We start from the raw sequence: 72,089 nt of genomic DNA on the forward strand, positions 1-72,089 counted from the left end.
ACTGTACTTTGTTATGGGGGGCGTCTGTTACCGGTGCATGTGTAAGTGGTGGCACATTAAAGATGTATAGGCAACTGCTATTTTGCTGCTGGAAAGTAGTTACACACATTATTATGGAGGCGTCTGTGACTGTACATTGTTATGGGGCGTCTGTGACCGTACATTGTTATAGGGGCGTCTCTGACTGTACATTGTTATAGGGGGTGTCTGTGACTGTACATTGTTATGGGGGTGTCTGTGACTGTACATTGTTATGGGGGAGTCTGTGACTGTACATTGTTATGGGGGAGTCTGTGACTGTACATTGTTATGGGGGCGTCTGTGACTGTATATTGTTATAGGGGGCGTCTGTGACTGTACATTGTTATTGGGGGCGTCTGACTATACACTGTTATGGGGGCGTCTGTGACTGTACATTGTTATAGGGGGTCTCTGTGAATGTACATTGTTATGGGGGTGTCTGTGACTGTACATTGTTATGGGGGCGTCTGTGACTGTATATTGTTATAGGGGGCGTCTGTGACCGTACATTGTTATGGAGGCGTCTGTGACTATACACTGTTATGGGGGCGTCTGTGACTGTACATTGTTATAGGGGGCGTCTGTGACCGTACTTTGTTATAGGGGGCGTCTGTGACCGTACTTTGTTATAGGGGGCGTCTGTGACCGTACATTGTTATAGGGGCGTCTGTGACCGTACATTGTTATAGGGGCGTCTGTGACCGTACATTGTTATGGGGGCGTCTGTGACCGTACATTGTTATGGAGGCTTCTGTGACTGTACATTGTTATGGGGGGCGTCTGTGACTGTACATTGTTATAGGGGTATCTGTGACTGTACATTGTTATGGGGGGCGTCTGTGACTGTACATTGTTATGGGGGGCGTCTGTGACTGTACATTGTTATGGGGGGCGTCTGTGACTGTACATTGTTATAGGGGGCGTCTGTGACCGTACATTTTTATGGGGGCGTCTGTGACCTTACATTGTTATAGGGGGCGTCTGTGACTGTACATTGTTATGGAGGCGTCTGTGACTGTACATTGTTATGGAGGCTTCTGTGACTGTACATTGTTATGGGGGGCGTCTGTGACTGTACATTGTTATAGGGGTATCTGTGACTGTACATTGTTATGGGGGGCGTCTGTGACTGTACATTGTTATAGGGGGCGTCTGTGACTGTACATTGTTATGGGGGGCGTCTGTGACTTTACATTGTTATAGGGGGCGTCTGTGACTGTACATTGTTATAGGGGTATCTGTGACTGTACATTGTTATGGGGGGCGTCTGTGACTGTACATTGTTATGGGGCGTCTGTGACTGTACATTGCTATGGGGCGTCTGTGACTGTACATTGTTATAGGGGGCGTCTGTAACTGTACATTGTTATAGGGGGCGTCTGTGACTGTACTTTGTTATAGGGGGCGTCTGTGACCGTACATTGTTATAGGGGGTGTCTGTGACTATACACTGTTATGGGGGCGTCTGTGACTGTACATTGTTATAGGTTCGTCTGTGACTGTACATTGCTATGGAGGCGTCTGTGACTGTACACTGTTATGGGGGCGTCTGTGACTGTACACTGTTATGGGGGCGTCTGTGACTGTACACTGTTATGGGGGCGTCTGTGACTGTACACTGTTATGGGGGCGTCTGTGACTGTACATTGTTATAGGGGCGTCTGTGACTGTACATTGTTATAAGGGGCGTCAGTGACTGTACATTGTTATAGGGGGCGTCAGTGACTGTACATTGTTATAAGGGGCGTCTGTGACTGTACATTGTTATAGGTGGCGTCTGTGACTGTACATTGTTATGGGGGCGTCTGTGACTACATTGTTATAGGGGCGTCTGTGACTGTACATTGTTATGAGGGGCGTCTGTGACTACATTGTTATAGGGGGCGTCTGTGACTGTACATTGTTATAGGGGGCGTCTGTGACTGTACATTGTTATAGGGGGCGTCTGTGACCGTACATTGTTATGGGGGGCGTCTGTGACTGTACATTGTTATGGGGGGCGTCTGTGACGGTACATTGTTATAGGGGGCGTCTGTGACTGTACATTGTTATAGGGGTGTCTGTGACTGTACATTGTTATAGGGAGCGTCTGTGACTGTACATTGTTATGGGGGGCGTCTGTGACTGTACATTGTTATGGGGGGCGTCTGTGACTGTACATTGTTATAGGGGGCGTCTGACTGTACATTGTTATAGGGGGCGTCTGTGACTGTACTTTTATGGGGGGCGTCTGTGACTACATTGTTATGGGACGTCTGTGACTACATTGTTATGGGACGTCTGTGACTACATTGTTATGGGACGTCTGTGACTACATTGTTATGGGGCGTCTGTGACTGTACATTGTTATAGGGGGCGTCTGTGACTGTACATTGTTATGGGGGGCGTCTGTGACTACATTGTTATGGGGCGTCTGTGACTGTACATTGTTATAGGGGCTTCTGTGACTGTATATTGTTATTGGGGCGTCTGTGACTGTATATTGTTTTAGGGGCGTCTGTGACTGTGCATTGTTATAGGGGGCGTCTGTGACTGTACATTGTTATGGGGGCGTCTGTGACTGTACATTGTTATGGGGGCGTCTGTGACTGTACATTGTTATGGGGGCGTCTGTGACTGTACATTGTTATAGGGGGCGTCTGTGACTGTACATTGTTATGGAGGCGTCTGTGACTGTACATTGTTATAGGGGTATCTGTGACTGTACATTGTTATGGAGGCGTCTGTGACTGTACATTGTTATAGGGGGCGTCTGTGACTGTACATTGTTATGGGGGCGTCTGTGACTGTACATTGTTATGGGGGCGTCTGTGACTGTATATTGTTATAGGGGGCGTCTGTGACCGTACATTGTTATGGAGGCGCCTGTGACTGTACATTGTTATAGGGGGCGTCTGTGACTGTACATTGTTATGGGGGGCGTCTGTGACTGTACATTGTTATGGGGGCGTCTGTTACCGGTGCATGTGTAAGTGGTGGCACAGTAAAGATGTATAGGCAACTGCTATTTTGCTGCTGGAAAGTAGTTACACACATTATTATGGAGGCGTCTGTGACTGTACATTGTTATGGAGGCGTCTGTGACTGTACATTGTTATAGGGGGTGTCTGTGACTGTACATTGTTATAGGGGGTGTCTGTGACTGTACATTGTTATAGGGGGCGTCTGTGACTGTACATTGTTATAGGGGGTGTCTGTGACTGTACATTGTTATAGGGGGTGTCTGTGACTGTACATTGTTATAGGGGGCGTCTGTGACCGTACATTGTTATAGGGGGCGTCTGTGACTGTACATTGTTATAGGGGGCGTCTGTTACTGTACATTGTTATAGGGGGCGTCTGTGACTTTACATTGTTATAGGGGCGTCTGTGACTGTACATTGTTATGGGGCGTCTGTGACTGTACATTGTTATGGGGCGTCTGTGACTGTACATTGTTATGGAGGCGTCTGTGACTGTACATTGTTATAGGGGCGTGTGTGACTGTACATTGTTATAGGGGGCGTCTGACTGTACATTGTTATAGGGGGCGTCTGTGACTGTACATTATGGGGATGTCTGTGACTGTACATTGTTATGGGGCGTCTGTGACTGTACATTGTTATAGGGGCGTCTGTGACTGTACATTGTTATAGGGGCGTGTGTGACTGTACATTGTTATAGGGGGCGTGTGTGACTGTACATTGTTATAGGGGGCGTCTGTGACTGTACATTGTTATGGGGCGTCTGTGACTGTACATTGTTATGGAGGCGTCTGTGACTGTACATTGTTATAGGGGCGTCTGTGACTGTACATTGTTATAGGGGACGTCTGTGACTGTACATTGTTATAGGGGGCGTCTGTGACTGTACATTGTTATGGGGGTGTCTGTGACTGTACATTGTTATGGGGCGTCTGTGACTGTACATTGTTATAGAGCGTCTGACTGTACATTGTTATGGGGGGCGTCTGTGACTACATTGTTATGGGGGGCGTCTGTGACTACATTGTTATAGGGGGCGTCTGACTGTACATTGTTATGGGGGGCGTCTGTGACTACATTGTTATGGGGGGCGTCTGTGACTACATTGTTATGGGGGGCGTCTGTGACTACATTGTTATGGGGCGTCTGACTGTACATTGTTATAGGGGCGTCTGTGACTGTACATTGTTATAGGGGCGTCTGTGACTGTACATTGTTATGGGGGCGTCTGTGACTGTACATTGTTATAGGGGGCGTCTGTGACTGTACATTGTTATAGGGGCGTCTGTGACTGTACATTGTTATGGGGGCGTCTGTGACTGTACATTGTTATAGGGGTGTCTGTGACTGTACATTGTTATGGGGGCGTCTGTGACTGTACATTGTTATAGGGGGCGTCTGTGACTGTACATTGTTATAGGGGGCGTCTGTGACTGTCCATTGTTATGGGGGCGTCTGTGACTGTCCATTGTTATGGGGGCGTCTGTTACCGATGCATGTGTAAGTGGTGGCACAGTAAAGATGTATAGGCAACTGCTATTTTTCTGCTGGAAAGTAGTTACATACAGGAATGGCAGAGATGTGTTAGCAAACTGGTAACTTGCTTGCAGAGATGCAGTTAATCACAGTAAGGCTATGTGCCCACGATGCAGAAATGCTACATATTTTTTCTGCTTCTCCCTGGCAGGAAAAGCGCATGCGGATTGTACATGCTTTTTTTACATGCGTTTTTCCCACCAGGTAGAAGCGTTTGTGAAGCGTCTTTGCAGCATTTCTGCATGCGGGTTATCAAGTGCTTTTCCAAGCGATTTTAGCATCACTTGGAAAGTGCTTGACAACTTATTCACACTATATAAATCCATGCAACCGGCATGGATTTATAGTAGTGTGACCAAGTTAGTTAAAAAAAAAAGAATAAGACTGGTAAAAAATAAAAAAATAAAGATTATACTTACCTTCTGATGTCCTCGCGGTGTTTCCTCCGCTGTGTCCGGTGTCTTGGGCGGCTCGCGGTGGTGTGAAGAACCTCTGGTGACAGGTCACATGACTCAATGAGGTCATGGCAGGTCCTTCACAACACCGCGACCCATACAGCAGACCAGACGGAGGGGAGAAAACACCGGGAGGACATCAGAAGGCGAGTATAATCTTTATTTTTTATTTTAAATTCTTTTTTTTACAGTTTCTATGGTATCCAGGTCTGGATGAGAGTCTCCTCTTCTCCAGACCTGAGTACCATCCGCACATTGAACCGTGTGATATCCGCTTGAACAGATGCAGTGATGCGGATGTCACGCGGTCCAATGAAAGTCAATGGCGGCGATTACGCTGCGTGTCCGCAAAATTAATGGACATGCTGCGGATTTTTCCGCAATGATAATCTGCAGCGGAAATTTCCGCAGCATGTGCACAGCACATGCGGATTATCATTGGGGAACATGGGGCACGTATTACCAAGCGTGTTTTAAGTGTTTTCGCTGCGGAAAATCCACGGCAAAAATGCTTGAAAAACGCATAGTGGGCACCCAGCCTAAGAGGAAAAATTTATAGGCAAACTGGTATCTTACTTGCAGAGATGTATAGGCAAGCTGTCAAATATAGGAATAGTAAAGTAACAAATGTGGAGACAGTATATGGATAGCAGAGACAAGCTTGTTAGCGTGATACAGCAGAGCTGATAGCACCAGAAATTTCTGAACTAATCTTGGATGTAGTAGTTTGGTTCTGGATTGCAGAGACGAGAAGCTGGGAAGATAATTACACCTAGCTCGAGCAGAGTGAGGAGAATAAGGCTGACTCCTAGAACAGTGCATGGTACCCAGGTGCTGAATACTCAGGTGTTGTGTAGCAGCCTGCGCCAGCCTTCAAGGACCTAGGATAGAGGCATCCATGTAGCTTGTCAGGCCACCCCAGTAACTCGGCGCGGACTAGCACAGAGGGAGCCAGTCACTGGGGAAAGAAGTAAAACCACTGTAGCCGTTAACAAGTACATAACAATTATCGGCTTTGTGCGGAGCTACCATATAGGTTGGCACGTACAGTTGTCCCTCAGCTGCTGTACACAAGGTTGGGGCTGAGTGACCAAATTATAGTAGAAAAAAATTTAAATTTTAGGATGTGATCATGGATCAGGATGTGCCAGCCCCCGACCGTCACGCGCACTAGGGAACATGAATGGAGGTAAGCGGCTTAACCACATGAAAAGGACAATTACGCTGAGGACGGTGGCCATACAGAGGGGAGTAATTAAATTTAGGAAGCAGTTTTATTCAAATTAAAAGAGGATATGAACGACTGCAGTCACTGGTTAGCTTGCCCCAGTTGTGGGCTTCTTTCTGACATTGTAAAAATGTGAATTGGTGCATTAGGGCAGTGCACAGAGGCCATACAATCCCCCCTGGAGCAGCACAGCCTCGCTGCACAGCCTCGCTGCACAGCCTCGCTGCACAGCCTCGCAGCTCAGGCTCTGTGAGGTACTCTATATACAGAACGATTCTCCATGCATCTGTGCACATGGGATCTGATGGAACATGTCTCCCATGGTCCTCTTCTTGTTTGTGTCCGATGTTTTCTATGCCAGTGTGTTACCAGAGCTGTGTGTGAACAGGGCTTAATGACTGCTCATTTTATTAGCTAAGTCACAGTAGATATGTAGACAGAAAAAAGGGTCTGGTTTAGCCATCCCCTTCATACACAAAGCCTCGGACACCCACCAACACAAGAAATGTGATCTTGTATTGGACACACATTAAAGGGGTCGTCCCCTTTCAAAAATCATCTCACTTGGGCTCAGGAATGTAGGAGAAAACTCTTGCTGCTATTCTGTTTTTTGTTGATCAGATGCAGTGGTGATGTCATGTCCACACCAGTGAAGGCAGCCAATCAACAAGCTCAGTAGCTTCTGCCATCTACATTGGGTGATTGGCTGCAGCGCTGTTATTGTGCCATCACCGTTGCAAGACAACAGCAAAGACCAACAGTTTTTTTTTCCATCCCCGAGTCTATGATGGAATGATCTTTGAAAGGAGACAACCCCTTTACACAGATTCACCTACAGTTTTTTAGCTGGGAAACCCCTTTGAGCTAAATCCTCTCCGAAAGCACAAGGTGAGAACTGCTTATATTCAACAGTCAATCCTTCAAATGTGGAGCTGCCATGTGGACGGGCCTGAAGGCAGAGCTGCAGTTTGACCATTGATGTGACAGGAACCGGATCTCAGACTACAGGTTCTTTAGATAAGCGTCAACCGAACCTGGGATTGACCATAACAAATGATGTCGTTGGACATTAACTTTTGGGCTGGTAGAATCCAATTGCCCTATCCTTCTTGTTTCTAATGAAGATAATTCTCTCCACTCTCTCATAGAGAACACAGGAAAACCCAATTGAGTCAATATGGCCAATTTCGACCATAAACACAGTGTATGTCGTATTTTCTTTATTTGTCCGATAGGGATGATAATCCAATATTGGTCATTGCATTCTGACATGTATGTTGGTTTGTTGTAGAACAGATGCAGTTCTAGACAGAGCGGTTACACTGCATTGATGATAGATGCACCATATTGGAGAAGAGGTTTACTTGGGACCCCCTTCTTCTAGCCAAAGAAGAGATATACTGCAAAGAGTGCCTACCTATGTTATTGGTGGTCTTATAATAAAATGTTTTTATCTGTAATATATCGTCTTGTTCTGATTATTGTCAATTTACACTTTGATATGGAGAATATGTCTTAGTCTCAATGACACCTCCATTGTTCTTGGAAGTTGTTTTTATATCAATGAATGAACCATTGTCTAATGTGAAGGATCAAGCAAATCTGCGTTAAAGGACCAGTAGTATTTTGCAAATAATTTTGTCTTAAAATTGGCCCATCAAGGGTCAAACCTTGAGACAACAGAGGAATTTTTTCTTTAGAGCCAAATCATCAATCAACTGCTCGAAAGATCAACTGCTCTATTGTTGGCTTCAGAAGAGGTTTTCTTCTGGTCCTCTTGTGGATGAGTTTTACCATCACTTTTCAGCTCTGCTTCCTCAAAGGTTCCTTCAATGGTACTATCTTACTGTATAATGTTACTTTATTGTGAGAAATCGGTGAGAAGATCCAAATGTTAACCAATACCAATGTAGACATTTTTTCTGCTCAGAACTTCACTTTCGTTTCCAAATCATAAACGCCAAGTTTTCTGCAGTTTTTAAAGATTATGGTTTAAAAAGTTTTGTGAACTATTTTTCATGGACACCAATGCATTGGTATTTGTCGAATTCTGTGTTTTCCTCACATGTCTGAACCAAGACGCTCAAGTCAGACCGCATGGCCCATCATTTGTCTGATGTCCTCTCGTAGTGCTGCTTTGAAAACAGGAATTTGTGTTCCGGAAGCAAAACAGCCTCTTCTCTTCTTGTAATCTCCTCATGATGCGGGAATCCGAAAACGAACCGACTCTAACATCTCAAGTCTTCAGTGAGAGCTTGGGGAACATTCAGTAAATTGCCACTTTAGGTTTGTCTGATAACAGCCGTTGTAGAAAACTTCAAAAGAAGTCATTACATTTTTACTGTATGGCTGAAGACGGCCTCTTGTTAATAAAAAAAAAAAAAATACTCCAGGAACAGAAAAATTTATAAATTTTTTGACTATTCGTTCTTTTTTCAACCCAGATTTGGATTTATCTCAATTTCAAAATGATTTTAAAACAATACCATTTCATATAATAAAAGTACAGTATACTTTGTTGTGTCAAATAATGCATAAAGAAGAAATTCTATTTTTCAGTGTCAAAAAGAAAAGCATAAAACATTTATCAAACAAATAGACACAAGTCCCAATTCAGAATATAATGGCAAATCTTATCAGTATTTAATATTTTTTAATGTTGTGCACCCTACTACCACTTTAACACTTAGGCCACTATCAGTATTCGGTCAGTATTTTTTCTCAGGAGTGGGAGCCAAAACCAGGAGTGGGTGATAAATACAGAATTGGTGACTTGTTTCTATTATACCTTTTCTCTGATTGTTCCTCACCTGGTTTTGGCTCCCACTCCTGAGAAATAATACTGACCGAATACTGGCCAAATACTGAGAATGGGGCCATGGCCTTAGCCTTAAAATCATCAAGTTTTAGATGTGTCCTTCAAAGGAAGGTGTTTCCACAGTTGACAGTGGTGTCATGTTTCCTTTCACCAACGGTCACACAAGAAAATGTTTAAAATGTTCTTACTAATATTGCTACCTGCCCAGTGGATTGCTCCCCTCCTCTAGCCAGTCTTTTCTCTTCTCGCTACAACCCAATGATGACATCATGCCACTGGTTCATTTAAAACCTGCTCAAGCAGCTGGATGCTGCCTGAATATTCAGGTAGTTGGTGTCACGATTCTGTTGTCGGGTATCCAGGGGCTCCTTCCCTGTCCCTAACTATCCCTGTTGCCCGGTTGCTTCTTATGGTGAGGACGCCGGAGACACGTACCTTGTCTGAGCTCCTGAATCCGCCCTCAGTCTGTTTCCCCCCCCCCCACCCAGGGAAGAGGGGAGTAGTAGTGTATGGCAATACACCCACAAGGCTAACAAGGTAATACGTACAGGGATAAAGGAAAATACCAATCATACAAATATGCTCTCACAAATAACAGAGAGGAACACCAGGGAGTATAGGAAAGAAAAAAAAATTAGGAGGAGGAAAGGATTTGCACACAACCAAAACCAAGTAACAGTCTTTAGATAAATCCACCAAACGCCTCCTCAAACAATAAAACTCCACCAACTGCTGAAACCATGCAGCATGAAGCTAACTCTGGCAATGCCGGCTTGCCAGAGGCAAGTATATATAGGAGAGGGGAATGGTCAACACTGAACAGCTTAGAGCATCACCCAGGAAAGCTTCCAGGAGCTCTTAACTGACCAGATTGACCCCTGCACTACCAGAAGAAACTTGCATTGTTTAATATGAAGGTGAAGTGCTTCTAATCAGAGTAGGAGAAATCAGACAACATGGTCTTCTGGCTACTCTCTGTCGCTGTAAACCTGTGATAGTATCCCCCCTTCTACAAAGGACCTCCAGAACCTCAGTGCCGGGTTTATCAGGGTGTGATGCGTGAAAAGACCGGATCAACCTGAGTTTCAGCCATATTTTCTCTGTACTGCTACAACAACTCCTCTGTTCCTGTTCTGCTACATTTGGTCCCCACTATATCTCATCTGTTGCAGCTTTGCTACACAAAGATAAGTAAGAGACAAGAGTTGTCAAAGTTAGATTAAAAAAGTATTTGAAAGTTATACTGAAAATGTGACTACTAACAACCGAGTAAGACCTGATAGACCACCAAACCTGCCACCATCAGGAAAAAGTACTCCAAGCTTTCCTCTTCGAACGGTTGGAGAACGTTAATCTCCCAATTTCAGAGCTGAGAAAGATCCATAGTGTTCGCTGTCCAGTTTTCCACTGGCAAATAAACTTTTATCGTCTGGAAGGATGTCTAGCTTACACGAAATAGGACATCAAGACAAAATTAATTAAAAAGAGCTACAGTAGAATACCAAAATGGAATGTCTAAGAAGTGAAGTGAGGATTCATGTATTAAAGAGTCACATTTTTGGAAGTAGCAATAGAGGACATGTCTTCAGTTGAAGTTTTGAAAGACTCTTCCATCCATGTCTACAACCATCAGTCAAACATGATGGAAGATCAGCTCAAGTTTGGGCATGTAGAACAACATTTGAAATTGATTTATTTTTTATTGAAGACCTTATGAATGCTGATATGTGCAAAACATTTTAGCACATTCTGTAACGCTTTCTGGATTGTTGATAGATTTACAACCTTGCAGATACAATTGTGAGAGTTATACTGACAAGATAAGAGGTATCTGAGTATAAGGCAAATCTCGACCAATATTAGCATGCTATCTGCTTTTTATTTGACAAATCATGGTGGAAAGAAGTAAGATCTTTTGTGTCACGGTGGTAACTCGCACGCTTACCCTGCGCTGTGCTACTCACTGCATTTGCCGCTCTGCTCCTTCCCATGTTAGGCCATGGCACTGAGTACCTCATACAGCACTTCCAACTCTGCTGCATATTCCTGCTGTCTCTACCTGGCTATAGGAAGGTGTTGCCAGATCCTGCAGGAATTAACCCTGTTGTGTCCTGCAGGGTCTGGTTTTCCCAGCCTATCCCCTGCCAGTGGGGGATATATTAAGCTGCTCCTCCTGTTCCCTGCCTGAACTTAGGTTCCTGTTCCTGTCTCCAGTGTTCAGTGTAGTGTTTTGTTTTGTCTCTCCCGTTACTGACCGCTTGTTTGTCTGACCTCTCCACTCCTGATGTCAGCTTAGTTTTGTGAACCTGTGCTGCCTGTCTCGAACTCTGACTATGCTTCTGTCTTCTCCCCTCTGTGCTCCACCTTTCTGCTTTTACCTGTGGGTCAGCTGGCTGCTTCAGGTTTGGGGACTGCCCTGCAGTGACACATGGTGACTACCTGTGGGCAAGCCTATCCTCATCACTAGAGGCTCTGGTGAAACCAGGTAATCACTTAGTCACGCCCCTCCAGGGTAAGCCCGGCCCATGGCGCAGTGGTGTAATTTTGGCTGTAAGACTCAATAATTATATAAAACAACTTTTGCTATGATTTTACCAAGATGAGAAAGACTGTTCTACACGGGGCCAATTTTTCCTGGCCTTCAACCCCTCTTACACATTAGATAGCTGTTGGCCAAACAATTGTTCGAACAACAGCTATCTCTTCTGAGTCCTCCATACACGAATACTCAGCACTGCTGAGCGCTCCTGTGTTCTCTATGACTGCGGCTGCCAGACTCCTCTGATAGCGGCTTATCTCCCGGAGAACAAAAGGGTCGGCTATTTGAAATCCAATATGCTGAGTCCTTCTCTCTCCCGACATCATCTTTCAGGGTAGAGTTAGGAAACTCCCATACAAATTAGACAGTCAGATGAGCCCGCCAATATTAGCAGGGTCAGACAACTTTAGTTTACTATTTATAGGGCCATTGGAGTTGCAGTATATGCTAACAGCTGTCAAATATTGCAAGAGTCAATGATGCACTTTACAAGAATGTGGGCATCCAGCTGTGTTAAGGTGGCCATACACATCTGAATGCTGACTGAATCTGATAATGGGACTATCCAACCATCTAATGAGCATGGAGACCTTCATCTGATGGCCGATTGTCTAGACAGAAAAGGTTTAGGTAGTTGATGTTGGCTTTTTTGCGAAAATCAGATTTATTATTATTATTAATTTATATAGCGCCCTTGGTTCCATGGCGCTGTACATAAGGAGGGGTTACATTCCAAATACAGATATCACTTACAGTAAACAAACTAACAATGATAGATTGGTACAGAGGGAAGAGGACCCTGCCCTTGCGGGCTTACATTGTACAGGAACGGGGAAGGGACAGTAGGTTGAGAGGTTGCAGTAGCTCCGGTGTTGGGGGTGGCAGAAATCAAGGTCATGGCAGGCTGTAAGCTTGTTTGAAGAGATGGGTTTTCAGGTTCCGTCTGAAGGATCCAAATGTGGCGGACAATCGGACGTGTTGAGGCACAGAATTCCATAGGATGGGGGATATTCGGGAGAAATCTTGGAGGCGATTGGGTGAGGAACGGATAAGTGTGGAGGAGATAAGGAGGTCTTGGGAGGACCGGATGTTATGTGAGGGAATAGATCGGGAGATTAGTTCAGAGATGTATGGAGGAGAGAGGTCATGGATGGCTTTGTAGGTCAGTGTTAGTACTTTGAACTGGATACGCTGGGGGAATGGGAGCCAGTAAAGGGATTTGCAAAGGGGGGTAGCAGAGGAGTAGCGAGGCGAGAGATGAACAAGTCATGCAGCAGAGTTGAGAATAGACTGGAGGGGTGCGGGAGTGTTAGCAGGTAGGCCACAGAGGAGGATGTTGCAGTAGTCGAGGCGGAAGATGATGAGGGCATGCACAAGCAGTTTAGTAGATTGAGGGTTGAGGAAAGGACGGATTCTGGGAATATTTTTGAGCTTGAGGCGACAAGAGGTGGCGAGAGCTTGGATGTGGGGTTTGAAGGACAGGGCAGAGTCAAGGGTTACTCCGAGGCAGCGGATTGTCGGTACAGCGGAAAGAGTGATGTCATTTATTGTGATAGAAAGATCAGGTGGGGAAGATATGAGAGGTGGGGGAAAGATAATGAGTTCAGTTTTGTCCACATTGAGCTTGAGGTAGCGGGAGGAGAAGAAGGAGGATATGGCTATTTATTACCTTTTAGTGGGCATACTGAAAGAAATTTGTTAGCAAAATCTGAAAATAAATCGCCCCCCACCAACTCTATTTTCCTAAAGCTGATGTAACCACTCTCAACGACATCTACGCAACAGTGCCCAGGTGTTCTACTTGTTCTGCTAAAGTATTATAGTCACACCCTTAGCAATCAAACATTGGTAGGACATTATTGTTTGAGTTCCAGAAAGACCTTTTAGGAAAGTATTTCCGTTGTCACTTGTTAAGTACCATCATACATCTGCAGCAAAATCCTTCCTTTCGAAGCTGGGATTGTCAAGGACCAATGAAAGTGGAGGATAAATCATCTGTCTATTATGTTCTTCTTGGCGCGATGACCTTGGCATCAATAGAAAAGGCCTTTTTGAATGGTTTGTATGGAATGATGATGTTTTTAAACTCTGTAATACAAATGTATTTCCATCGGAGTATAATGTGTGTAGTTGACGAGTGTTCTTTACTTACGCACTGCCAGGTAAGTCGTAATTGTGAGCAGCACACAGAAAAACAAAAGAGACAGGTTACAGATTGTTCATCTACGCAATTTGATCAATCGTAATGTCCCACATGCCCGTCTATGGCGCCGTTCTCATCAGACCAGGGAGCTGTTTTGTAAGTTCAGACTCCAGGAACTGTACACTGATGACCGTACAAGAATCCATGCTCAAGTGCCCAGGACCAGTATTCCTCTACCAATATTTGTGGGACGATGTAAAGTGATCCAGTCATTTTTTTTTGTTGTTTCGTTGTAGTACAACCACTTCCATGTTTACTCAATGACGACACAAAGCTTGGGCTCCATGTTGTCACCTGCATAAAATTGCGACATTATCGTGATACAAGAGTGCCATCAGCATTTCCATAAAAAGTTGCAACTACCATGGTGAAGTTTAACAAATCATGGGTGATGTCATAGTTCTGTTGCGTAAAGGAGTTATTCCACAACCAACATAGTCAGGAGGAAGACTTCAACGTATGCCACTATTCATAAAATGTTTCCATTTGGCCACAATGTTAAAATAAAATCTATAATGTATGGTATCTTATTTTTTTTTTTTACGCTGACACTATTTTGGACTCCAGTGGGTGAATGAGTGCCTATGGCTACATTTGGCATGTATGGTTTCTTGGCATCATACCTTATGACTTCATCTGTTCGGGGAAAGTCGTAAGACCTTCGCATACCCATCAGATGGTCCCGTTAAAATTGATTGCGTCAGAAGATTTCAAGATATATGGTGGCTTTTATTTTGACAATAATGGTGCTATACGACGACCTGACCAGACGATGATCTGACATGGCACAGTTGGTTGTAACGGGTTTACTTAAAGGGGTTACCCTACAATTGAATATTCTGGGCATAAAAATGAACGTCACTGGGCCATATTACCCATTTGAGCTCCATTGATGCTGGTTTTAAACAACAGATAGTAGAAGTGAAGCAACATGGCTGTAGGATATGACTACAGAGGGTTTTACTGTAGTCGGTAACCATGCAGACACATAGGTCTGCATAGGGGATGATATGGCTTCAAGGGTCGTTGTTAGTTGCTTCTCTCATTGATGTCAATGAGAATTTTAGAACTCATTAATTCCCCAAAAATTTGGCTTTACGTAATAGAAGAAGGACTTTTCAACTCAACAACATACCCTAGTAGTCATTGGATCCCTCTTACATCATGATGTCGCATCTTACTTTTTTAACGCAAGATTTTCTTCTGAGGTCCGATCAACCCTTCTAAGTGTTTTCAATAAACATTAATTGTGTTCTACATATACAAATCAGGAATAACCATGTCTTCAGACTCAGTTTCTCTTCGACAATGCAAGCGTTAAAAACACCTACTGCAGATGCTCAGTCAGGTAAGCTCATGCTGTCATTTTTCATGGTGGGTTTCACAACTCCGTCTGTTCTCTCCTGCATGTTTTCAGCTTCTATTTCAGTATCTAGAGAGCTGAGTGGGAGGCAGGCGCTGCTAAAAATGTGAAAGGCCTGCTCTATTCTTACACGGAGATGGAAGAAAATGACACATATTCATCCTCTCCTGCAGCCTCTCTCATTGTAGTAGGGATACATTTGTTCAAAATTAGCATTTAGCATTGCTTGTAAAAATAACCACTTGTGTGCCCACGCCGGGCCGTACAACTAATAAGAGGGTACTTGTATGTGTATCCACTTACCAATCAAGTTTCACCGACATTGATTCCTGGCTCCTGGTGGTGCTTACCATCTCATTTGCCTACTTAGGTACTGTTATGATCTGCAACATGAACTAAGGAAAGATAGGGGAAGCTGTCCCTACAGTAAGACTAAGCTGAATCCCTATGATGTAGCGGGCTGCCTGTTCCTAGCGAACAGACCCGCCTTCGTCCTCGGCTAGTCTGAACGAAGACCTATAGAATTAAGGGAGGGGTCCCTAAAATAACTAAGGACTGGGACAAAAAATGGGACACCTCCTAAACAGAGAAGTAGTTGCAGAACACAAAAAGACAAACTGACAAAAAGGTACTAGAGGTCCCAGAGGACCAAGCGAACTGACAGAGATAGGCACAGAAGCACCTGGCTAGAGAAACACTCAAACACTGAAGTCCAGCACAGCCAAAAGGGCGGAGCTGGAATATAAAGGCAGATGGTCACATGACTGCAAAACACAAGATGGAAAAAACAAACAGGAGGGTTCTAACAGGTACACTCCATAGAAGTACCACTAGTCAATATCGAGAGGTGATTAGAAGGCATCAATAAACTGGCATTAGATATTCCCGTTGATATTTTTGGTAAGTAGGAAGCATTGTTCTTGATACCCATGCCACATCTGCATGTTCACACCAAACTCAATCGGGGATAGTTTCCTGTACAAAACATCCCCTGGCTACAACATCAGCACGTAAGACTTTCAGACTGTGGTGGTTGGCGTTTAGTAGTTAAGCCATATGTGGGTCCCCGATGTCCAGTGGTAAATCCAAAACCTAGGTGACGATGTGGTCCTTATTAATCCACTTACTCTGTGTTAAGATACTGGCGTAGTACTGCTGGAAACCAGTGGCCGAAGGAGCACAAGCAGGAACAGCAAACGGTAGTAGAAGTTCTTGGAGATGGCAAGAAGTTATAGGAATCAATCCGTAGATAAATTAGAACAGTCTGGGTAAGAATGTTCAGAAGCTGGAGATTGAAACTAGGCTAACAGCTAGACACAATACTCAAGCAATGAGTGAGAGATCCATGCGGCTTTAAGTAGGCCCAAACAGGAAACAAGATGAATTTCATATATTCAGAATCCGCCATCTTGGTAAAGGGCAATTGAAGAACACAACAGCAGCCTCCAGTGGTAAGGAGTGAAACTGCAGCCCAATTATTTAAGTGAAGAATAGCGGCCACTAGTGGTCAAATTGTAGAAGGCAACAGAAATCCTGACATTCTAGTCCACCATTCGGACAGAGGTAAAAGATGTGTCCCAAACCTGGCCTACCTTGACTTCCTAGTTTCACAGCTCGACATGTTATCCTATCCTTTTCCTCATGTTATTTTGTTATTTCCTCGTGTTAGCTTCTTCTCCACAGTCCTGATGCTTGAGATGTTCGTAATGAATCATACAAAACTCATTCCCTGGTGGTAGGTGGTCTCAATCTCAGTCTTTTCTAGTAAACTCAGACCCTAGACTCTGGTAATCAGTGGTTTTAGTCACTAATAGTAATCGGCCCTCAGTGATTATTTAAGAATTTCTTCACAATGTGATATGGGTTTTTAGTGGTTAATTCACATGTGGGTCCCTGGGTTCCAGTAGCAGTTTCAGAACCTGAACAGTGATATTCTTAAATATGGTCAATGGATAAATAAAAACATATTTTACCAGTGTTTTTAACGTCTTGTTTTTAGCGTTGAGTCATAAATCTAGATCTGGGTTCCTGGTGTCTAGGGGTAAATACAGAACCTGGTCTCAGGTGATCAATGGTGTATTCTGTTTGTGGTCAATGATGCACCAAGTGGTCAATCAGGAATCTAGTGCAGTCACAGAGTTTTTTGGAACAGACTTATGTATATGGTCCACCTGCCTCCTTTGTATAGAGAGAGTGCCATGTGGACAGAAGGCCAGCTGACCAAGGGCTTATGGCTTAAATAAGATTAAAAATCAAAATAGTAAGTAATATATCTAAAGGTAAATTAGAAAATGTTTCACACCAGTGGTAAAATTGGTAACATCACATGACATTGTGACAAACTCAGCAAAGATGGTTGGCAGTCGATAATCCAACTTTATACTGTGATGGTTTTCTTCTGTTTGGTTGATACTATTGATGAGCGAACGTGATACTCGGATATCACTCAATTATTTGGGTGCTCAAATGTGCTCATCACTCAACGAGCATTGGCTGGTGCTAGGATTTGAAGCTCAAATCCTTGCCCCGCATGTTATACAGCCAATAAACATGCGGGCATTGCCTGCCAGTCACTGCAATGCCGTAGCCGTATTGGTAGTGGCATTACTGTGATTGGCTGGCAGCATTACCTCATCAGAGGTTATAAAAGGACAGGTGCTGCCACGCGTGGCACACTGACGCCATTTCACAGCTCAGGGACAGTTCTTATTGGAGGGACAGAGCAGTTATCCAGGCCTGTGTGTGTACATTTAAAGAATCAGAGTCCTCTAGCGTTGATACTGGTGCTGATGCTGAACCATCATTCTAACAGTCCTTCTAAGGGCTAAACTTGTGCTTTGCTGTTTGTATCAGATATATTCTGCATTTAGCCTCGGAAGGGACAGTTTCAGGAGCAGGGCGAGTGGCAGAATACAGCCTCTAGGCAGGGCTTAGGGCTTTGCAGTCCCTTGCTAAATATATAACTGCTGCAAGTGACTACATTATTTTTTTGGCGTGAAAAAATTGACTATGTTGTCATCCATAGAGTATTGCGTGCTTTGTGTTAGATTTCAGTGGTTTAACACTCCAAAAAAGCATTGAACATTTTTTCTGGATTCAATTACTAATTCATACAGTGTAACGTGCTTAGTGGGTGACAAGGCGACAATGATGGCAGAATCCCACGAGACTCCCGAGGGAGCGACCAGAAGAATATCGGAGACAGCCAAGCCGATGCGACAGCGGAGGTGGCAGGAGCCTGTGGTCCAGAACCGGCTGCTTTCCCGGGAACCACCAAGGCCTGAACCAAGGCCACAGCCTTCACCACTGGGATTTTTGTGAACTGCGGACATGAGAACCAGGAACTGGTGAGTGGACTGAGGGGCCTAGGCTGGTCGTAAGAGAGAAGGAGGCAAGCCAGGGCTGGAGACATGCTAACGGACCCGCTAGCCGCAAGGTACTGACAGTTGGTATCCCAGGGGGAGGTAGTAACGTACGACCGACAGCAGAGATGGGGGTCTATAGAAGAGTTTGGGACCCGTCATCACATCTTGTTCAACCAGTGGGCAGTAAATATGCAACACTTGCCTCGAAGGCTGCAAGAGCTGATGGTTGGAATCAGGGTCACATTCTTTAAAATGAAGGGGCGACATCGCTGGTATGTGGTGGGTGTGATCCGAGAAGGGAGGGAGGAGGGTGAACCCTTCTTGCAAAATGAATGGGCCTGGGAGTGGCTCTTCAAGGTGGCTTGAGACGGGACTACCAGCCCCTAGAGATCGTACTGTCCTTGGGGTTCTCCACCTCCTATGGGAGCAGGTGATGGTGCAGGTAACACGGGGGGCTGTTGCCCATTTATGCATGTCAGGGGCACCAGCACTACCCAAAGCTGGGTCACTTACAGCCCAGGCTGGGAATGGGGCTCCAGGAAGGAGGTGAATGCAGTCCACCCAGCCTCCCAAGGAAGGAGAAGAAGAAGCGGAGACCTGAAGAGGATTACTGTATGACCCTCTTTATAATCTTTTCCTGGCTTTGCGCTTTGTGCAAAGCCTTTGAGTGTAGGAGTAAATCGACTACACTTTCAAAATATTTGAATGAGGCCTGCCAGTTGTTGCCTTTTAGGGGTCTATAGATGACCCTCCTTATAATTTATTCCTGGCTTTGCACTTTGTGCAAAGACTTTATGAGTGTAGGAGTACATCAGCTACACTTTCAAAATATTTGTATGGGGCTGGCCAGTTGTTGCCTTCAAGGGTCTATGGGTGATCCTACTTAATTTTTTTTCTGGCTTTGCGCTGTGTGCAAAGCCTTTATAAGTGTAGCAGTACCACAACTACACTTTCTTAATATTTGAATGAGGCACTACAGTTGGTGCCTTGAAGGGTGTATGGATGACCCTGCTTGTAATTTTTGGCAGGCTTTGCACTTAGTGCATAGCCTTTATGAGTCTAGGAGTTCCACTACATGACAATTTGAACATAATGTGTATAAGGCCCTACTTTATATCTAATACAGGGTATATCTGAGTCCCTCTTCAATCTAATTTTTGGTAGTTCTTCTTTCATAAATTACGCTGAAATTTCCAATTTTTATTTTTAAAAATATCATTTTTGGTTTACTTATAGTATTTTTTTTAAATCATTTTTAAATTTTGCCTTATGTACAAGTCATTATAGAGGAAAGTATGTTTCTTAACATTTTTTTTTCCTGTAAACTCCAATTTCTATTCGATTTTGAATGTTTTATTGTCAGTCCTTAAAGTGGAGTAAAAGTGTGACACCATTGTTCTCAGCAGCGATCTGAGAGTCAGAGATGCTTCCAAGGGTCATCCCCATGCTGTTCTCATGCTTCCATTCATCACTTTTTCCATCCATTTCAACATTTTCACTGCCCCCCCCAGACCTCCTTGTAAGGTCTGCCGGAAAAATGTTTGGATTTCCCATTGGCTCCCATTATACTCCTTACTCGAAATGAGCATCCGAGCATTAGGAATTGCTCGGTTCGAGTAACGAGCATCTGAGCATTTTAGTGCTCCCTCATCCCTAGTTGTCACCCTCAGTAATGGTCTAAAATCTTCAAAGGGCACAGGAGTGACTGTGTTCTTCCTCATAGAGATCAGTTCATTTTCATTTCAACACAGCCTGGGAGGTCACACAGATCCACCCACTGTTTTTGTCATGGAAAGCTCTTTGCTGCACCCTATCGTCTTTACAATTACGCGATTGACCGACGATTAACGGAGGAGGCTGCAGGCTGTTTCCACCAATAGACTGGGAAACTAACTGAGCGTATGGTATATACACCTTTGATTCCAACTCATGGAATATGTGTATATACCCCCGGTATAGACATTGCTAACTCCACGATAAGCCCAGGCTGACTGTACACCTGATTACTGGTAGCATATGACTTTGTGGTGCGGTTTTCAGAACAAAAAGAACAGAACTATTAAATTTTATATTTAATCCAGAAGGATAGACAGTGTTTATAAAAAATATACAAAATTATATAAAATAAAAAGGAGAAATGAAAGAAACTTACTACACTGATCACAGAGATGATTCAGCTTAGTGAGGGAGAGCATTTCGATTGGAAACGTTCAGTGAACGGGAATCATACACTGATGTGTATCTCTCTACAGCAGGAGTGGGGAACCTCAGGCCTGCCCTTGATGACCTTTTATCTGGCCCCGGGCAGATTCCTGGGGACCGCAATGCTTGGGCCAGCAGCTGTATTTTGCCGGCTACTGGCCCATTAATTTCTTCTTGCTTTGTGAGCACGTGCATGCAGTGTTCACTACTGAACGTTGAAAGATTATGTTCTGACACCAGTGCCAGGGTCAGGACGTACTTTGTGGGCGGAGTTAGCACACTATTTCTATAGCCCCCGAAGGATGGTATAAATATCCAAATGTCCCTTTGCAGAAAAAAAGATTCCCCACCCCTGCTCTACAGGAACCCAGATCATAATTCACCCTGACCTTTTATCAGCACCTAAGTTACACCCACACACTTCCCCTTGATGACTCATAGCAGGGCTGGTCAAGGGATGTAGCTTCAATGTCAGAAAATTAGGATATTCCAAACATTAACAATATCTTTACTCCTGACGCTCACAGACATTCGATATTGTCGTCGTATTTTTTATCGGGATTTTACCTTTTCATATAGACCAAACTTGACATGGCTGTTGTCAGCAATCTTCTGCTATTGATTTGGGGCTTATAGGCAGGTGTCACAGTTAGGAAAAAATATGCATATTCTTCCCCGATCAGTCCTGAATTTGAAGATGTAGGTCCCATCAATATCGGACCTATATCAACACCAGTATCCATAACTTCCTATTGGCACTGAACCGACTGGCTGCAAGTGCAACATATCCCCTGAAGGGAACAAAAGTTTAAATTCAACTCAGAATGCATTTCCTGGGGACAAAGGAGACTCTTCCACTTCTCTATCTATGCCTAAACACATGTCCATTTGGGTATCTGACCCTCAGAAAAGATCTTTCCTGTGTAATTACCTGTGCTCTGCAGGGAGTCTTGGCTTCCAAAGGAATTTTAATTAGATTTGTCACTTCCCAACTATACGTAATTTCCTCTATGTCAACTGGGCAATTCTATTTCAAGGCAGCTTAGATTACAAGCTCTTGTCTCTATAAAATTTGGTGCGGGAGAGGAGGGGAGGTGAATGCCCCCTCACTAGGCACACCAAACATGATTAATGGCAAGGATGTTATGGTTGGACAAGTGCAAGGACCCGGAGGCATTGGAGATAAGCGGTACTATAATCAACAGCTTAGTTGTTTAAGATGTTTTCTTCTTAACCAAAAAATGTCATAATCCAACATGGTGTCAGTCTCAAACTGAATGTTTTTTATATACTGCAGAAATTAGCTTCTGGGTTGTTATTTATACCTCAGCTAAAAATATTTTCTTGCTTCAATCTGTCCTACCGAGCGGCTGCATTAGCATAATGCAATTCTCAAATCTATTTTTGGTGTAACCAGCCTAAACACGCCAGTTCCATGCCTCTCAGTGGGAACGATAGGAGAAAGTGTCTAATTGATGCTGGATTCATTGGGGTTGTGTCTGAGTTAAATTGTCTAGGTAAAAAAAAATTTATGGTCATGTAAGTAAACCCCGGGTCATCTATAGAATTTACTAAATTTGTACTGCTCAACTATGGAATCTTCACTGTCCATTATACCATCAGCCTGATGACCAAAGTTGGGCTCTCTGACTGCCACTTTCAAGCTGGGTTTTCATGAACATTTTTCCGTTTATAACTCAGTTTGTGGGATTCTTGCCTATTTTGGACACAGCATACAAAGAGGGCAATCACTGAAGAAGGACATCATGGTCTGAAGAATAGAAGGAAAAAGGTGAAGAGGAAGACCAGCAACCCAATGGCTTGATACTATCAAGATAACAGCAGAGAAGACCCTGGTGGACCTACATAGGGTTGCGCGAGATCGATCTTCCTACAGATCATTCATCCATCAAGTCACCATAGCTCGAGATTGAGCCAAAGGCTGTTAAATAATAATAATAATTGTGGGATTCTCCTGGCAAGACCAGTACTTTTGACATGTGAGTGAACCCAATAAAGAAAGACCCTACTGGCAAGTATTTGTCTCCACATTGGGTTATTTTCTAGACCTTTTGACCCATCGTTGTGTCAGAGTCTGGGCCAACAAAGGATTCCCTGGAAAAGTCAGACCTTGGTGATGACTGACTGTAAGTCGAAGTTAAGACCCAACATGCATGACCTGTACATTCAACCAGATCTTAGGTGGTTGTCACTCCGGTTGCCAGGGGAAAAACGATGTTGGTTGCTTAGTCAGATAATTGAATGTTATTGTCCTATTTTTTAAAGGTTGGTAGTAACATTCAGTGGCTTTTGAGATGGATGTTACGTACTATTGATGGTAGAGTAAAGATTCTGGTTCACTAATTGGTCTGATTGTCCACGATGCACTTAAAAGTTTCACCCTAACTTGGAAAGTTATCAGCCATCTATGGGACCATCACCAATCCTGAACCCGTACAAAGTTGTGAACAACCCTTTAACTACCAGATAGGTTGTCAAGTTAATACAAGGAGGGTCTATTTACACCATCTTCATCTCTCGCCCAGAATGGAAAGTGATTTTAAACTGCTCCTGGAGGACCTGTCCTGACCTGCATTACACAGACAACCTAATGATTTGATATTGATAATTGTAATACTTCATTTGTCCTGTTGAAGCTCCGCAGGGAAAGCAGACATTTACTGCCAGGTTACCCACAGATTACAGCTGATTGCTGGAGGTCCCAGCAGAAGGACATTTTTTGATCAGTCTATGGTCAAGGGACCAGTTTACTCAGTTGAGATTTTCTAGATCTTTATGGTTTATCCTATACTAACAATTAGGCAAATATTTCAGTCCAGCTACTCCTCTATTTGTGTGATAGTGAAAAACAAGACATTTTCTTGGGGGACAAATATTTAAATGAAGTATTGGTAATTACAGCTTTTTATTATGAATACGTTCCACTCCAGCGTCCACCTGTGAGTCCTATCCAGTGCGTAGCAGAATAGAAAAACTCGTCATCGTCTACAATTGCATCCCATGCCTGACAGCAATTTAGCCGAGTGTCCTTGATGATGTCACTCACAGCAATACACATTTCAAGTGCCATTGAAAGATCATCAGGACAGAAAGATAAGTATGAAGCCTCTCTTCATTATTCCACCCTCCGATGACACCTACAACGTGGCGGCCGAAGTGCAAACCAAGGAGAATGTGACATGTGTGATCTATGGGATGTAGTGGTGGCAATATGATGTTGTTACCTTCGATTATATTTAGCTTTTTTAACTACTCTATTCATTGTATGTTGATTGCAAGGGTTTTCATACAAAAGATATTCTAATTTCATTTTCCTGAAACGAGTGTAACACTCTGAGGTGTCTCAGTACTATATCCAATTCTTTTCAAGCTCTTTAACACAAATAAACAGCCTTCACCACAAAATGTCTACTGCGCTGCATTCCCTGCCTTGGCTTTTATACAGGCTAATAATGTCTAATTTGTTTTTTCTCCATTTACCCATTATTGGGGAATCATGCAGTAATCTCTCACTTGTGTCTTCAGGTCTTTTCCTGTTTCCTATTTTCTGCAATGTGCTACCCCAGGCAGTTGGATAATTTCCAAAATCCATGGTGTCCCCTAAGAACACATCTTCTAATACTGCCTAATCTGTTTCTTCTGCATTAATTTACCCATCATTAGTGAATAATGCAGTAAACTCTCACTCCTGTTGCCAGGGCTTTTCTCTGGAATTTATTACCCCAGGCAGTCAATTTAATTCCCAACATCCATAGTGTGCCCTAAAAACACATCTAATACTGCCTAATCTATTTCATCTACATTTACCCATCATTGATGAGTAAACTCCCATTCCCATCTTCAGGGTTTTTCACGTGTTGCACCTGTTTTCCGGAACAGGCAGTCAGGTTAATTCTGAAAATCCACATCTTTTAAGACTGCCTAATCTATTTCTTCTCCATTTAACCATCATTGGTGAATCATGCAATAAACTCCCATTCCTTTTTTCAGGGCTTTTCTCGTGTTGCATCTGTTTTTTGGAATGCGCTAACCTACGCTGTCAGGTTAATTTCCCAAATCCATGGTTTGCCCTAAAAACACATCTAATACTGCCTGATCTATTTCTTCTCCATTTATCCATCATTAATGAATCATGCTGTAAACTCCCATGTCCGTCTTCAGGGCTTTTCTTGTGTTACACCTGTTTTCTAAAATGCTCTACCCTAGACAGTCAGGTTGATTCTGCAAATCCACAGCGTGCCCTAAGAACACATCTTCCAATACTGCCTAATCTATTTCTTCTTCATTTATCCATCATTGGTGAATCTTAAAGTAAACTCCCACTCACATTTTCATGTTTTTTCTCGTATTGTACCTGTTTTCTGGAATGCACTACCCTAGGCAGTTGGATTAATTTTGCAAATCCGCAAAGTTTAATACTGCCTAATCTATTTCTTCTCCATTTGCTCAGCATTAGTGAATCATCCAATAAACTCCCATTCTGGGCTTCAGGACTTTTCTTGTGTTGCACCTGTTTTCTGGAAAGCGCTAACTTAGGCAGTCAGGTTAATCTTCCAAATCCACAGTGTACCCTAAGAATGCATCTTCTAATACTGCCTAACCTATTTCTTCTCCATTTACTCCCTATATTAGGATGAATAATGTAGGATTTTTGAGCTGCTAAAGCCCTACTTTTATTTTTTCATTCTTCCTCCCCATAATACATGTATTATCATTGGTAAATCATTCACAACTCCCATTCACATCTTCTGGGCTTTTCTCATGTTGCACATGTTTTCTGGCATACGCTAACCTGGATTCCCCAAATCCACAGCTTACCATAATAACACATCTTCTAATACTGCCTAATCGATGTAAATACTTTTTATGCCCAAAAATGACAAAAGTATTCTTGGAGTGATACCTTTATTGGCAAACCAGAAAAAAATATATATATGCAAGCTTTCAGAGCACAGAGGCTAACACAGGCTAATCTATTTCTTCTCCATTAATCCATCAGTTGTGAATCATCCAATAAACTCCCATTCCCGTTTCCAGGGCTTTTCTTGTGTTTCACCTGTTTTCTGGAATGCGCTACCCTAGGCAGGCAGGTTAATTCCCCAAATCCACAGCGTACCATAGTAACACATCTTCTAATACTGCCTAATTTATTTCTTCTCCATTGATCCATCATTTGTAAATCAGTCAATAAACTCCCATTCCTGTTTCCAGGGCTTTTCTTGTGTTTCACCTGTTTTCTGGAATGCGCTAACTTAGGCAATCAGGTTAATTCCCCAAATCCACAGTGAACCCTAAGAATGCATTTTCTAATACTGCCTAATCTATTCTCCATTTATCTAAATCATCCACAACTCTGATTCCCATCTTCTAGGCTTTTCTCGTGTTTCACCTGTTTTCTGGCATGTGCTAACCTAGGCAGGCAGGTTAATTCCCCAAATCCACAGCGTACCATAATAACACATCTTCTAATACTGCCTAATTTATTTCTTCTCCATTGATCCATCATTTGTAAATCAGCCAATAAACTCCCATTCCTGTTTCCAGGGCTTTTCTTGTGTTTCACCTGTTTTCTGGAATGCGCTACCCTAGGCAGACAGTTTAATTCTCCAAATCCACAGCGTACCATAATAACACATCTTCTAATACTGCCTAATTTATTTCTTCTCCATTGATCCATCATTTGTAAATCAGTCAATAAACTCCCATTCCTGTTTCCAGGGCTTTTCTTGTGTTTCACCTGTTTTCTGGAAAGCGCTAACTTAGGCAATCAGGTTAATTCCCCAAATCCACAGTGAACCCTAAGAATGCATCTTCTAATACTGCCTAATCTATTCTCCATTTATCTAAATCATCCACAACTCTGATTCCCATCTTCTAGGCTTTTCTCGTGTTTCACCTGTTTTCTGGAATGCGCTACCCTAGGCAGACAGGTTAATTCTCCAAATCCACAGCGTACCATAATAACACATCTTCTAATACTGCCTAATTTATTTCTTCTCCATTGATCCATCATTTGTAAATCAGCCAATAAACTCCCATTCCTGTTTCCAGGGCTTTTCTTGTGTTTCACCTGTTTTCTGGAATGCGCTACCCTAGGCAGGCAGGTTAATTCCCCAAATCCACAGAGTGCCATAAGAACACATCTTCTAATACTGCCTAGTCTATTTCTTCTCTATTTACTCCCTATATTAGGGTGAATAATGTAGGATTTTTGAGCTGCCAAAGCCCTAGTTTTATTTTTTCATTCTTTCTCCCCATTATACATGTATTATAAATAATTGTCTCCCCCGACTGACTGATAGCAATCCAAGTATGTCTCCACTTCATCTCTATACTTTTATTAAAAATAGTCTCCTGCTTTTATATATCATGTTTGATTTGATATATTGGAGATTTATATAACCTCGGAGCTGGATGTGTTTTTTCTTCTTTTTTTTCTGATCCCACTTCATCGGCGTGCGTGCGTGCGCAACAGCTCCGCCTAGCATGCTGATGCATATTGAACCCGATTTAGTTACACCGGCTGACGCAATGCTGAAATACAAATCAAAAAATAGAAAGTGTGATGGTATGAGGACGGCAAATAATACAAGGCTGAGTCTTTTTTTTTTTCTATCCCTCGTCATACATCAGCCGCGGCTTAGGATATAGAAAGTACTATGTAATGGGAAATGTGAGCGCAGAGCCAACAATACAATCAGCCAGCGTGTTACCATGGCGACGGCAGAATTAACGTACAATGGATCAGACAGGGTTCAGAGCAGACACACCGAGCTTATGTGTGAACTGAAATCATGTCTATTATGGCATTTCTCCCTTTTATAGGAGATACTGTACGCCGCCATGTGAACTGATTCGGAGATGGCGCCACAGCCATTTATAGCTGAAGGGAAAAGTTGGTGAACCCTAAATGATATATATGGGAATGAGCTTAAATAAAAAAAAAAAAAACATATCGGATTTTATTCCAAAAGAGCGCCACCCTTGGGCTTAGACTGTTAGTGGTATTGCATCACAACCCCATTTTCGTCAATAATTGGGCTGCTGTGAGGTTCCCCAATAATTAGGGTTGGTGCAAATTGTTTTGAAGGAGTCAGTCTATCAGCCACGTTGGTAATCTCTGGACGGGAGCCGGGGGAATCGCCTATTACCGGACGGCATCTTTAGCTCTTCTTTTGATTATGCATGTGCATAACGATGATGAAGAGGAGCCATGGTTCTGAGGGCTCCCGTCCTGTCCTGCGAATCACCCTGCTTCCTTCCTTCTCGGATCACACCCACCACATACCAGCGATGTCGCCCCTTCATTTTGAAGAACGTGACCCTGATTCCAGCTGTCTGGCTCTTGCAGCCTTCGAGGCAAGTGTTCCAACTTTACTGCCCACTGGTTGAACAAGATGTGATGACGGGTCCCAAACGCTTCTATGGACCCCCATCTTCACTGTCGGTCGTACGTTACTACCAACCCCTGGAATACCAATTGTCAGTACCTTGCAGCTAGCGGGTCCATTAGCATGTCTCCAGCCCTGGCTTGGCTCCTTCTCTCTTCCGACCAGCCTAGGCCCCACAGTCCAATCACCAGTTCCTGGATCCTGGTTCTCATGTCCGCAGTCCACAAGAATCCCAGCGGTGAAGGCTGTGGCCTGGGTTTGGGCCTTGGTGGTTCCCGGAAAGCAGCCAGTTCTGGACCACAGGCTCCTGACACCTCCGCTGTCACACCAGCTTGGTCTGGCTCCGATATTCTTTTGGTCGCTCCCTCGGGAGTCTCATGGGATTCTGCCATCTTTGTCGCCTTGTCACCCACTAAACACGTTACACTGTATGAATTACTAATTGAATCCAGAAAAATTTTTCAACGCTTTTCTGGAGTGTTAAACCACTGAAATCTAACACAAAGCACATTATACTCTATGGGTAACAATATAATCAATTTTTTTGCGCCAAAAAAATAATGTAGTCACTTGCAGCAGCTATATATTTAGCAACGGACTGCAAAGCCCTAAGCCCTGCCTAGAGGCTGTATTCTGCCACTCGCCCTGCTCCTGAAACTGTCCCTTCCTAGGTTAAATGCAGATTATATCTGATACAAACAGCAAAGCACAAGATTAGCCCTATTATGTCTATTATGGCATTTCTCCCTTTTATAGAAGATACTGTACGCCGCCATGTGAACTGATTTGGAGATGGCAACACAGCCATTTATAGCTGAAGGGAAAAGTTGGTGAACCCTAAATGCTATATATAGGAATGGGCTTGAATAAAAAAAAATCATGGCGGATTTCTTTCAAAAGAGCGCCACCCTTGGTCTTAAACTGTTAATGGTATTGCATCACAACCCCAGTTTCATCAATAATTGGGCTGGTGTGAGGTTCCCCAATAATTAGCGTTGGTGCCAATTGTTTTGAAGGAGCCAGTCTATCAGCCGTGTTGGTAATCTGGACGGGAGCCCGGGGAATCGCCTATTACCGGACGGCATCTTCAGCTCTTCTTCTGATTACGCATGTGCATAGCGATGATGAAGAGGAGCCACGGTTCTGAGGGCTCACGTCCTGTCCTGCAAATCAATTTTGTGTGGCCACGAAGGAGGCAGATATACAGTGGGGTAGACCCTGTATCTAAGGCTTATGGTGACCCCCTTATATCTGGGAAACAAGACCTGACAGAAATATATTCAAACTGTGGAAAGTTGGTTGATGACAATTATGGCCACTTTATTGGTTTCCATGGTGGTCACCCATTACCCATCTAAGAGATGAAGACAGGAGGTGCAACCTCACCCAGACCTTGTAGCCTAAAGTTGCCCCAATGAGAAGAAACCCATGATCGTTGGGGCCCTGTTGGAAATTTTTCATTGTGGCCCATGAGCTTTAAGATATGCAACTGGATGAATATTTAGGGCTTATAAGGGGTCACCACTCGCCATAACCACTGACCCACCACCACTGCCATTACAACCGTGCTTATTGGGATGGACATGGCCATCATCCCGTCGTCAAAAGCAAGGACTGTTCCTTTTGGAATCTTCTGCCTTGCTCCTCAGTGAGTCTCTTCACCCCGTCTGATCATTGAGGGAACTGAAGATGACTCTTAGGCACCAAAGGTGTTTCTCGAGCCCTTTCAACTCATTGTGGGAGAGGGGTCTCCTTAACAGGACACCTCATATGTCCCCTGATTGGAACTTTAGAGACAATTTCGTTAGAGACATCCACTAGCTTAGCTTTTTAAGGCACCATGAAGCATCTTAGAGGGGTTCTCTAGGCTTGTCTGATACCCTTTTAGAAAATTGCAGTCAAAAAGCTCATCAAGTTGCCCAAATCGAAAGAGCTACAATGTTGGGCTCACATGAAAGAACCTGAGCGGCAATACCAGACACAACCCAAGTAAAAAAGTGGTGCTATTTTATATGTATTATCAGGTCTAAATAGTTATTTTATACCCTTGGATCGACAGGTCAATGTTCCAGATTAAATAATCGAAACCTTCTTGCAAAAGCTTACAATCTAACCGAGAACTGGAACTATGGAACTATGAGGGATAAGAAAAACACCCCTGCTTAGTTCCTAGAACAGTGCCACACCTGCCTTCAGGATATGTGTGGTATTGCAGCTCGGCAATAAAATAATAAACTGAAAATTGCATTTGTCCATTGAAAAATGTAGAATTTTTCGATTTTCATCAATTCCAATATTTTTCTTTTTTTCCTGTCATCTCTTTCCTCCTAACATATCCTCTGCAAGGATGTGCAGATAAGGACAGAAGCGCGCCAGGAACCACCATGTGGAAGAGGAGGCAGTGCAGGGTTGGAGGATGCGGGGGGCCGTCCTGGACTCTGGACTTAGGTCAATGTCGTAGAATAATAATCAAAACCTTGTAGCAAAAGCTTACAATCTAATTGGACGGATCTTATTTGGAACTATGAGGGATAAGAAAAACATCACTGCTTAGTTCCAAGAACAGCGCCACACCTGCCTGCAGGATACGTGTGGTATTGCAGCTCGGCAGTAAAATAAAATAATAAACTGCAAATTTCATTTGTCCATTTGAAAAATTCTGATTTTTTTTTTTCGATTTTCCTCAATTCCGATATTTTTCTTTTTCTCATGTCATCACTTTCCTCCTAAGATCTCCTCTGCAAGGATGTGCAGCCAAGGAGTTAATGAGCAGAAGCGCGCCGGGAACCAGCATGCGGAAGAAGAGGCAGCGCAGGGTTGGAGGATGCGGGGGTCCGCCCCGGACTCTGGATTCTGGTGCAGTCTTATGCCTCAGTGTATTTTAATGGAATATCTACTTCTGCTCTATGGGAAAGGAGCTAAAAATAGCAGCCGTGGGTCTCTCAGGGCTGTTCATTCTGTGACAGTGACTTGCAGGCACCAGATCGTATGCAGCCAGCAACAGGGGGGGGACGTAGAATTATTCTCACTCACACATCCATACGCTCCAGCTTCTTTAAAGCAATACATTACATTTTAGATTTTTTTTTTTTTTTTTTTTTACAATTTTTTTTTTTTTTTTTTATTAAAAATAGAATTTTTTTTTTCCTACAAAGGGAAGTCCATTTTTTTCTCCTTTTCCAGACATGAATTTACGGTGGGAATATACAGGGATCCTTCAAGCCAAAGGAGATGGTGTATGGGGCGAAGCTGTGTTCCTTGCGAGCTTTGATCTAGCAGGGAGAGAAGCTTACCAGGTGAGCCGCGCGCTAACCCTATGTAACCATCCATGTGTGTGTGCAGGGATGCATGCCAACATCATTCCCGGGCACAGATGCCAAGGCTGCTACCCGGTGCAATTTCTTACTATGGTACAACAATCCCTTTAGCTTTTACTTGCATTCCATTAGTGCTGTTTTATCTATTATATTTATTTTTTATTTTTTTTTATTTTTATGTTTAGCACGTATTATAATTTTGTGTTTCAATTTGTGATTTTTTATATATATTTTATTTTGGGGAAATGTTAAATCTCCACCATCGGGGCTGCTCTCCGGACGGGGAGATGGGTGAGACACAAATATGGAATCCTAGAATAACTGGTGTGTGGGGGGGGGGGGGGTAGATGAAAAAAATATATATATGGCGCCACCCTGTTTATTTTTAGACTCCTGAAAAGGCGTTTCAGAATTCGCTCGAAATGGGTTAATCTGGAAGGCCGTGAAAACCCGATTACAATGCGTTCAGGCACCTTGGCTTTTTTTTTTTTTTACAACTAGCTTGTTCTTGCCCAGGATGCGCTTTTTAAAAAAAAAAAAAAAAAAAAATGACATTAGTGCCAATTTATGGGCTGGAGAAATGTAGAAAAAGTAAAAAAAAAAAAAATATATAATTTAATTATATATTTAAAATGGTACAAAAAAATAAGCAAAAAATGCTTTTAATGACCAAAATATGAAAAATAATAATTTAAAAGTAATAATTATATAATTCATATTTAGACAATAAAACAATATCAAAATAATACAAAAAGGGATAATAATAGAATGATACGAAATAATCTAAAAATAAAGCAGAAAATAATAACATAAAAATAATGCAAAAATATAAAATACCGTAAAAATAGCAAAATAATGAGACAAAATAATAATCTAAAAATAATACAAAAAAAAAATAAAATAATGTAAAAATAAAACAGAAAATAATAATCTAAAAAATAATACAAAAAATTAAAATAATGTAAAAGTAAAACAGAAAATAATAACCTAAAAATAAAACAAACAAAAAAAAATGTAAAAATAAAACAGAAAATAATAATCTAAAAATAATACAAAAAAAATAAAATAATGTAAAAGTAAAACAGAAAATAATAACCTAAAAATAAAACAAACAAAAAAAATAATGTAAAAATAAAACAGAAAATAATAATCTAAAAATAATACAAAAAAAATAAAATAATGTAAAAATAAAACAGAAAATAATAACCTAAAAATAAAACAAAAATATAAAATAATGTAAAAAATAATAATATCAAAAATACTAATAATATAAAAATCATACAAAAAAATATAATGATATAAAATATATTAAGAAAATCATACATAGTGAATTTTTTTATTTGGCTTTATCATAAAATCTGAATAACAAGATATTAACATGTCACGGGGGAGATGGACAGGCCTCGTTTAGATGCATAATTACCCATACACACTAATTAAACCCTACCAGCCCACCCCTTGTGTTTATTTGCTAAGCTCGGCAGCATATTGCAGCTCACGAAACAAGGGATAATTCTGCGATGATGCTGCAAATAAAACCTCCCCAGGAAAAATCCAAACTCCCAGGGAATAAGGGAGCAGATGGTCATAATTTTCAATTACCCCCACTTTCGAAATAATAAAACAATATTATAACCCTAATGAATAATGATTCATTTCTAAAGGCCTTGTTCACTTTCCCAGTCTGTGTAAGAAAAAAAAAAGCAGTGAAGGATTTGCATAACACAATGGTATAAAGGATGATCTGAATTGGTAATATGATGGCGTTCGAGTGGTTACACTCCTGCTCTTTGTAAGCGATAGCAATATCAAAACACCCCCTTGCACGGTGAGCGGCGGCTCTCTGCAGCCTGACACACGTACACTGTCATCGGTTGCAGCTTTCAACTCATAAAATACATATAAAAGGGATTTTAAAAAAAAAGGGAATGAGGTGATGGCTAATCAAAAGCAATCATTTAGCATAGACGATAATGTAATATGATTGAGGTTGATTGCAGGCACGGGTTGGCTGGTTGGACACCGCAGGAGCAAGGTTACTATGGTCTGTGAAAGACGCCAAGCTCCACCTTTATGGAAGAAAGCATAAATAGTAATTCCATGCCTCGTAATATTATCAGAAATAAACTCATGAGGCCACAGTCATGACTCCTAAGGCGTTGCATAATGACTGGATTTGGCTTAGGTGCCTAAAGGAGACATAAAGTGTCTCAATTGCCTTGAAACCTTTATCGGAACATGACTGGGACGTCTTTGGCGTCACGTTAAGCTCCTGGGGACCTACCCTATAAAATATACTGGGGGTCCATGTACAAAGCAAAGCAGCTTGCACCGGTTCTGTGAAGTTCTTATTTCAGACCTGTAGGCCATCCATTTGCCGCCATATTGTGTCCCGCAGTGGTTGTAGGGGAAAATTTTGTAGGCGTTTAAAAGGGCCCATATATTTCTACTTCAGATTCATGTGCTTAGACCCCTTATCACATTTCTTAGATATGAGGAGTGATACTGAACATGTCCACCTTAAAATGCCTTAAAATGCTTCTATAAACATATATGGTGTCTACAGTCCATTACATTTTGACGGTTGAGAGCAGGGGACATACGAAGCAGAGAATATAATACAGATTCACCCACCAAAGGTGCTAGTACATACAACCACAGTCCTAGCCACCCTGGTGTCACGCAAGGTGTGAGAAAGACTTAGTGCAACACAAAGGGAAGAGGGAAAGGGAGCCCAGACTCTAGGGAAAGGGGGGAAAGTGGAGACCTCCTATGCTGATCTAGCGTTACCCTGTCTCCCCTAACATCCCTGTATTGGCTCTTAACCAATCGCAGCATGCGTACCTTGCCCTGTCTTTCCCTGGCGTTTGGCTCAAGCTAGGGAAGGGAGGAGATGAGCACTAGTCAATCTCCACTAAACACTATAGACAACAAGGAAGGACGAACAGAGGAAAAGTGCTTAGCTTTAGATGACTCCAAACAAATGCACAAACACGTCCTCAAGCTCCGGAGAGGAAAAGGTACTGCTCTTGATAAGCCTTCACAAGGAATAATGAATATCACCAGCACCTACCTCTAGAGCACACCATGTATTTATACACCCAGGCCAGGGAGTTAATTAGCAGAGGGAGGTAGCCGCTGGGTCCTAGAGACAGCCTCTAAGAAGATGTCAGTAATGCCAAACGTAGAGATCTCCTGCAACCAACTGCAGGGCGACTGTCTGTCACCTCTGACACACAAGTGACAGTACTCCCCCCCCACTACGAGTGGCCTCCAGACGCTCAGGACCGGGTTTCTGAGGCTAAAAGGTGTGGAATGAGCTAACCAATCTGGGAGCGTTCATCTCTGACGCTGAAACCCACATCCTGTCTTCTGGACCATAGCCTTTGCAGTGCACCAAGTATTGTAGAGAACGACGTTGGAGATGAGAATCTACAATCCTCGAAATCTGGAACTCCAGATTACCATCAACCATTACTGGTGGCGGTGGTAGAGGCGAGGGCTGAAGAGGTTCCACATACTTTTTGAGTAAGGACCTATGGAACACATTGTGGACCTTAAGGGTGCGAGGAAGTTCAAGACGAAACACTGCTGGGTTAATGACAGTGGTTATTTTATAGGGAACAATAAACCTAGGTCCCAGCTTCCAAGAAGGAACTTTCAATCTTATATTCCTGGTAGACAACCACACAAAGTCATTCACATTTATGTCCGGACCTGGCAAGCGTTTTCTGTCAGCCATACTTTTATACCTGTCTCCCATGATTTTTAAATTACTGAGAACACTCTGCCATACCGAAGAGAGCGACGAGGCAAACCGTTCCTCCTCAGGAACTCCTGAAGCTCCTCCCCCACTAAAGGTACCAAACTGTGGGTGATAACCGTATGCACAGAAAAACGATGACCTGCCAGTGGATTCTTGACGATGATTATTAATGGCAAGTTCTGCCAGCGGTAGGTAGGATGCCCAATCCTCCTGATTTTCAGAAACAAAACACCTGAGGTAGGTCTCCAAATTCTGATTGACACACTTCGTCTGTCTATTCGACTGAGAGTGGAAGTCAGAGGAAAAGGACAGCTGCACCCCCAGTAGAGAAGAGAATGTTTTCCAGAACTTGGAAACAAACTGGGTCCCCTGATCTAACACCACATTCGAGGGAACCCCGTGAAGCTTCACGATCTCATTTATGAACACCTGAGCAAGTGCCTTGGCATTTGGAAGTGCAGGCAATGCAATGAAATTAACCATTTTACTGAACCTATTTACTACCGCCAAAACCACCGTTTTGCCTGCAGAAACCGGTTGGTTAGTAATAAAATCCGTGGACAAGTGTGTCCATGGCCTCCTAGGGATAGGTAGCGGAAGAAAAGTACCAGACGGACGGGTATGCGAAACCTTAGAACGCGCGCAAACACTACAAGCAGCTTTGTGTTTAATCACATCCCGATGCAACCCCTGCCACCAAAAACGACGAGAGAGGAGGTCCACGGTGGCCTTACCACCTGGATGACCAGCAAGTTCAGAGTTATGATATTCCTTAATTACTTTGCGGCGCAGATCAGATGGTACAAATAACCTTCCTGAAGGGCAGGAGGCAGGAGCGTCCTCCTGGGCCTCCAACACCTCACCCTCCAGTTCAGGAAACAGTGCCGAAATGAATACTCCTTTCTGTAATATCAGGGCAGGGTTCTCATGGTCACCACCACCAGGGAAGCTCTGGGACAAAGCATCAGCCTTGACATTTTGACCCCTGGATGAAAAGTGACAACAAAATTGAACCCAGTAAAAAACAGGGACCATCTGGCTTGCCTAGGGTTGAGACGTTTAGCTGACTGGAGGTATGACAGGTTCTTATGGTCAGTAATAACAGCAATAGGATGGACAATGTCGCCATTCTTTGAACGACAATTTGATCACAAAAAGTTCCCTGTTACCCACGTCATAATTTCTCTCAGCCGAAGACAATTTTTTAGGACAGAAGGCGCACGGACACCGTTTACCAGGGTACGGACCTGAGTCCCAACCCCGACATCCGACGCATCAACCTCCACAATAAAAGGTTGGGAAACATTGGGTTGACTGAGTATAGGTGCAGTGGCAAAATGATTCTTTAAGGAAGAAAAAGTCTGGAGGGAAGCATCCGACCATTTGGAAAAATCAGACCCCTTCTTAGTCATGGCAGTAAGGGGTTTCACAATAACAGAGTAATTATGGATGAATTTCCGGTAAAAATTAGTAAAGTCCAGAAAACGTTGTAGAGCCTTCAGGTTCTCGGGATGTTTCCAATCAAGGACTGCACGGATCTTCTCCGGATGCATCCGAAAACCTGAAGATGACAACAAGTACCACAAAAACTGCACCTCCGGAGCAGCGAAAACACATTTTTCCAGTTTGGCATAACGTTTGTTATCCCTTAATATCTGGAGCACCTGTTTAACATGCCCCCAATATGTCTTAAAATCAGGTGAGTAAACCAAAATATCATCCAGATATACCACCACAAACCTCCCCACCAAATGATGGAAAATATTATTTATGAAATGCTGGAATACCGCAGGTGCATTGGTCAAACCAAAAGGCATAACCAGACTCTCAAAATGTCCTTCCGGGGTATTGAACGCTGTTTTCCATTCGTCCCCTTCTCTGATTCTAACCAGATTGCAGGCTCCCCTTAAATCCAACTTGGAGAATACCTTAGCTCCTACAACCTGGCTGAACAAATCAGGAATCAGAGGAAGAGGGTATGGATCATGGATGGTAATTTGATTTAATTCCCGGAAATCTAAACAGGGACGTAGACCGCCATCTTTTTTCTTCACAAAGAAGAACCCTGCCGCCACGGGCGAAGATGAGGGTCTGATATGTCCCTTCTCCAGACTTTCCACAATGAAATCCTTCATGGCTTGTCTCTCAGGGCCAGAAAGGTTATACAGTCTGGACTTCGGTAGTTTAGCTCTGGGGGTCAGGTTAATATGACAGTCATAAGCATGATGAGGAGGCAAATCCTGACACCCCCCTCTCAGAAAAACGTCCTCAAAACCAGACAGAAAAGCAGGTAACATATAGAGACAGTAGCAAGGGAAATATCTAAACAGTTCTCATGGCAGTAATCTCCCTATTCAATAATCTCCCCGGTTTGCCAATCCACAAACAGATTGTTTAACAAGCCAAGGAATACCCAAAACAATAGGTGTGGGAAGATTGTCCAGAACATAGCAAGGGATTATTTCACAATGAACTGACCCCACCCTCAGTTTAACATTATGTACAATCTGAGTAAATGCTTTCTGTGCAAGTGGCGCCGAGTCGATGGCAAAGATGGAAATAGATTCAGCTAAAGCACGACGAGCAAGCAAGACCATGAGTTTTCACAAACTCAGCATCAACCACGCTGATTCCGGCTGCACTGTCAACAAACGCAGAAATTTTCTCAGTTTTGCTCTCTAGCACCACCTCTGCTGACAGGACAAAGCGGGCACTGCAGGTTGTTAACAAATGAACCCGTTGTTTATCCAACTCCAGACTACCAAGAGTTAATCGAGTCTCCTTTTGTTTAGGAATTGAAGGACAGGTCCCAACAAAATGTCCCTTTTTTTCACAAAAAAAACATACGCCTTTTTTCCTGCGAATCTCCGGGGAGATGTATGATGTAGAGACACCCCCTAACTGCATGGGTTCCTTCACCTCCCCCAGTACTGGTTCACCCCCAGACCGCTCCCCCGGCAGAGGTGCATAACCCCGACAAGAAGGCCCCGGAGAAGGTGGTCTCATCCGTAGGCATCTATCAAGACATATGGTCAACGACATGGCAGCTTCCAAGGACTGAGGGGTGTCATATACTGCCAAGGTATCTTTCAACCTTTCAGTAAGCCCCTCACAAAATTGACTTCTAAGGGCTGAGTCATTCCATTTGGAATCCATTGCCCATCTACAGAATTCCGAACTGTACATCTCCACTGACCGATTCCCCTGCTGAAGGCCTAGACTCAGCCAAGGTGACTCGGTCAGGCTCATCATAGATGAGGGCCAGAGCCCCAAAAAAAACCTCCACAGACTGGAGACAAACCGAGTCCTGCGGTAAAGAAAACGCCCACGACTGAGGATCTCCCTGCAATAGAGAGATCACAATACCAACCCTTTGCTCCTCATTTTCGGAGGAGTAAGGACGAAGTTTAAAATACAATTTGAATGCCTCCTTAAATACAAAAAACTTGTCCCTACCTCCTGAAAACCTGTCCGGGAGGGCAACCTTGAGTTCAGGCTGGACAGGCCTACCTGCAGAGACCCCCACATTGGCGACCTGTAACCGCTGATGTTGCTGCTGAACCTCACAGCGGAGGTCACTAAGCTCCAGAGACAGACAGCGGAACTACTCTGCAAGCTCCGCAACTGAACCCATACCAAGGGAGAAAGGGAAAAAAAAGGTCCATGCCCAAAAACATCCAGAGAAAAAAACAAAACAAAGCGTCGTGTTTTTTTTCCCTTTTCAAAATGTGCTCGGCCGTCGATAATGTCACGCAAGGTGTGAGAAAGACATAGTGCAACACAAAGGGAAGAGGGAAAGGGAGCCCAGACTCTAGGGAAAGGGGGAAAGTGGAGACCTCCTAGGTTGATCTAGCGTCACCCTGTCTCCCCTAACGTCCCTGTATTGGCTCTTAACCAATCGCCGCACGCGTACCTCACCCTGTCTTTCCCTGGCGTTTGGCTCAAGCTAGGGAAGGGAGGGGATGAGCACTAGCCGATCTCCACTAAACACTATAGACAACAAGGAAGGACGAACAGGGGAAAAGTGCTTTAGATGACTCCAGGCAAATGCACAAACACGTCCTCAAGCTCCAGAGAGGAAAAGGTACTGCTCTTGCTAAGATTTCACAAGGAATAATGAATGTCACCGGCACCTACCTCTAGAACACACCAGGTATTTATACACCCAGGCCAGGGAATTAGTTAGCCAGAGGGAGGTAGCCGCTGGGTCCTAGAGACAGCCTCCAAGAAGATGTCTGAAATGCCAAACGTAGAGATCTCTTGCAACCAACTGCAGGGCGACTGTCTGTCACCTCTGACACACCCGTGACACCTGGTCAGGAGGACTCGCTGTTTGTCTGCCCCTATGTTCTTTTCCTAATCCTTTCTTGGAGGACTTCTGGAGAGGGGATCATCCAAGGAGGCTCATAAAGCAAAGCCATGTGTACTATTTGATCCATAGAAAGAGGAGGTCCAGACCAGGTTGGGTCATTGCTCATGGGTCTTGAGAACTTATGCTGTGATCCCCTCACCACTGGTCCTCCAACTAGGATTATGAAATGGAGATAGGGTCCAACAAACACAAAGTGCTGCTAGGGTCCCTGTTTTAATCTGTGTAGGCCAATAGAGAGAAAATTGACTCAACCTGATCTGGGTTGACATTCTACGAGCCCTATTGTAGTCACTTAGTCTCTGTGGTACTTATGTCTTTGGATGAGAGGGCTACCAGGTTCTTCACTATCGGATTACTTTTAGCAACCAAAAAAAGACGAGGAACCCTGATGTTCAATTTTTTTGCCAATCATCATTGGAGGGGCCACATGGTGTTTGAGTTTCATAGTAGTCCAAAACATGAAGAAACTAGAAAGTCAATCTGAACTAGGTTCGCTTCCTTTAAGATATCTAGGTGGTCTTCAGGACTATGCCAGGGGTCGTGTGAGGAAGGAGAAGGGTAATCCTTTTATGATTGACCATGCCTGATTCATGATGACTAGGTGAAGACGCTTGTACAAATGAAAGCAAGTATTGCATGAGATAGTTCGTATTGATTTTCTCTGGATCAATAGGATACATTGCATGGATTGACATATATTCAGGAGCCAATAGACAATTGATCCCTTATATTTGATTAAATAAGCTAACGAAGTATCATTTTCATGAAAACATGTTGTATCTTTTGTAGTGGACCGGTCTTACTGGAGATCTTAAGTATTAGCCCACTCTACAATAGCTCCCTTATTTGCCACCAGTTAGTATCTATATCAGCAGCTTTAAACTTAAAGGGGTTGTCTATCTTATGTAACTCCATGTGAAATGCTATTAATCAGCTAAAAGAAAGAGACCACTTTATGTGCTAAAACTATTATGGCCTCATCTAGTATGGACTTTGGCTCTGAATGATGACCGATACCCAATGATTTTGATGGGTTACCTGTAATACCTTGTTTCTTCTATAGGGGCAGTGCAAGGAAAATGAGCAATTGAAAAAAAGCCTGCCCCACCTAGCTTTGATAGTAGAGACTAAGGTTGACATCAGAAAGATTGAAAATATTGAAATCCACCCCATATAGATTAGATGATCTATTGGTCCAACAGAAATTGTCACAATGTGGGACACAATTTCACAAGTGAAGGAAGGAACAAGTCAGGATTAGTGAAATATTGAGGCTAAAAAGAGAAGTGATTATGGAATCCCTTTACCAAGGGGCACACTATAGCAAAATTGCTCATCTTTGCATTCCTCCTACTTCTTCTCCAGGCAATTCTTGGCCATACATCTTGCTAGATCATCTTTAATTAGTTGAGGGATGCCACATCTTGAACCTCCTTATATTTTCTACAGCCCAAAGCCACATCCAGAGCTGTTTTCTACATTGGAGAGTGTTTAGTACTCAGGTCTGAACCACCTAAAATGCTACCCGGCATATTCTCTAAAATTCTGCAATGGGGTCAAAATAGGTTCCACTCGCCCTGCTCGTTTTTCCTTTTGAACTAGTTGAGGTTCCATAGCTGTGCCACCATACTACTTCTACAAGTGGCCACGTTGCCTCCAAGAGTGGCTGCCATGTTGCCATCTACTGTAGGGTGGGGGGCCATTGGCCGTTGTCCAACTGCTTAGTCTGCCCTTCAACACTATTTCCAATCATACCTTGGCATTTGTGGTTGCTTGTGCCTGGGCAGTATTGGTTCCATGTTTGATGAAGCCACATCTTGGATACATGGGTAGAACTGCAGTACCACGCACTTTTCTGGCTGCTAGTAATCATTAAGATTGTATTCTTTTTTGGAACCAATCCTGCGGTTACATCATTTCTATTATAGAGAAACCAAACAACTCGTGACTCCGGTATCTGGCGCTTGAAATGTGAGAATTTTATAACACATAGTTCCAAAATCTTGAAAGGTTTTTGAGTTGTTTTTGTAATTGCAACTTTTTGTGAAAATGTGAAAATATTCTCCATTATTTATATAGAATCTCAGTAATGTTTCTTGAGTATGCCATAACTGAATAATTCCCAGGGGTCCTGCCTCTAAGACTCCCGATCCTAAAAATGAAGGATTCACAGTGATGCGTCCACTTCATAGCTTTTCTTTTGCACAGGGGCACCCTGCTCACTGACTGCAGGGTGGCTCCATTCATGTGAATGAGGTTGGGTGTAGTACTCTGCACAACCAGGTGACCAGAAAACATATAGGACCTCCATCAATCCTGAGAATTAAGGGGCCGCTGAGCTTCTTCGGTGCTGTGTCCCATTCAAAGATTTTTTTCTATACTGCGGCACCCCAGCTACCCGACTGCAGAGAACTACAGTTGTGCCATGCAGAAGAAAATACTCTCAGGATCGGTGGAGGTCCCAAAAGTTTGACCCAAGTGATCATTGCGTGATGGCATATCCTAACTATATGCTATTACTTACTGAGATCCTTGGACCCCTTTAAGAATCAAATAAATTAATGCACGCTCAGACTAACACAATAAGGATCAAAGAACTTTTTGAACTCTTTAGTTTCATGACATCTTTGATTGTAGAACCTACTGCCTGATTTCTTAGCGAACAAAGTTTAGGTGTGTCAGTCTAGTACTTTCTGACAATTAATAGCACAAGAAGGACAAGTCTCCTTCCATTGAAGGGTCACCTGAAAGTTCTTGACCCATGTGCAGAAGCTAAAACTTCACCCAACTATCGTTGTGTCTACTTTCATACTATGAGCAGATATTGGATGCACATCTAACTTAATAACCTTTGTAACTGTCCATATGATCCTTAACCAGTCTCAGTGGTGAGTTCCCCAGTATTTCCTAAAACTTTGTAAGTTTGACAATTGGATTATGCACTACTTGAGGTGTTTATTGACAGATCATCGGGTTAAAAAAGAACTGGGTGGTTATTATGGGATCTGTGTACTAGACCCTAGTGACCCTGGTATGAATTCAGAACCTACTTAGTAAACAGGACCATCTGAGGAACTTAGAAGATTAGAGGCTTCCTCAAACATCAAGTAGGTCTAGTGGTTAATCCATGGCCGGTCTTGTTCTCATCAGTACATTAAAAATAAGGTATTGCCAAAGGAAAATAACATAGTCAATCTAATAGACTCAGTCTATTGTCTTCTTTTTAACCTTTTATAATCTCATTGAGACGATAGCTCCAGTGACCGTTGTAAGTAATGTCTTCCGATGGATATAATTCAATGATAGTCTTCCAGTTCTTCCTGTTCCACTCACATGAGACAATCCTAAACTGAAATAAAACATGCAAATTCCCTTCTAGATTTCACCAATCAATTATACCGAGTCTATTCAATTACTAGAACTGGCCTTGTATTCTCCGGAGAATGAAAGCACTTTACAGATTCACAGACCCACCTGGGAGAGTTTATTGCGTCTCTCCTGGGCTCTGCCAACATTGGCCATTCCTCCACCCTATATCTGTTATTGTGCTACATGTATATAAACAGAGGTACATTTCTGTATTATTTTCTATAGTAATCATGGCGGATGCATAAGTTGGTATGATATGGATGTGGTGGTCTTCTACTCTACTACTCATGAGTCGCACATTTGGTCAAGATGAAGGGGGGGAGAAGCAGGAAGAGTGGAGATGTTGCACCTTTTCCCGTTTTCTTGACATAGTTGTGTAGAACCCATTCCCTAGTAGTCTAATTAGGAAGCAAATATCCAATGTAACAAACTTTATAAACAGTAAAACATCACAAAATAATATCTAAAAATGTAAATATCCATACAATTTTTTGCTGATGTTTTTCACATTTTAAGTCATTTTTTCACTTTATTTTTACTTTCTTTTCAGGAAAAATATCTGCCTGGTGAACTTGTAGTTTCAAAACAACATTGTGCTCCTTTCTTAGCTTAGCAGATACCCTATCTGTTCCTGGACCACATTACCAATGAGAGACTCTACCATGTTACATACAGAGGGCAGTGCCTTACTAAAGGCGGTGTGGCAGGGGAAATTCAGACTGACGCGCCTTTTGCTGGAAGGAGGTGCTTACATCAATGAGGGCAATGCCCAGGGTGAAACCCCTTTGATGGCAGCCTGCTTAGCCAAATATGACGACCCCCAAAATAAGTCCCGAATGGTAAAATACCTTCTGGAAAATGGGGCTGACCCAAACATGCCTGACAAGATGGGTAAAACGGCTTTAATGCACGCTTGTTGCAATTTGACCGCAGCAAGCGTCGTTGCAGTTTTGCTTGAACATGGTTCAGACCCCAGTATTAAAGACTACTCAGGCACATCTGCTCTTATGTATGCTCTTAACAAAGGTGACCGAGAAACCTTAAGGGTCCTCTTGGATGCATGCAAAGCTAGAGGCAAAGAGGTAATCATCATAACCACAGATACGTCTCCTTCTGGGACCAAAAAAACCAAGCAGTATCTCAACTCTCCCCCCTCACCAGGAGTTGATGAAAAGCAATGTGCATCAGTTTGTATGTCTCCCTCTGACATTGATTTAAAAACATCCCTCTCTCCGGCAAGTGAGAAAGAAGAAGCTCGGGATGTCTTTAACTTCAATATGGGAACCAGGCTGACGTGCCCCACATCCAGCAAATTAGAAATTAAAACCTCGGATCACATACCTAATAAAGGAAGGATGGTGAACAAAAAGCAACTTAAAAGGCTAAACTCTGAACCTTGGGGTTTGGTGGCCCCTTCTGTCTTGGCTGCTTCCCACCTCGCAGTACCTGCTTCAAAACCTACTGTTGAAGAATCCGAAGAAACTATCATTACAGAAATTAATAACTTGTCCATTACCAAGAGACCATTATTGTCTAGACGTCACAGCATAGAGGGTCAAGATTCATCTTGTTTTAAAACCGGAGAACAGTCGTCTGAAGAAGATCCCTCAGGACCAGACTCTTCATGGGCTGACAAGGTCCAGTTAAGCCACCTACATCAGCCACTATCGAGGCGCAATACAGCACCTGAGACTCAGGAAACATCTAATGCCACTTTGGCTCCTACCATTGGGGCTAACTTACGAGGAGTTCCTCATCATAAATTGACACGTATGGACCACTATGAATCAGATTCCCACCTCTGCCCTGATTCTATTCCTGGTTCTCCAGACTCTGGACGTGTGTCTTTAGAACGGAGAAGATACAATGCTTCTCCTCTAACTCTTTTTACCAGTTCCTCTCGAGAATCTTTAGAGAGTATTCCCAGCGCTGTCTCTCCTATGACTGTCCGTCGTAGGACCCCAGGTCTTCTTGAAAGGAGAGGATCTGGGACTCTTCTTCTGGATCACATATCTCATACCCGACCAGGATTCTTACCACCACTGAACGTCAACCTTAACCCTCCAATTCCTGATATCAGATCTAACGGCAAAGCTCCTTCACCGGTTCACGGCAGCCAGAAAACACTGATTCCTGTGGCCCCAAGTTCTCCAAAACACTTTGATGCCAAAGCCAAAAAGAAACTCATAAGGAGACATTCTATGCAAACAGAACAGATCAAACAGCTCGCCAGTTTTCAGAATCTCTTTACTCAAAACGAATCTGATAATTAAAGAATATCAACCATGAGAAGCCGATACGGCTCTAACCTGAATAAAATAAATGGAAAGTATATATGTAAATCTCCTTGCACCTCGTAGGATCTTACAACATTTTGGCTCATCGTGGTATCTACAATAAGAACAAACAAACAGGAAGTTGCTTCCATCATGATCACTTTTTTCTTGATCGATTTGGTTCTCATGAGCTTTATGAAGTTTTTGCATTCACAAGTGGGAATATGGGTAGATCTCGTAAATGTAGCATTTTAAAATTTAACCATTTGGGTGTCCTTTTAAATGAAAAGTATGACATTCATATTTCATCAGATCAGCAAATAATTTAATGTATAATTCTAGTTAATGAAACCTGCAAAAAATAAAAATAAAAAAATCAGACACTCAAACACTACCTTTTCTGTGACTGAGTACTGAATAAACTAAGAAGGTGGCCTGCATCATCAAAAAAAATGTAACATTATAAGTGTTTGTTTTATATAAAATATGTAAAAAACATCAATTGTAAATAGTACACCCTGAAATAGTCATGTGACTAATAATTATGATTATTTCCAGGGTTTGAAACAGGGTGATTCAGGATATTGACTTTAGATACCTGCTTGAACATGTTGACCAGATGGCGCTCTACCTTAAATCCAAACCTTATCTTATATCGCCATCTACTGGTAAACTAGACATCAGGTTTTAGTGTCTTTTTTTTGTCTTTTTTTTGTTATACAGTAATACATTTTTATATTGTCAGCAGCATTCAAGAGTATTGTCTGCCAGAGCACTTATATAGGACAAAAAGTTTATCTTCGTAAATATTCTGATGATTGAATGTATATTAGAGGAATTCTTTGCTATAAATACTCCAAAAAAAGCTTTAGACTGGTGAAAATATTACCAGAAAAGGCATACATAGATTTAATAATAAGAGTAATAGATGTATAACAAATAATATATGAATGTGATGAAGGTAAATTTTATTTTGAAGAAAACAGGAGATAATTTTACTGCACAGGGAAATCAACCTCTTGTCGATCTTATGGTATCTTATAGCACTTTGCCCTGTCTATTCATGTATAAATATATAAATATATCTATATAGCTATATCTAGAATGATAGAAATTAAGGACACACAGATGTGGTTGTGTACACACATATTTAGCTCCATATACGCACACATATATGCACATGTGTATGATGAAATCCTTTTTAAAGCAATGTTGTCTATCGTTTTTGTTCTATACGGCACAGGCCTGATTGTGGTGCCCATTACTGTACTCAAATGATGATAATTTCTGTACATATTGTTTGTAACATATTTCACACTTTCTTTTATTCTAACCATTGCATGCTAATAGTAAAAAAAAAAAAGGAAAATATACGCCTACCCAAGAGGAAAAACCCAAAACATAAAACATTTAAAGAGACAGTTTTAAGTTAAGAGTGAATACAAAGTTGAAAAGCATTTTTTATAATGTCCTTGAACTTGAGATTAGTAGAATGGTGATGGGATATCTATCATTTATTTATGCAGTAGAATAACTATTTTTGGGGACCAAACAAATGAGACTATTATTTCATTTTTGTGCCTTATGAACATTTTAGCAAAGATTCTTTGCCCATAGCTTTTTCTATCCATAACCAACCCACCCCGCACTTTGGATACATTTTGCAGAATGAGGGCTCATCACAACCATCTCTAATAACTCATTTTAGTCATCCTTTTATTGGATTAAGACGCTGTCAGAAGGACTCAAATTAATGTCACGCTTGTCTCATGTCAGTCTTGCACTAAATTACACTGACATTCTAATGGCTAAGAAGATGACTTATCAGATTGCAAAATTATATACACCCCTTACATGAGACTAATAATTGAACAGTAAATTCAGATTTCCAGCTACATTACCATATTGGATATATGTCAAGTTTAGAATAAAGCTAATCAGACCTGATATATATCTTAGGGTGGAGATTGTGTTAACAACATGTGCCTGATGCACCAATTGAATTAATTTTTTTTCACAGCAAAAGCCCTTTTGTTTTCAGAAACAGCGCCACCATTGTCTACTGGCTGTGTCTGGTATTGCAGCTCAGTTTCATTCAAGGAAATGGAAAAATAATGCCTTTCCTCTGCTAATTTCTGGGGTATACTGTTAGTAGTCACCTATCTATTAATGAGGTGATAGTGAAATAAAAGTAAGCCGGAATCAGAAGTGAACAGAGTCTCTTTACCGGATGCAGGTGTCCTGAGATAGATCGGAGGACTGTGTAGCAGAGATTAGGAATTATTAGTATGACTAATAGGTAGAATTCTATATAAAAGGGACTATGACGTTCTAAATGGTTGATGAGCTTCTTCATTGGTGACAAGAGAGCTTCTTTTCACAACCTTATTCATTTCATCAATTTTAGAGGGTATGTTCACAGTCAAGCATTGTTTTACAGTTCATGTGTCCGGAAAGTTGAGTCACATCGTAAAACATGATATTCTTTGTCTGTGTTAGCCTTTATTGTACTCCAGAGCTGCAATTGTGATTCTGTCAAATGCTGTTGGACACAGTCAACAAATGGTTTTCCACATATGCTCCTATTGTACACTTCCCAGAATGCAAGTCAGCAGAGCAACAATGCAATGTATGTATACAATGACTCCACCAGCAGAATAGTGAGTGCAGCTCTGGAGTATAATACAGGATGTAACTCAGGATCAGTACAGGATCAGTAATGTAATGTATGTACACAGTGACTCCACAAGCAGAATAGTGAGTGCAGCTCTGGAGTATAATACAGGATGTAACTCAGGATCAGTAATGTAATGTATGTACACAGTGACTGCACCAGCAGAATAGGGAGTGCAGCTCTGGAGTATAATACAGGATGTAACTCAGGATCAGTACAGGATAAGTAATGTAATGTACATACACTGTGACTTCACCAGCAGAATAGTGAGTGCAGCTCTGGGGTATAATACAGGATGTAACTCAGGATCAGTAATGTAATGTATGTACACAGTGACTGCACCAGCAGAATAGTGAGTGCAGCTCTGGAGTATAATACAGGATGTAACTCAGGATCAGTAATGTAATGTATGTACACAGTGAATGCACCAGCAGAATAGTGAGTGCAGCTCTGGAGTATAATACAGGATGTAACTGAGGATCAGTAATGTAATGTATGTACACAGTGACTGCACCAGCAGAATAGTGAGTGCAGCTCTGGAGAATAATACAGGATGTAACTCAGGATCAGTACAGGATCAGTAATGTAATGTATGTGCACAGTGACTGCACCAGCAGAATAGTGAGTGCAGCTCTGGAGTATAATACAGGATGTAACTCAGGATCAGTACAGGATCAGTAATGTAATGTATGTACACAGTGACTGCACCAGCAGAATAGTGAGTGCAGCTCTGGAGAATAATACAGGATGTAACTCAGGATCAGTACAGGATCAGTAATGTAATGTATGTACACAGTGACTGCACCAGCAGAATAGTGAGTGCAGCTCTGGAGTATAATACAGGATGTAACTCAGGATCAGTAATGTAATGTATGTACACAGTGACTACACCAGCAGAATAGTGAGTGCAGCTCTGGAGTATAATAGAGGATAAGTAATGTAATGTATGTACACAGTAAGTCCACCAGGAGAATACTGAGTAAAGCTCTGGAGTATAATACAGGATAAGTAATGTAATGTATGTACATAGTAACTCCACCAGCAGCATAGTGAGTGCAGCTCTGGAGTATAATACAGGATGTAACTCAGGATCAGTACAGGATAAGTAATATAATGTATGTACACAGTGACTGCACCAGCAGAATAGTGAGTGCAGCTCTGGGGTATAATATAGGATGTAACCTGGGATCAGTACAGGATAAGTAATATAATGTATGTACATAGTGACTCCACCAGCAGAATAGTGAGTGCAGCTCTGAAGTATAATCCATCCTCTGGATGTCAACAGGAATGTTTCCATTCACTGACACCTTGCAGAGATCTTTAAAACAGTTACAGGTCAGTATAGAAACATACACATATCCATATTCATCCCTCATGATTACAGCAATGACCGGCTGGGTAAGCCCACCATGACTTTACACCTGGTCTGACTGGTCCTGGTCAGACTGTATGGAGCCAGGTGATACATATATCCTTCTATTTTCTTCTCCTGATGCCGTTTAGTATAAAAACTATGTAAAATACAAGAATAATATAGAAAAACTCAGGTTATAATATAAAAATGTCTGCACATGTGTGCCTATGTGTAGAGGCGTACATATGGCTATAGCTATGTGTCAATAGATTCTATATCCTGTGTGCGTAGCTATGTACGGTGCGTGTAGATACAGTATATACCGTGTGTGACATAGACATCTAAGGCCTAGGACTTTCAAATGCATTTATGTCTTGTATGCACAAGATGGCGCCGCCGCCTCACGTTTCCAGTATATCTAACTACTAGTAGAGGGGTCGAGGGGGGTATGCAGCGTATACTGTTATCGTTTTTTTTTTCCCAGGTTTGGAGTGTCATAAAACAAAATTCCTCTCTAGCTATGATTACATTTGCTGACTATGTAGAATATGAACTTGTAAAATAAAAAGAAGAATGAAACACTTTTCCGCTCTTTGGTGCCGTTACTTCTGTGTGTAGCAGGCAGCTAATGTGGGGGAACAACCTGTCACGATGGAGACCACCAGGCTGTTATGATAGTGTAGCAGCTCACTCGGGAAAATAAATAACACACTAAAACCTACAACTGACCCTGCTGGTTCCTGTACAGACTAGAGATCCTGACCTCACAGTCCCTTGGGGTTCCTGCGTGAGCTGACATAGTCCTAACCACAGACTAGACAATGGCAACTCGGACCTATGCTGCCTGAAAGGTCTTTGAGCGCTTCATGTTCCTCCTAAAGAACCGGAGGGCAGAGCAGAGTGTAAATTACTTAAAGAAAGGAAAGTGTGCTGAAATAGAAAGATCCTAGAGTGAGTAAACAAACGATGAAATATAAAATAAATAATTAAGTACATACTGTTAGAGAGTGTGCCACCTACTTCCTAAAAAGAAACAGAAGATAGGTGCAGGGTAAAGAACGTAAACTGCAGAAAGATAAATCCTATCTGGTCTTTCACTGACTGGCTTAAACTAAAGCAGTAAGGCTGGACATCCAAATGAGACTATCACCATCAGGAAATACCAGCAGGGGAAAGTATATAAAGCTCCACCCAAAAGGTGATAGGGCAGACAAATGAGTAAATAAAAACACCTGTTACCCTAAAAAGACTGAAGCAAGGATAACAGAAACTGAACACCCAAAGAAAAGGTGTATCTGCTGTGCCTCAGTGGACAGAGAAGCCGACCACAAAGCACAGGCTCAAAGGTTCAAACCCAGACACATGACAGTACCCCCTTTCTACAAGGGAACACTGGACCCAGTGAAATCCCCAACCGCCGACTCTGCTGACAGAACTCCCTCACTAGGCACTCCGCATGCAAATCCTCCGCATCAACCCAGGAATTATCCTCTGGACCGAAACCCTTCAATTTAACGAGGTATTGTAGTTGACATCTGTCACGTCTGAAACCCAAAACTTGTTCCACCTTATACTCCTTGTCCTTCTCCAAGTCAACCTCAATGATGTTCTGAGGACCCGACATCCCCTCAAACTTTTTAAGAAGAGAGGAATTGAAGGAATTATTAATCACAGGGTTAACGATCTTAAATTAATTACTTTCTATGGACCAACAAATTTAGGAGTAAATTTCCTTGATAGAACTTTAAGACAAAGATTTTTTTGAGTATAGCCAAACAAAATCTCCCACCTTAAAGACAGGGACCCTCCTATGTCTGTGGTTAACGGCTCTTGGTCCAATCGCAAGTTATCAAAAGACCTTTTTCAACTTCTCTCCACACCTTAATCAAACAAGAAGAATATCTTTCCTCCTCTGGGACCGCAGACTACAAACCAGAAAATTTTTCAAAAACTGGATGAAAACCCCCACAACAAAAAAAGGTGAGTTATCGGTAGCAGTAGAGGTGCGGTTATTGAGAGTGAAGAAAATCCAACCAGTCCTCTTGACTAGATGAAACAAAACATCTTAAATATTGTTTTAATTCTTGGTTCATTCTCTCCGTCTGGTCATTAGTCTCAGGATTATAACCTGAGGAGAACGAAAGCTTAATTCCTAATCTGGAACAAAAGCTACGCCAAAAGCTAGCCATAAACTGAACCCTTCTATCCAAAATAATGTTTTTAGGAACACCATGTAACTTAACGACGTGAGAGATAAACAATGTAGCTAAACTTTTAGCCGTAGGCAATTTTAGTAGAGGAACCAAGTGAACCATTTTGCTGAAACGGTCCACCACCACCCATACTACAGTATTACCACCAGAATAAGGCAAATCCGTGACAAAATCTATGGACAAATGAGTCCAAAGTTGAGACGGAACCTCATTAGGCAAAAGAAACCCTGCCGGGGCCTGGTGAGAGGCTTTAGACCTGCGCAAACTCTGAACTTACGGACATACTCATTAGACATTAGCGAATATGTTCGAAAAACGATCACCAATTTCAAATTCGGCACAAATATGGCATATTCAGATTCATGATAGGAAACATGAGCATTTTTTCTTAAAATGGGCAAAAATCGGTAAAACTCAGTAAAAGTCTGGGAAATTATTGTGTTGCAACTAAAGTATTTTTATCATTTTGGCTAGGATAGTGGTGGTATATGATGAGCGGGGGGACGTGTTAGATGAGGGGAGAAGCTCAGAGCAGCGGCATGCTTGTAATCTTTTTTTTCCCTAACTTTATGTGTGCAAATCTCAACTAGCCAATCAGGACGCAGGAAGCATCCATAATGTCCAGACACAAGGGCTTGTGCCATTTACTGCTGAAATCACATGTCCCTCTCTAAATAAAGAGCGGACATGTTGTGTTTGCGCCATTTTGTGATTGTGTTTGTGACACGCCCAGGGGGATGGGGATGACTCGGTACCCGGGCCTTTGCCTGGCCTTGGGGATGTCGCGGTGGTCGGCTCCCGGCCCCGTACCCTGGGGTCAGCTTTTAAAAGGGGATTGTTTGTTAATTTTATGAAAGTTTGTGATGCCACCTGTGGTTCCTGGTGAGAATCACCAGCGCTGCGGCAGTCCACTGAGGCCGGTGACAATGCAGCTCGATGGTATAGCTCCCCACAGGTGGAGCTAGGCCTCAGGGCAGCGTACGGAGTGGGGGATGCAGGACAGGCGAGTCAGAGCAAGAACGGGGATGGACACAGTGGTCACTTCAGTACCTTTTACTGGTGGTAATTCAGGCACATCCCGGAGCACTGTAGGGTGAAGGGTGCATATCAGGATCCTCCCCAATGAGCGGGTGTAGGGCCTCCTGCTTCTTGCCTCTGCGTAGTAAGTTTCTGACCTGCCTGAAGCTAGGCCTAACTTTATCTCTGTCCTGCACTGACTGACGTTGTGGTAGGGCCTTCTCTTGGAGTGCACGCTCCCAGCTTACGGGGCCTATGTGTCTCCTGGCTCTGTTACGTATCAGCTCTCTGGTGAACCTGGGACCTGTAGTTCTCCAGGGGTTCCGGTTATGCCTTACTGGGTCGTAGAGATCCCGGTAAGCTCGGACCCGGTGTCCGGTATACAGTACAGACCAAAAGTTTGGATGCACCTTCTCATTTAAAGATTTTTCTGTATTTTCATGACTATGAAAATTGTACATTCACACTGAAGGCATCAAAACTATGAATTAACACATGTGGAATTATATACTTAGCAAAAAATTGTGAAACAACTGAAAATATGTCTTATATTCTAGGTTCTTCAAAGTAGCCACCTTTTGCTTTGATGACTGCTTTGCACACTCTTGGCATTCTCTTGATGAGCTTCAAGAGGTAGTCACCGGAAATGGTTTTCACTTCACAGGTGTGCCCTGTCAGGTTTAACAAGTGGGATTTCTTGCCTTATAAATGGGGTTGGGACCATCAGTTGTGTTGTACAGAAGTCTGGTGGATACACAGATGATAGTCCTACTGAATAGACTGTTAGAATTTGTATTATGGCAAGAAAAAAGCATCTAAGTAAAGAAAAACGAGTGGCCATCATTACTTTAAGAAATGAAGGTCAGTCAGTGTGAAAAAGAGTCGCCAGTGATAGAACTATTTTCACCTGCTAAGGCCTGGAGTACTAGCAGTCGGCTAGTTTCTTCTTGGAGTTTCTTGGTGGATTATTGTCGTCTTCTCTCTGGTGTCTTCTCAAGCTAAGTCTATCCTCTTATCTGTTTTCCTTGTTTGTCTTTAGTTTCAGTGGGGGCTGACTAGTGCTCACCCCTTCCCCTCCCTCCCTACCTAGGGCCTAGCTCTAGGGACAGTTAGGGATTATGTATCCTGCTTGGCGATAGGTGTGCAACTTATTTAGGAACGGTAGGGAAGTTAGGGTGTTGTAAGGTCTGCCTAAGGGTCTCCACTCTCCCTTTCCCTAGTTGTTGGGCTTCCCCCCTTTTACCATCATCATGTCCTTCCCTCACCTAGTGCGACACAAAGACAGCAGGGCACATGTCATAGAAGTCTGTTGTGCACTGTTTCTATTGTGCTCCATGCACGAGTACACCTTTAAAAACCAGTTTTTTTCAGTTGCTAATGTGATACAGCAAGCCATAGTAGCCCACCTTGTCATTTTGTGGGGGTGAAATTTAGCTGTATACAGAGCACCCGCAGAGTAAAAAAATCAATTTTTTTCAGTTGCTAATGTGATACAGCAAACCATAGTAGCCCACCTTGTCATTTTGTGAGAGTGATATTTAGCTGTATGCAGAGTAAAAAAATCTATTTTTTCTGTGAGTAACGTGACGCAGCATGCCATAGGCCACCTTGTCATTTTGTGGCGTTGAAATTCAGCTGTATGCAGAGTAAAAAAACGTGACGCAGCACGCCATGGGCTACCTTGTCATTTTGTGGTGTTGAAATTCAGCTGTATGCAGAGTAAAAAAATCTATTTTTTTCTGTGACTAACGTGATACAGCAAACCATATCTGACCTTTTCATATAGTGACGCTGAAATTCAGCTGTGTTCAGAGTAAGAAAAAACTATTTTTTTCAGTTGCTAACGTGAGACACCAAGCCATATCTCACCTTGTCATTTAGTGACGCTGAAATTCAGCTGTGTGCAGAGCTGATGCAGAGTAAAAAAAAACTATTTTTTTCAGTTGTTAACGTGATACAGCAAGCCATATTTCACCTTGTCATTTTGTGGCGGTGAAATTCAGCTGTATGCACTGCTCATGCAGACTAAAAAAATCTATCTTTTTCTGTGACAAACATGATACAGCAGGCTAGATCTGAGTTTGAAATTGTTTGGAGCATATCTTCTCTGTTATACAGGCCTCATCCACACTAAAAAAATTATTTTCTTCTGTTACTAACGTGATACAGTAGGGGAGATCTGAGTTTGAAATTGTTTGGAGCATATCTTGTATGCTATACAGGCCTCATCCACACTAAAAAAATATTTCTTCTGTTACTAATGAGATACAGTAGAGGAGATCTGAGTTTGAAATTATTTGGAGCATATCTTGTATGTTATACAGGCCTCATCCATACTAAAAAAAATATTTCTTCTGTTACTAAAGTGATACAATAGAGGAGATCTGAGTTTGAAATTGTTTGGAGCATATCTTGTATGTTATACAGGCCTCATCCATACTAAAAAAAAATGTTTTCTTCTGTGACTAGTGTGATACAGCAGGGGAGATCTCAGTTTGAACGTACCCAAACTCTATTGAGATACCAGCCGTGCCTGCCAGTACCCCCCTGTCCGCATACCAGCCGTGCCTGCCAGTACCCGGCTGTCTGCATACCAGCCAAACCTGCCTGTTTCTGCATTCCCCGGTGTGGGTCAACAGCTGTGTGACTGGGGTCTGACCTGGAGTAGCACCTGGGCCACCTCCCACGTCCCTCCTCGGACCACGGAGTCGATTAAGCCGCCGTGCGTCCATGGTCGGGTCTGGCAAGGTCCCTAGTCATGCCCCTCCAGGCACTCCTCCGTTCGTGGCCCAATGGGACCACTAACCATGCTCACGCCAAACAGTCCGGGCGTGAGCGTAACAGTTTGCTCAGGCCTTGGTCCCCGTTGTGTCCCACGGCCCTTCGCTCTCGGAGACATTTGAATCATTGTCTGGCGAATACATGCACCAAGAAATTTTTTTTTCTCAAGCTGAGGTCCAGGCGATTTACGCACCAGCCCAAATGGAGCTATCAGCACTCGTTCCTGCGGATCCACCACGGTACTATGGGGATCCAAAACAAAGCTGTGCGTTTGTGGAGCAATGCATGCTGCATTTCAAATTCTATGCTCACTATTTTCCCACCGATCAGGTTAAAGTTGCATTTCTGATGTCGTACCTAGCGGCCGATGCCTTGAATTGGATCACCCCCCTATGGAAAGCAAGTGATCCTATCATCTCTGACCTACAGGCCTTCCTGGTGGCCTTTCTTATGGTCTTCAATGACCCTGACCCTTCTGCGAATACTTCCTCTCCCAATATCCTGCCGCAAAATCCACAGAGGATAACAGTGTTCAGCAGACAAAGCAGAATACTTCCCTTCCAAACTCTAAGAAGCAGTCCAGACGAGCAAGAAGTAGAGGAAAGCCATCACGTCAGGTACTGTCTTCCCAAAGACCCCCTGTTTCTAGCCTGTAGAGACAGCTTCCCGCGCAGAATCCATGAAGGTTGACCATGTTCGTCAGGCAAAGCAGAAGCCGGAACTCAGTCATGAAATCGGATTGCGGTATCGCTGCAGTTGTATGGAACACCCTAAAGGTCTTTGTTCTGCGAAGTTTGGGGAGTCCCAAAGCCTCGGGCCAGTAGGAGAGGCTGCCCTTGGCGTTAATGTTTCCTCTCTACAGATGACTGTGACTGTCTCCGTGGCAAGTGAAGGCCTGGGATTAGCCGGAATTTCGGGCTGAAAGCCATGAAGAGTCTGATCCCCGTCCGACAACTCCAGAATCCGGTTTGGGCATTGTCAGGGGTAGGACGAGCCCTACTCAGAAACAGTCAAATTATGTCTGTACAAATTAAGCTCCAGATTGGAGCATTACACATGAAGAAGAACACATTCCAGGTGCTGTCTGGTTTACCCACAGGTCGTCCAGAGCCGAGAGCTCTAGTGCCCGCTCAGGTCCTGCATAGTGTTTCCTGGAGGACTGCTGAGGTACAAGGGGTGTCCAGCCCCCATACCTTCAGGACAGTCAGCAATGTCTTCTTATTCACCAGATCTACTAGTCGCTGACTCGCTGTGCGCTGAAGTCTCCGAAGGTAGGGAAGCGGAGGCGATGTCCCCACACAGTCTCAACGATTGTACCAATGATCTGGCTTCAGGTACTGCCCCGCCTCATAGACGTGTCATCTCAGAGACCAGACTGAAGTTGGTCCCTAAGCAAGGATCCTCCATGTCTAACAAGTCTGGCAATAAGTCCATCAAGGCGGTGGCAACCCCCAAGTCTCTGCACCCCTACTACCAGGCGAAGGACCTCCAGCTGTCTCTTGAATCCTCCGGGGTGCTACCTGATGTTAATAAATGGAGAGAGACTTTCCTACACTCTGTTTCTGGTACTTCGCTCACGTCATCCAGTAAACTTGGCAAAGTATACGTCAAGGCGGTGGTTACCCCCGAGTCTCTGCACCCCTCCAACCCGGTGGAGGATCTCCAGTTGTCCCTTGAATCCTTCGGGGTGCTACCCGATAATAACAAATGTAGAGAGACTTTCCTATGTCCTGTTCCTGGTACTTCGTCCACTTCTTCTGATGCTGAGGATGGCTCGATGGGAGGAAGCATCCTAGTTACCAAGATGGTGAGACCTGTCTCGTTCCCTCTAGTGGACAGAAGAGGTAGTCTTCTTGAAGAGAAGTCTTGGGAGTCCATTGAGAAGGATCGGCCTCCAACTTCTCTACAGAAAATCGTTGCAGGCTTGAAGAAGAGGGTGCGTAAAAGGGGAGGGTACTGTAACATCCCTGCCAGCGTGCTGGCATGGCTTGCCATCTCCCACCATGCAAGACCGTTAACCTACCTACCAGTTCAGGCTGTGCACTATGCTCCTCTACTTGCTGTGTGCATGTCTCTTGTCTGCTGGCTTAGGGTGGCGGCGATGGAGCTTCCTGATTCTTAAAGTTACAGTGTGCGCAGTCCTAATGCGTCCCCAGCCTATTGCTGTAAGTCACTGGATACTTAAACCACCTCCATCCAGTGAGAGGTGCCTGAGCAACACTTTCTTATAGTGTGTTCTGTGCAACTGTCACGCAAGTCTCCGACCGCACAACCTCCGGTTCTTTTCCCGCTCCAGTCAGGCTGAGTGAGAGGAAGGCAACTGTAACGGAAGCGGACATGTTGCTGTATTTGTTTCACCGAGCACACCACATCTTTCTCAATCTGCCATACCTTGTCCGCCTGCACCTCACTCACGGTCCATCAGTTTGTCAGGTTCACTGTACTCCACCCTCTCTCAGCACTGCAGCCAGCCCTCGGTCCTGCAGTTGTGATCACATAAAAGATTGTGTCATCCTACACATGACAAAGCTAAGAGGTTGAACTCCACCATCTCCAATCTGTTGGCCACGGAAATGCTGCCTTTCTACCTGGTAGGTACAGACGGCTTCCAAAAGCTGAAGCTGACGCACCCCCTGGGGCCATGGGGCACTCAGTAGCCGAGCCGGTTGGTTCTATTTGGGGTAGTCACGGTGGCAGTGACCCGGTCCGTGGCACAGGGAAGTCAATCAATGAAAAGTCAATTGGGGAAATAAAGAAAAGGGAATTAAAGTTCATGACGCCACCCGTGGTATGCAGCTATATGGGGCCACTGCTGCGGTGCAGATCCACTGGGGCTGATGGTGACGCAGCAGAGATAGTGCAGCTCCCCACAGGCAGAGCTAAGCTCCAGGGCAGTATATAGGACTTGATGAGGTAGATGTTACTGGTGTAGTGCAAGGCAGGTGGCGCAGCAATTAATCAAGGACACAGTGGGGTGCAGTCTTCAAGTATTTACTCACAGTTGTCAAGATGCTCCAGGTTACAACCACCGAACTATAACTGCCCACGGTGTCCTGTGTCCTCCGGGGAAGTGATCCAGACAACTCTCAGATAACTTATGTGCACTTGAACGGGACCCCTTTCTGTGTACCTCTCCAGGTCGTCTCTCTGGGTTGGCTTTCTATCTCTCCTACCCTGCGCCTCACACACAGTGTCCCAAGCCAGTGGCCGCGGACCTTGCTGGGCGACGTCCGGTCTGTCCCCTTTGTCCTATATGACCACCTTTTTAGTGAATTTGTGTGGGTTTTGGCTACGGCACATGAAGATACCGCAACCTCCAGTTTGCTAGCTGAGCCTTAAAGTACTCCACTAGGCTGGGGCCAGTCCGCTACTGCGGCCTTGATCCCTCCATGGTCAGCGTGAACTCGGGCGCACGGGTGACATCCCGCACTCGCTGTGCCCCTAGGATCCCTTCTATCTCTGGAGCCCCTCTCACAGCTCCAGTGTTCTCTCCTCACTCTCCTACTGCTGGGCCCCTTTGACTGGGCCCCACTCCTCCACGGTCCTCCCTTCCTCTCTCACTCCTAGGACCAGGATCAGAATCCTTCTAGATGTTTCTACCCTTCCTTTTATACTCTTCCTTCAGTGCTCCCCTAAACTACTTCCTCCACCCACCTCCTCTCCTTAGTTCCATCCTCTTGACAGGGACCAGGCCTGTGCTCTCCCTTAGGAGCTATCTGGACCTTCCCTAAGGAGTGGTGTGTGTTGGATGTGAGTGGTTGGGTCCCGGGTACTGCTCCCTCCTTAACTGAGAGTGGGGTACCACACCTCTGGCTGAGATGCAGTACCTCTGTGGCAACTGGACCCGCAGGGGCGCCACAATGGCTGTCGCAGTCCCCCAGTACCATTTGCCCATTCGGGATCACTTCTCTAAGAAAGCTGTGCCTGTGCTACACCAGCATGTCACAGAGAACATCACCCATTCCTTGACCAAATCTATGTCTGCCAGGGTGCATTTCACCACAGACACCTGGACGAGTAAGCATGGCCAAGGGCGTTACATCTCGCTGACTGGGCACTGGGTGACTCTGGTGGCTGTGGTGGCAGGCGGGGAAGGGGCTGCTCCTCAAGTCTTGGAATCTCCAAGGCTTGCAGAACAATCCTCAGTATTTCACACTTCCTCCACTGCTTCTGCATCCTCCACCTCCTCTAGGGCCTCCACCTGCACACTCATCTCTGCCTTAATGAGACACACGTTCCAACAGTGCAGAATCCACACCACCTCCGTACTGCGCAGCCAGGGCTCACTACAATCAGGCAGTGTTAAAATTAATATTCCTTGGAGATCGCAGTCATGCAGCTGAAGAGTTGTGGACTGCTGTCCAGGCTGAGTTTGAGCAATGGCTGTCTCCACTGAACCTGGAGCCAGGGAAGGCCGTGTGAGATAACAGTGCGAACCTGGTGGCGGCCCTACGCCGAGGCGAGCCCACACATGTGCCTTGCATGGCTCATGTTCTCAACCTAGTGTTACAGCGATATCTCCGCCACTATCCCGGATTGGATGAGTTGCTGCAGATAGCACGGAAGCTGTGTGCTCACTTCCGCCGTTCGCACCCCTCAGGTCATTGACTTGCATCGATACTGAGGTCTTTGTCTATGCCAGTTAACAAATTGATATGCGATGTGCAGACATGGTGGAATTCCACTCTGCACATGTTACAGTGACTGTGGCAGCAGCAACGAGTCCTGATGCAGTCATGTCATTTCGTATAGCCTGGGCCAACACAGTATGGACATGGGGCATATTACGTTTACGGAGTCGGCACAGATTAAGGACCTCTGTACCCTTCTGCACAGTTTTGAAATGGCTACTAAGATGGTTAGCGCTGATGAAGCCGACATCAGCATTACTATTATGGTCTTCTACATGCTGGAGCAGACTTTCAATAGCCTGCGGCAGGAGGTGATGGTCCCAGAAGAAGAGGAGAATGCGGAAGGGATATGAATGTCTCAAAGTCGTCAGACAGGCGGATGCCGAGGGAGGGTGGATTACTGTGATCGAAGGGGGCTGGTGATACCAGACAAACTGTTAGTGAAAGTGCAAGAGCCGAGGAACAAATGGAGGAGGAAGAGTTGATGGGCGAGCAACAGTCTGTTGTTCGTGGTTGGCGGGAGGGGACAGAGGAAACATGCATCAGTGTTACCCAGCCATCAACACAGCATGGGCATAGACCTCTTGGAAGAGCCCGACATATGAGTGCCTTCTTTATGCACTGCAACATGATCCCCGTATAGTTATGATTCGAAATAGTGCTGACTACTGGGTTGCCACTCTGTTAGATCCACGTTATAAGAGTATATTTTGCCAGATACTTCCTGCCCTGAAAAGAGACCCGCGAATGTTGGAACATCAAAACACGCTTTTACACACAGCAGTGAGGAACACAGTGTGCTTCGCAGCTGTAGACTTTCAACCTCCGGCACGTCAATTCGTGAATGCCAAAACATTAGCAGCAGTGTAAGTGGCAGAAGCAATTTCTGTGAGTCCTTTCACACATTTTTTACACCAGCTCGTGCACCAGTACAACAGAGTACAAGTGTGACACATGGTGAACGACTGGAGAGGATGGTGCAGGAGTATCTAGAGCTCAATATCAATATCATCAGGGAGGGTTTGGACCCTTTTACATTTTGGTCTTCAAAAATGGATGAGTGGCCTAAGCTCGCCTGTCCCGCCTTGGAGGTTTTATCATTCCTTTCAGCCAGCATTCTCTCAGGACGTGTCTTCAGTGCTGTTGCTGGTGTCCTGATGGATAAGTGTAGCACCCCGAGGGCTCGGCTGCTACAGGGGTATTGCACCTCGATCCAGAGGTGTGGTATTCGACTCCCGGGTAAGGATGGAGGGTGGGACTGAGCTCAGCTAGTTGCATGCGCTACACTCATCCCATTTCCGGGGGACAGAACAACGGTACTCCCACCAGATAGATGTGCAGGTACGACAGCGTCTGTCCCTGGCTGGAGTGGGGGGGGGGAGGAACATCCCAGTAGTGTAGGAGCAGTCAGGGGAGGGACTCTGGGCATAGGAGGAGCCCATTGGTTGCATTGTGACCTGGGCTCGGGTGTCAGAGGGAATATATAAGGTGGGCACCATCTTAGGACAGGGTCCTGTTCAGAGGAGAGTCTGTTCAGAGAGGAGCTCAGCCAGAGAGGGCTGAGGGGGAGCTGTGGCTCCGTCTGGGCCCAGCTCCAGAGCCAGGCCTGAAGCAGAGAGAGGAAGAAAAAGGAACACAAGGAAAGGCCCAGAGACGCAAGCAGAGGGAACCCTGAGATCCCATGAGTGAACTAAAACGGGTGAAGGGTTGGCAGAGAAGGGTACCGGATCCCAAGCTGGTGGAGGCAAATCATCCTTAGCCAGGAACCGGAGGTCGTGGTCAAGCTTTGGCACGACCCCTCGCCACATCCACCAGGAAGGCACGCCACATAGGGTCAGGAAAACCGGAGAGAGGTTTTGCCCCATAAGGCCCGAGGAAGCCGGACATAGGTGGGTCCCTGGTGAGGACGGCCAGTAGGAAGGAAGAGAGGGGAGCTCAGGACCACGCTCTGGAACTGCCTGGGAGTTGGCCGAGTCCCGCACCTGGTGGACGCAGCACGGCTCGGGTGGTCACTCTTGGCCGAAGTGACCGGAGCAACACCTGTGAGTAAAAGCCTTGAAACTGCACCACACGTCTCTGAGCTTCCTTGCTGCACCATCACTACCACTATCATCCACATCTGCTGCCCTGAGGCCATACCCCTCCCGTTGGGGGTTATACCATCCACGCTGCACATCCGTACCACCGGCCTCAGCGGACTGTCCTGCAGCGGCGGCTTCATAGCCGCATTCAACGGGTGGCGTAGTCGAACACTCTAACATCTACTGCTAAAGACTGCCACTCAGCTTGACTCCCTGGGCACGGACCGGGTCACCGCCACGAGACTACTACCCCCATCTGATCCGGCTCCGGGTAAGCCCCAGTGCGCGCGATGCCGCACGACACAGCAGGCCCAGGGGCGCGTCATAAGCACACCCGGCTGTCCCCTGAAAGTGTAGACAATCTAACTTTCATCAAGATGAACAAGTCATGGATCTTCAAGGACTTTTGCACCCCAATCGCAGACTATACAGAGTAGGTGATGTTGTAGTTTTTAGTGTGCTGCATTGATCTCACTTAATTGCAGCCTGTGATATCTTTAGCGTGGCTTCTGTGTCTGCTGTTGCTGCTGCTGCTGCTACAGGTGTTAACACAAATTTTTGGAAATGTGAACACTCCTGGTTGGGTCTCCATCTGCTCTGTTGGCTGTAGTGGAAGAGGTGTCGGTCCCTATTATAATATTTCTTCTCTGGTGAAATTGATGCCACTTTGGTGGTGTCAGCCCCTAATTTAGGGAAATGTGAACCCTCCTGATTGGGTTTCCATCTGCTGGGTTGGCTGTAGTGGAAGAGGTGTCGGTCCTAATTATACTATTTCTACTCTAGTGAAATTGATGCCTCTTCAGTTGTGTCTGCCACTAATTTTTGGAAATGTGGAGACTCCTGATTGGGTCTCCATCTGATTGGTTGGCTGTAGTGAAAGTGGTGTCGGTCCTAATTATACTATTTCTATTGTAGTGAAATTGATGCCAATTCGGTGGTCTCTTCCACTAATTTAGGAAAATGTGGAGACTCCTGATTGGGTCTCCATCTGCTGGGTTGGCTGTAGTGGAAGAGGTATCTGTCCCCATTATAATATTTCTACTCTGGTGAAATTGATGCCACTTTTGGTGATGTCAGCCCCTAATTTAGGGAAATGTGAACCCTTCTGAATGGGTTTCCATCTGCTGGGTTGGCTGTAGTGGAAGAGGTGTCGGTCCTAATTATACTATTTCTATTCTAGTGAAATTGATGCCACTTTGGTGGAATCTGCCACTAATTTTTGGAAATGTGGAGACTCCTGATTGGGTCTCCATCTGCTGGGTTTGCTGTAGTGGAAGAGGTAACATACATAGTAACATAGATTTTAAGGTTGAAGGAAGACTAAGTCCATCTAGTTCAACCCATAGCCTAACATGTTGATCCAGAGGAAGGCAAAAAAACCCCATGTGGCAAACACTAAGCTCCACATTGGGGAAAAAAATTCCTTCCCGACTCCATACGGCAATCAGACTAGTTCCCTGGATCAACGCCCTATCAAGGAATCTAGTATATATAACCTGTAATATTATACTTTTCATGAAAGGCATCCATGCCCTTCTTAAATGTTAGTAGTGAATCACTCATTACAACATCATGCGGCAGAGAGTTCCATAGTCTCACTGCTCTTACAGTAAAGAATCCATGTCTGTGATTATGATTAAACCTTCTTTCCTCCAGACGTAGAAGATGCCCCCTTGTCCCCGTCTCAGGCCTCAGAGTAAAAAGATAAGTAGAAAGGTATTTGTACTGTCCCCTCATATACTTGTACATAGTAATAAGATCCCAAGTGTAATAACCTGTCTTGGTATTGCAGACCCCCCAGTCCTCTAATAACCTTGGTCGCTCTTCCCTGCACCCTCTCTAGTTCAGCTATGTCTTTCTTATACACCGGAGACCAGAACTGTGCACAGTATTCTAAGTGTGGTCGCACTAATGACTTGTATAGAGGTAAAATTATGTTCTCCTCATGAGCATCTATGCCTCTTTTAATGCATCCCATTATTTTATTTGCCTTTGCAGCAGCTGCCTGACACGGGCCACTAAACGTGAGCTTGTCGTCCACCAATACACCCAGGTCTTTTTCAGTGACAGTTTTGCCCAGTGTTTTACAATTAAGCATATAATTATACATTTTATTTCCTCTGCCAAAGTGCATTACCTTACATTTATCCCCATTAAAGCTCATTTGCCATTTATCAGCCCAAGCTTCTAGTTTACATAGATCCTCCTGTAATATAAAATTGTCCTCCTCTGTATTGATTACCCTGCAGAGTTTAGTGTCATCTGCAAATATTGAAATACTACTCTGTATGCCCCCTGCAAGGTCATTAATAAATATGCTAAAAAGAAGCAGGCCCAATACTGACCCCTGTGGTACCCCACTGTTAACTGAGACCCAGTCTGAGTGTGTTCCATTAATAACCACCCTTTGTTTCCTATCACTGAGCCAGTTCCTAACCCACATACATATATTTTCCCTTATCCTCATTGTTCTCATTTTATGTATCAAGCTTTTGTGTGGAACCGTATCAAAAGCTTTTGAAAAATCCATATACACAACATCCACTGCATTTCCTTGGTCCAGTCTGGAACTTGCCTCCTCATAAAAGCTGATCAGATTAGTTTGACAGGAACGGTCCCTCGTAAACCCATGTTGATATTGGGTCATGAGGTTATTCTTCCTTAGATACTCTAGTATAGCATCTCTTAGGAAACCCTCCAGGATTTTACCCACAGTAGAGGTGTCGTTCCCAATTCTACTAGTTCTACTCTAGTGAAATTGATGCCACTTCGGTGGTGTCTGCCACTAATTTTTGGAAATGTGGAGACTCCTGATTTGATCTCCATCTGCTGGGTTGGTTGTAGTGGAAGAGGTGTCAGTCCCCATTATAATATTTCTACTCTGGTGAAATAGATGCCACTTTGGTGGTGTCAGCCCCTAATTTAGGGAAATGTGAACACTCCTGATTGAGTCTCCATCTGCTGGGTTGGCTGTAGTGGAAGAGGTATCTGTCCCCATTATAATATTTCTACTCTGGTGAAATTGATGCCACTTTGGTGGTGTCAGCTCCTAATTTAGGGAAATGTGAACACTCCTGATTGGGTCTCCATCTGCTGGGTTGGCTGTAGTGGAAGAGGTGTCGGTCCTAATTATACTATTTCTACTCTAGTGAAATTGATGCCACTTCAGTGGTGTCTGCCACTAATTTTTGGAAATGTAGAGACTCCTGATTGGGTCTCCATCTGTTGGGTTGGCTGTAGTGGAAGAGGTGTCGGTCCCCATTATAAAATTTTTACTCTGGTGAAAATGTTACCACTTTGGTGGTGTCATCCCCTAATTTAGGGAATTGTGAACACTCCTGGTTGGGTCTCCATCTGCTGGGTTGGCTGTAGTGGAAGAGGTGTCAGTCCCCATTTTAATATTTTTACTCTGGTGAAATTGATGCCACTATGGTGGTGTCAGTCACTAATTTTTGGAAATGGGGAGACTCATGGTTGGGTCTCCTTCATGTTTGTTGCCCGTAGCAGTAGGCCTCCCAGACCGGCAGGCCTCCACTTGCTTTCAGTCAACTACCCGTGTTACTATCCTTAAATTTTTGTACCAATACTAATCTATGAAGCTGATTTTTCTGCCATCTGAGTGTGGCTGAGCGTAAAAGCAGGTTGAGCTGTTGCATGAGGTATCAGGGCTCCCAGCACAGCAGACCTACACCGATCCCTCACCCACCTGTCTAAATTTGAAGTTCAATTCAAAGCTGTAAATGCTGGCCCAGACCCTGATACCTCATGCATATCTCATGGCTGATTGCTGGTGTGTCATTATAAAATTTGTATTGTGGGCCACTTTCCTGGCGTCTGCCCCTAATTTGAGGTGTTTTGGCAGCTTTTGGGCTCGTTTGAAGGTGTTGTGTATACGTTTGGTTTTGCCCCCCATTGAATCCATTCGGCTATGTTTGGCGAATATTCAACGAATAAATTGGCGAATATTGCAATTTCGACAATCGTAATCCAAACCGAATATTGAAATATTCGCTCATCTCTAATACTCATCAACATTCTTTCGAGCACTCTGTCACTAAAAGGACCTGGAAAGAGCTCTCCAGGTGGCAGAAGTACCAGGATGTCCGGCCATCACAGAGTCATGCACTTTGTTAAGAAGATCAGGGTGAAGCGAGGATGGCACAAAAAGCTTGCTGGCTGGCAAGCCCTCCGGTGCACAAAGCTGAGCTTCCACAATGCGCTGTCTGAGATCAATCCCAAGAGCACCCACCACCTCTTCACTAAGAATTTTCACTGGATTTTCGTTCCTCAACTCCGGAACAAAACGACTTGATAAAGCATCAGCCTTAACATTCTTAGTACCAGGGAGATACGTCACAGAGAAATCAACCCGAGTGAAAAAGAGGGCCCACCAGGCCTGTCTAGGATTCAAGCACTTAGCGGCGTCAAAATACAGTTAATTTTTGTAATCAGTAAAGACTGTTACTCTATGTGTGACATGCAGAAGTGGTGCTGTTGCTTCAAAAGCATCCAGCAACTGTTACAAATAACACAAGCACATGAGACAGGAAGTGTTATGCTCCAGAAGCATCCAGCAACTAGAGGGGTTAACACAGTCACAGGAGACAGGGAGTGTTTTAGCAGAGCCCCAGGGGGATTGTGGGGAACATGTTATTGTGGCCTGGCTGAAGCCGAAGAGAAAGGCGGTGTGTCATCTGGATCTGACAGAAGGCAAATGAACAGGATTCAGATCAGGAGAGAAACTAAACACAGGTCAGATAAACTCCCTGAACTAACAGTGAAGAGTATTATCAGGCGGGAAGATAAGGACTGGAAGGGATTGTGTAACGGGTCCGGGAGGCGGAACCTCTGAGCTACTATACAAGGGGGCGGCCCTTGTAAGGGAGCGGGTGGCAGTCTCTGGGTGAGCTGGTGGTCACCGCACGTGACAACGGGACCTCCGGGCTGGCAAGTAGGCAGGTAACGGAGATGCGCTCCCAGGTGAGCGGGCAAGAGTCTCTGAGATAGCTGGTGGTCACAGCACGTGACAACGGAGCCTCCGGGCTGGCAAGCAGGCAGATAACGGAGAAGCGCTCCCAGGTGAGCGGGCAAGCTGGTCCATAGACAGACTGACCGGAGTAGTAAGGCAGACCGTCGGACCTCAGGCAAGCAGGCAGGTAGCTGATATGCGCTCCCAGGTGAGCGGGCAGGCTGGTCCTTTAGACAGACTGACAGGAGTAGTAAGGCAGACCGTCGGACCTCAGACTGGCAGACAGGTAACAAGTATTCAGGCAGGAATCAGGCAGGTAACTAGCAGGAAACTGGCAGGAAACTGGCAACGGGACCTGAGGGCTGAAGCACAGGTGAGACACAGGTGCAAACAACATTGCTCGGGCACCTCCATTTTGGATGAGGTGCCTTATATATGATGAAGTCCTCCGGCCATTGGCCGGGGACTCCTTAGGACGGCGCGCGCGCGCGCTCCCCTCCTCTTAAAGGGGCCGCGCGCGCCGCCCTAAGCACAGGGGCCGGGAAGGAGCGCGCGCTGAGAGCAGAGCGGGAGGAGGACGCCGGGAAGGAGCGCGCGCTGACAGCAGAGCGGTGAGGGGAGCAGCGTCCCTGCCTAGCAGAGGGCAGGGACGCCAGCGCTACAGTACCCCCCCCTTTAGGCCCCCCCTTTTTTAGGCCAGACAGAAATTTAGCTAGGATGAGAGGGGCATGGATGTTCTCCCGGGGCTCCCACGTTCTCTCCTCAGGACCAAACCCCTTCCAATCTACCAGAAAAAAGGTCTTTCCTCTTACCCTTTTGGTGGCAAGAATGTTCTCTACCTCAAACTCGTCCTCAGCAGAAACCGGAGCAGGAGGCGTACCTGTAGACTTGGAAAAAGAGTTAAGCACTACAGGTTTGAGGAGAGACACATGGAAGGAGTTAGGGATCCGTAAGTTGGCCGGGAGTTTCAATTTATAGGCCACCGGGTTGATCTGACTGATGACCTCCAGTGGGCCGATGAACCGAGGCCCTAACTTATAGGAAGGGATCTTGAGCCGGACATATTTGGACGAGAGCCAGACTTTATCCCCAGGGCGGAATTGAGGAGGGTCCAGACGTTTTTTGTCAGCGTGTCTTTTCATACGCTCGGATGACAGAAGGAGTGCGGACCGGGTACTCTCCCATATGGAGGAAAATTTGTTAACAAGAGATTCCGCAGCCGGATTGTCCGCCGAGGTGGAGACGGGAAACGGGATCCGAGGATGCTGACCGTAAACTACAAAAAACGGGGATTTGGAGGAAGACTCGCTCTCGTGATTGTTGTACGAGAATTCGGCCCATGGCAGGAGATCCACCCAGTCAGAATGGTGGGCATTAACGAAGTGCCGAAGGTAACTGGTCAGGTTCTGATTGATCCGCTCCACTTGACCATTAGACTGTGGGTGGTAAGCGGAGGAGAAGTCCAGGGTGACGTCCAGCAATTTACAAGTGGCTCTCCAGAAACGGGAAGTGAACTGTACCCCACGATCCGACACGATGTGACGGGGCAGGCCATGAAGACGGAAGATGTGGCGGATAAAGTCTTTAGCCAGCTCGGGTGCAGACGGAAGACCTGGCAGTGGAATGAAGTGAGCCATCTTGGAGAAGCGGTCAGCGACCACCCAAATGACCGTACAACCGGCAGAGACGGGTAGATCAGTAATGAAGTCCATCGCTATATGCTGCCAGGGGGCAGCAGGTACTGGCAGAGGTAGGAGGCGGCCGGCCGGCAGGTGTCTCGGAACTTTGTTGCGGGCGCAGGACACACAGGCAGAAACAAAGTCTATTACATCCTTGTGCAGGTTAGGCCACCAGTAGTGCCGGGTAATAAGCTGGAGGGTCTTTTTCTGACCGGCGTGGCCAGCTAGTTTAGACGAATGACCCCAGTGTAGGATCTCCTCCCGATCAGGTACTGGTACGAACGTCTTACCAGGAGGAAGACGATTTAGACTCACGGGAGCCACCTGCATTACTCTGGCGGGATCGATGATATGTTTCGGATCCTCCTCGAGATCAGACACCAGAAAGGACCGAGACAAGGCGTCCGCCTTGACGTTTTTGTCAGCCGGGCGAAAATGAAGGACAAAATCAAAGCGAGCAAAAAACAAGGACCACCGGGCTTGGCGCGGGTTAAGTCTCTGGGCATGCTGGAGGTAAGCCAAGTTCTTGTGGTCAGTGTAAATTATTACCGGGTGAAGAGCCCCCTCGAGCAGGTAACGCCACTCCTCCAATGCCAGTTTGATGGCCAATAACTCTCGGTCTCCTATGGAATAGTTGCGCTCAGAGGAGGAGAAGAGTTTAGAGAAGAAGCCACAAGTTACCATCCTCCCGGAAGATGATTTTTGAGTAAGTACCGCTCCGGCTCCAGAGGAGGAGGCGTCAACTTCCAGGAAGAACTGTTTGTTGCCATCTGGGCGATGCAGCACCGGGGCGGAAGAGAAGGCCTGTTTAAGGGAAAGAAAGGCCTCCTCTGCTTCGGGTGGCCACTCTTTGGGATTAGTACCTTTACGGGTGAGCGCAGAAATTGGGGCCGTCCGGGAAGAGAAGTGTGGTATGAAGAGGCGGTAGTAGTTGGCGAAGCCCAGGAATCGCTGAATGGCCTTCAACCCCTCCGGTCGGGGCCATTTCTCGATGGCAGACAGTTTCTCAGGATCCATTTGTAGGCCGGTCTGAGAGATAATGTAGCCCAGAAACGGAAGCGAGGTCTGCTCAAAGAGGCACTTCTCAAATTTAGCGTAGAGATGGTTCTGCCTTAGCCTGAGCAGGACCTGACGAACGTCCCTCCGGTGAGTCTGGAGATCCGGAGAGAAGACCAAGATGTCGTCCAGGTACACCACTACGCAGGAGTAGAGAAGGTCCCGGAAGATGTCATTGACCAACTCTTGAAAGACGGCAGGAGCGTTACAGAGACCAAAGGGCATTACCAGGTATTCATAGTGGCCGTCCCGGGTGTTGAATGCCGTCTTCCATTCATCCCCCTGACGAATACGAACCAGGTTGTACGCCCCACGAAGGTCCAGTTTGGTGAAGATCCTAGCCCCCCTCAGGCGATCAAATAATTCTGGAATGAGCGGAAGGGGGTACTTATTCTTCACCGTGATCAGGTTTAGGCCTCTATAGTCTATACAGGGACGGAGAGAGCCGTCCTTCTTTTTGACGAAAAAGAAGCCTGCTCCCGCCGGGGAGGTAGATTTCCGGATGAATCCTCTGGCCAGATTCTCCTCAATATATTCGGACATTGACCGGGTCTCAGCAGCGGATAAAGGATAGATACGCCCACGGGGAGGAGTAGTACCGGGTAGCAGATCGATGGGACAGTCGTATGGTCTATGTGGTGGTAATGTCTCTGCCTCCTTTTTATTAAAGACATCTGCATAAGACCAATAAGGAATCGGAAGTCCAGGTAGATTAGCTGGGGTAGGAGAGGGACGGACGGGATGGACGGGAACCAGGCAGGTTTTATGACAGTCTTGTCCCCAGCGAAGGACCTCTCCGGTTTGCCAGTCTAGCACGGGTGCATGTCTCTGGAGCCAGGGCAGACCTAGCAAGAGGGCGTGAGAGAGTCCAGGCAGAACATGAAAGGAGATACTTTCAGAATGCAGCATTCCCACCTGCAGGGTAATGGATTCGGTGATGAGTTGAATGGGGCGAGGTAAGAGGCCCCCATCCACGGCAGCGACAGACAAGGGTACAGCCAGAGGTTTGGTAGGGATGCGGTATTTCTCAACCAGGGACTGTGAAATAAGGTTCCCGGCTGCTCCAGAGTCAAGTTGGGCTAGTTCGAAATAACGGTTCTCCCCGTAGATGATCGAAACTGACAACAGCAGGGATGGAGAGGATTTATTCTTGTCTAGGTGGACCTCTCTGAGCGAACCTAGACACAGGCGTTTCCCGACCTCTCCGGGCAGGCACGGATCCGGTGCTCCTTACTGCCACAGTAGAAGCAGCTCCCCTCGGCACGGCGTGAGTCCTGACGGGTTTTGACCATCTTGGTCTGGTCGACCTGCATAGGCTCAGGAGAGTGTACCTGGGGAGAGATGGAGGGAATGACGGGTTTCTGGAAAGTAGGAGCTAAACGTGGAATCCTTCTCTCACGGGTGACCTCTTTGGCACGCTCCTGGAACCGTAGGTCAATCCGGGTGGCAAGGGTTATTAGATCATCGAGAGAGGTAGGAATGTCCCGACCAGCAAGTTCATCTTTAATACGACCGGACAGACCCTCCCAGAAGACGGATACCAGAGCGTCGTTATCCCAGGCCAGCTCCGAGGCAAGGGTGCGGAACCGTATGGCATATTGGCCCACGGTGAGACCCTCCTGACGGAGGCGTAGCAGAGAGGATGCGGATGAGGTCTTCCGTCCGGGTTCATCGAAGACTTTCCGGAAAGCCGAGAGAAAAGCAGGCAAGTTGGATACCAGGGGGTCTCCTCTCTCCCATAGAGGATTTAGCCAGGCCAGGGCCTCCCCGGTGAGATGGGACATGATAAAGGCAATTTTGGCCCGGTCCGAATTAAACTGATGGGACAAAAGTTCAAAGTGCAGGGTGCACTGATTTATGAAGCCCCGAGCCTGGACGGGGTCGCCTCCGAAGCGAGGAGGTGCAGAAAGCCGGGGTCCGGGGTAGGATACCATAGTATTAGTGGGTAGCGGAGCTGCCGGATTGCAAGATATGGCACTGGCGGAGGTTGTTGGTGGATCAGACAGAGTGTTCAGGCGAGTATTAACATTCCGCAGGTGACCCAGGATGGCCTCCTGTTGGGACCTCTGACGGGACAGTTCAAGACAGAGGTCCGAGAGCGAGGGAGCTTGGGTGCCACCGGGTTCCATGGCCCGAGCAAACTGTAACGGGTCCGGGAGGCGGAACCTCTGAGCTACTATACAAGGGGGCGGCCCTTGTAAGGGAGCGGGTGGCAGTCTCTGGGTGAGCTGGTGGTCACCGCACGTGACAACGGGACCTCCGGGCTGGCAAGTAGGCAGGTAACGGAGATGCGCTCCCAGGTGAGCGGGCAAGAGTCTCTGAGATAGCTGGTGGTCACAGCACGTGACAACGGAGCCTCCGGGCTGGCAAGCAGGCAGATAACGGAGAAGCGCTCCCAGGTGAGCGGGCAAGCTGGTCCATAGACA

The 72,089-nt window shown here is 44.7% G+C and overlaps 1 protein-coding gene across 1 annotated transcript; it reads left to right on the plus strand.

Moving 5' to 3' along the window:
• The first annotated feature begins 30,889 nt into the window (after positions 1-30,889).
• Positions 30,890-48,748, plus strand: ANKRD34A (ankyrin repeat domain 34A). The gene is made up of 2 exons (XM_073639412.1): positions 30,890-31,401; positions 43,480-48,748. Exon 2 carries the CDS (start codon positions 43,577-43,579, stop codon positions 45,200-45,202), a length of 1,626 nt encoding a protein of 541 aa, XP_073495513.1. The 5' UTR covers positions 30,890-31,401; positions 43,480-43,576; the 3' UTR covers positions 45,203-48,748.
• Positions 48,749-72,089: the final 23,341 nt, after the last annotated feature.

The sequence above is a fragment of the Phyllobates terribilis genome, unplaced genomic scaffold (genome assembly GCF_046119375.1).
Source record: "Phyllobates terribilis strain yellow unplaced genomic scaffold, ASM4611937v1 Scaffold_7__3_contigs__length_470593459, whole genome shotgun sequence".
Taxonomy (NCBI): Eukaryota; Metazoa; Chordata; class Amphibia; order Anura; family Dendrobatidae; genus Phyllobates; species Phyllobates terribilis.

Coding starts and splice junctions, on each gene's coding strand:
- ANKRD34A (XM_073639412.1), top strand. CDS start 43,577: ATGAGAGACTCTACCATGTTACATACAGAGGGCAGTGCCTTACTAAAG.